This window comes from Lissotriton helveticus, chromosome 2_1, assembly GCF_964261635.1.
Source record: "Lissotriton helveticus chromosome 2_1, aLisHel1.1, whole genome shotgun sequence".
Taxonomy (NCBI): Eukaryota; Metazoa; Chordata; class Amphibia; order Caudata; family Salamandridae; genus Lissotriton; species Lissotriton helveticus.
In genome coordinates this window covers 2,057,799,193-2,057,871,281 of record NC_136059.1, presented here as the reverse complement: position 1 = coordinate 2,057,871,281, position 72,089 = coordinate 2,057,799,193, and positions in this window count along the sequence as shown.

Sequence of the window (72,089 nt, the reverse complement as noted above, 5' to 3'; positions counted from 1 at the left end):
AAAGTACAGTTAGGACTGTCTGGTGTCTCTGTTGACAATCTTGCTCCCTGTCAGTCAATGCAAGGCTGGATGCTGAGGTTGAAGGCAAAGCAGCCAGCCCCCAGTAGAGGCGGGCACTCATTCACCTGCGTGCTTGGCCAGCTAGGTGTCGCTGAGAGGTCTTCACAGGGGGGGGGAACACCACCACGAGTGTCCACAATCAGTGTGTCTCTGGTACAGTCAGCTCATGTGGCTGGGAAAGTGTAGCGGGGTCTCTTCCTGCCAGGGTGAGACAGCCAGGGGTAGACTGACTTGGGGAACAGTAGAGTCAGGGTAGCATTTGTGCAACCCCACCATTGTAGGGGGCTGGAGAGGCCTCAGGGCCCCAGACGGACTTATGCCTCACGTGGGACAGGGAGGCACAACTTGGGGAGGGCCGCGTGCCACAGCAAAGCCGTCCAGACCGGGCACATCCAGTGTCTCAATCCAGCTGCTCAGAGGGAGGCCACTCATCAGGTCTCGGGCCTCCTCCGGGTACCACTGCGGTCTGAAGAACACCTAGTCTGTTGTCCTGCAGCGGTGGGGGCCCTGGCCCATCTGCACTCGGCGTAGGTGCGCACAGCACTGCACAGTCCAAGGGCCACTGATCCCACAGCCCGGGCCATGCAGCCCACGTATTGCGCAGGCCCTGCTCGGGCCACCAGGTGTATGCTGCTGCTGGGGGTAAAACCCGGCCCCTCATCTCCGCTCAGCTAGCTGCATGCTGGGCCTTCAAACTGCTCCATGGGCTGTGGGCACGGCTTTGCCAGGGATCTCCTGAATCAGCCAGTGGGTCACGCCACCATCTTTCCATGCAGCAACTAAGGCGCAGACAAAATAAAGAAGCTGCGCTCTGGGTTTACAGAGGTCGGCAGCAGTCATCGGCTGTGCCTCTGGGCCTGTAAAGTGACCCCGCTTGCTGCCTGTACGCCCGAGATTGTCAGTGGTTTCCTGCATGGCTCGGCACGAGGAGCCTCATTAGAGTGTGGCCATCTTGAGGCCAGGCACTTTGGCGCACCCATCTTATGTTTAGAAGGGAAAGCACAAGTACACTACCACTGGTTAGCAGTAGTAAAGTGTACTGAGTTATACGGCCAACAAAAACAGATACAGGCACGGAAGGCAAACATCACAAAAGATAGTAATTTCCAACAATGAGTTACAAGACATCAGCATGTCAACGCAAGAGGTCAAAGTGCTGACGTCATGCCACTCTGCCAAGTGAAGCTCCTGTTACACACATCACTTCCAGCGCCTGCTGTTTTTGGGAATGGCTGTGGTGGCACGAAGGATGCAAAACTGCCAGCTCTCCACCAGAAATCTTGTTTAAACACTGCCAGAATTGATACAACTGAGGAGTTGAGTTAACTGCGGCATCACCTAGTAACACTCTCATTGAGACTGCATTCTGTTTGTATTCATGAGAAATGCATTCTAGGTTGAGCAAGAGCATGGCAAAGTGTACTGCAGCAGTTTATGCATGAAATGGATGGGAGGACAATACTTTAAACATACGGTAATGCATTCAGACACTTCCTGATCTGCTTTGGGTAACTGTGGAGAAATTAAGGATAGTGATCCACACCGTTATATAAAAACGATTTACTAGATGCACTGTGTGCAAATATTTCCAGGCTTCTAAAGTCAGGATTTATATTTGCAATTACAGCTGCCTGATAAGATGAATACAAATGGAAAGCAGAAAAATATCTCTTCTCTTGCTTGTCTTTTTGTTATTCCTGTCGAATTCTCACCTGCTGCACCTTAATGCTGGTAAAACAGATCACTGCCTACAGTGGCACTCCAGAGACATGCAAAGCACTTTTTTCCCACAGCCGCTCGTTGCAGTCTTCATTACTGATAACCTGCTCTGGGGGGGGGCCTAGCTAGCAGTGGCATCATTTCCAGGGCCCGTAGCGTCTCTTATCGCTCCCTCACCTCCTCTTCAGAAGTGCGCAGACAATAACACCGTGTGCAGGTTTCATTTGAAACCTTTGGAATGAAACGGCAAGCGAGTCAAAGGGTGCAATTACAGAGAAAACCCTTTATGCGCCACTGAGGTGCCGCAGCAACAAGAACCGCAGAATGGATTTTAATTGAAAGAAACGTTACGCTGAATGAAAACAGTCAAGATCCGAAATGGAGAGACATGGATGAGGGGAAAGTACCTACGATATAAAAGAGTGTAATGCAAAGAATAAGGCGAGTGAACAAAGAATCAAAGGAATAGAAAAGGATATCGAGCAATGATTTTCTTTTCGATTGAAACAGTAATCTCCATTAAATTGACAGGTGCATGGCTTGGATAAAATGCGCTAAAGTAAAATAGCAAATATGTTTCAATATGGATTGATTTGGTCTGGAAATTAGAGTTTTGTAAGAGTAAATGCCTTTAAGTGGACATGCGGCTTTCAAACAGGACAAATGGCTGACTGCTTGACATATTTCAGTGTGTTATCTTTACATTATCTATTTAATCGCAAGAATTATTTTTGTTTCGATTATCTTCATACTATTAGAATGGATGTCTTGTCTGAAAGACACAGCGTGTTTCTCTTAGGCACTCCCCAAGGACACTGTTAATTTAATCAGCTGTTATAACGTGTAGGCAATCCTCATTTTCTGCGTGGTTTTCCCAGAATTTCTGCCTTCTGCTGGGTCCTATATTTTTTTTGCTGGCTTTAGAACTCTGCACTGTACCACTGCTAAACAGTAGCAAAATGCCTGTGCTCCCCCTTTGAACATGGTGGAATTAGTCTATTCCTGATTGCTATCTTTAACTTACCTAGAAACCCCTAATGTATGATACAAGGTGTCCCCGAGGGCCTGAACGTTAAATGTCTCTAGTGATCTGTAGCACCTATTGTGCTTCAATCTTAGTGCATGCATGGCTTCAGGCTTACCTTGTATAATCTGACTTTAGCAATGTAAAAACTGCATTTTGACCTATCAAAATAAAAGCCTTTTGACAGGCCAAACCCTCCCTTTTAAATAATAACAAGTCATCCCTATGTAGTAGGATTTGTAGCCCACAAGACATGGGCAAATTGTATTTATATGTCGTACATGTAGACATTTAATGTTAACATACTCTTAATGTAATTAGCACTCAAAATATATTTTTCACTGTGGCAGTCCTAGCTGTCCCATGTAGAAAACCAGAGTACAGATTAAAATCCTAGAAAACTATCTCAGGAATGGAACTAGCTAGAAACATCATTATACATCTCATTTTATAGTTATTAAAAATCAAATTTAACGATGAAGTTGAAATTGTGATAAATATTAAAAACAAGTAACTTTCAGAATGTTACTTTTTACTTGCCTGTAATTCCTGCTTGCTAATTTTCATTTGCTTTCCAACTTCTCCATGCCAGTAATTAGCCTTCAAACAGGTGTGAAAAGCTGTGAGATTCATCCCAGGAGCTACACAATAGGTTACTGTGTTTTTCAGGCTGACGTGAGTGGGCAGGAATGACACCTTCGAGCTCAGCAGAAAGGTGAGAGCTGTGAACATCCATTATTGACACTATAATATCAATGATGCTTAACAGGTCTGCTGGGTTCGAACATTACACTGTGGTGCACTTGAAAGGAGGGAACAGGATGCCAAGACAATTCTTGTGTATCCATTGTCTTGGTGCTGACGGAATCTGCTTTGTCCTATCAGATCTCCGTTTTTGGGGTTTACATATAACACTTGGAGTGCACTTATAGGGAAGGGAACAGAATGCCAAGACAATTGCTGTGTATCCACTGTCTGGTTGCCGAAAAACCCTGCATTTGTCCTGTGAGATTTCTGTCTCTGGGTTTATTGTGGGTCAATGGCAGATTCAAGCTACATTTTAGTGTTAGAATTGGGAGTACACCAGAACTACCATAATACACTCCCCACATGCACACCCAGACATCACATGTTTAGCTTAGTGTGATTGAAGACTTTTCTGTTTCAAATCTGTTTATTGAACAAATGACACAGAGAAAAGGTCAAACAAATTAAGGCAATGTAACCCCATCAAAAAAGCATACAAAGAATATCATCTCCCATTTGGATGTCAGAGTATTTCGAGTAAAACTGAGAAAAAGGAGTCAGTACAGTGTCACCCACACCAGTGATGCACAGAAAAGGAGGAAAACTAAAATAAAAAGAATAACAATATGTTACAAACCTTTCTAAGGTAACAGGACATCTCTCTCAATTTCAGAGAGACCAAAGGAAAACATCCAACATCGCTAAAACCGTATGAAACATTGTCCCTGTCAACACAATTGGGTGATCTATGTGAAACTACGTATAGCATACCCTGCTCATCTGTTTCGTGTGCTAGGCGGACTAATATTCCAAACTGGGCGATATCAGGGGCACATCACCCAAATTGAACAGAAGGAAAGGAAGAAGAAAAAGGAGGAGAAGAGAAAGAAGGGAGGGTCAAAATCCCCATCTAAGAGGGGGAGCAGGGGAAGATGATTTAGAAATAACCTGGTGTTGGAGGGGGTCAAAGGTCTCGCAATGAAGGAAGAGGTAAGGCCTCACCTACGAAGGTGGTGGTTCGGAGGACACCAGACGGTGACCCCTCACACAAGGTTCAAGAGAATCATCAAACAGCTGAAGATATCGTAGCCTAGGGGGAACCAATCAGAAGTGTTCCAACTTAAACAAATGATGTATTAGTGGCTGCCAGACGTGGGTTAATTTGGCCTCCTTGTGGTTGATACATGCAGTGAGCAATTCAAGGGCTAGAACATGCCACAAACGGAGGAACCATCTGGCCACCGGGGAAGGGGGGGTTCTTCCAGAATAAGGCTATGGATTGCCTGGCTGCTCCCAGCATCTGTAATACCAAACGCCAGTCTGTACACGTCAAAGCAGGCAATGTGAGGGGCCTAATGCCTAATAGGATAATAGTCGGGGGGAGGGATAGGGAAGCCCACTACATTCTTAATTTGACTGAGAATCTCCTTCCAAAACATTGAAAGGCAAGACCACCAAATATGTAGAAAGTCCCCTATGCCACCCTGGCATCTCCAGCAGGTCGGGGGGAAATTTGGTAACTTCTGTCGTAGATGGGCTGGGGTGAAGTACCATTGCGACATTCACGTTGCGATATGCTACGGTATATTTTCAGGATGTCCTGCCATAACCGGGGCCAACACTCTGGAGATATGTCTTCGCCTAAATCTGTGTTCCATTGCTTTTGATGGAGGAGTAGGGGCAGGTGCGAGTGTTGCAAGACGATGTCTTTGACCCATCAAATTGTTACACTAAGGTTTCAAAGGCTGTGAGTTGTCTAGTGGCTCCTTGGAGATAGGCCTGGAAGAGCAGCCAATGCTGTATCTCATAGTATTGCATCCGAGCCCTCTCCTTAAGGTGAAAGAACTGTTTGTATTGATCACAAGTGAGGAGTTTGTCACCCTGAAACATGTCTTGATTGATACGGCATTCGCCATCAGACCACGAACCGAATGCTCAAGGCTGCAGCGCAGGAGTGAACATGGGATTGTGCACAATAGGCGTGTTAGGGGAAGGGAAGGTAGTCAGACCACGAGAGACTGCCACTTTATACCAAATCTCCAGGACCGTTTTAGTAGGAGTAGCAATGATTGCACTACGGGGACGAGCTCCATGAGAAAGCCAAGGCGAATCCCATGGAGACCTACAGGAGACCGCCCGGTCCGTAATGAACCAATGTTTTTCGCTCTCGTGAACCACCCTCTCTGATATATACCGATGGTGACATGCCCAGTAATATTCCAAGAAATTGAGACATGCAAGATCACCCCGGTCCTGAGGCAACATCAGGATCTTATTCGAAAAACGGGGATGAGACCTTTCCCATATAAAAGTGGTGAAGTCATGCTGGAGAGACAGGATGTTAGCCTGAGGTATTGGGGTGGGAAGGGACTGAAATAAATATAATATCTTCGGGAGAAGTGACATTTTTATAGAATTAATACATCCTAGCCATGCAAGAGGGAGACCTCTCCACCGATGTAATGCCTCTCGAATTGCCCCCTCTATAACTAGGCCAGTTAGTCGATGTCCAGGAGGTAAGCGAGGGAGTCAGATCCAATCCCAGGTACCTTATTGAGTTGTCAGACCACTGTAGAGGACGCAAAGTTTCCAGATCCTGGACCTCTGAGTCTGGTAGAGTAAGATTGAGGGTATGAGATTTAGCAAGATTAATCTGGAATCCCGGAGCTGACTCAAATGACTGCAAAAGCGTAGCTAAAGCTGGAAGGGAGGAGGACGGGGAGAAAAGAGAAAGAAGGAGATCATCTGTGAAGAGGGAATCTTTGTGATCCTATCCCCCAAAAGGAATGCCCCGAATCTCAGGTTTACATCGAATAGCGATGGCACGGGGTTCCCCTACGAGGGCAAATAACAAAATGAATAGCGGACAACCCTGTCTGGTACCACAGTAAATCACGATGGAAGCGGTGAGACATCCATTAAAACGGATGCGAGTAGTGGGTTGTGTATAAGAGGCCATCAACCTAGAGATCATCACAGGACCCAATCCCACCCTCTGCAGAACCTCCCGGAGAAAGCGCCAATCCATCCGATCAAAGGCTTTTTCAGCGTCAAGGGACACCAGACAAGCCAGTATACCTCTGATCTGTGCCTTTTCCACAAGATGGGTGATCCGGGGAATGTTGTCCGCCCCTGCCGATGGAGGATAAACTCAACCTGATCAGGATAAATCAGGCCCGGAAGGTGAAGTTCCAGTTGGTTCGCTAAAACCTCAGTGTAGATCTTAGCGTCAGTGTTTAAAAGAGTAATAGGGTGATACGAGGTAGGCAAGGAGTGGTCTTTACCTGGTTTTGGAACGAGGATAATCTCCGCTTCCGCCATGGTTGGAGTAAGGTCCAAAACCTCTGAAAAGCTGTTAAAAAGGTGTAACATATGTTCTCAAAGCTGCGGGTAGAGGACCCAATGAAAGGCTACCGGCAAGACATCAGGACCCAGAGTTTTCCCCACTGGAAGCTGTTTCAGAGCATTCACTATTTCCTCAGGTGAAATGGGTTCCTCTATCAGACCCCTATGATGGGCACCAATAGAGTACCAAGGGCAAGAGTCAAGAAATTCTGCAACTGACTCGTTGGAGGTGATCCTTTTGTTCTAACGTTTTAATATCCGCAGAGTGAATTCTCTATGAGACGGGATTCCCGGGTTCTCACATTTGATATAGTAGAAATAATCCAGAGAATGGTAGCCTTAAAGGCGTCCCACCGGATAGCTTCAGAGGTATCAGTGAGGTCATTCACTACAAAAAAAGCCTCAATCTCCTTACGAACATCTGCTACATCAACGGGGTCTCAAAGAAACCGGCGGTGGTAGCCTTAAGGATGATGGTCTCCGTATGGGGTCTAAGGGGTTGTACAGAGTGTGTAGTAATGGTAAAGAAAGAAAATAATTGTCGATACAGGAGTATGATCAGTGTGCATGTGGAAAAAAGGAGTAGTCTCTAGAGTCTGGTCGTAAGTACCTCCATGCGTCAATTAACCCTAAGTCCATAATAACGTTTTCTAAAGTAGCAGATATTGCTCTAGCACTCTTACGAGGGTCAGGGATCCCCCCCCCCCAGGACATTTGGATTTTTAAAAATCTTCCACTCTTGTCCAGCCCCCCAACAGCAGCGCATCCGGAAGAGGAAGGAGAAAGAAAAGATAAAGGAAGAAGGCAAAGAACACAATAATACATGGCTAACTGGGCCAAACAGTGTCAGAGTCCGTTAGGAACAGCCCGGAGTCCAAAGGACAGGACATTCTGCAAAAATCACTCTCCAAAGAGACCCTGAAAGAGAAGTGGGGCGGCTAGCGCAGGGCATCTTGTGGGTCTCCGCATCCACCATCCCGTGGCAGTACAAGATGAGCAGTAAGAACGTACACCACCGGGGCGCTACCAAATCAGCTAAAGTCGGCTCAAGGAACATCATTGCCGAGCGGGTCATCCCAATACTGATTACATTTCTGGAGGTGAACTTGTAGTACTACAGTGTTGGAGCCTTCGTCCAGATACAAGCGGACCAGGGTCAAATAGGGAAGAAGATCAAGTCGAAGTGACCAAGGGCCTGATCATAAAGGCAGCAGCGAGATGTCAAAGAAAAAAGGTGGAGTATGTGCACATTATTCCGGGTGGGCCGGTGATCGAGATGGCCAAGAGGAGTCACTGAAGGCCCTTAAGTGGCTAATAATTTCCTGTTTGGACTGAGAAGAGTCCCGTTCATGGAGTCATCGTCTGTGCCTGGGTGGCCCGACAATAGACCATTCTGGATGTAAGGGCCCCCGAGTGCCCCCATGGAGAATGGAGATCAGCACCATCCGGTTCAAGCAGAAGTTGCAAGAGCTGCTTTGCTTCGGTCAGTGAGCACAGAGCTCGTCGCTTCCCCTCCCAGGTGAACAACAAGACAAAGGGGTGGCCCCATTGATATTTGATATTAAGGTCTTGGAGCTTATCTGTGATCACCTTAAACTCTTTTCGCCTTAGCAGAGCAGCCGGAGCCAAGTCTTGGAAGATCTGGATTGATAGGCCATTAATAGAGATATCCCCCTGAGTTTTTCTAAAAATAGCCTCTTTATCTGCAAAGAAGTGAACCATTGTAAGGATATCTGGAATGAAATCAGGTCTGTTGCGAGGACCCTGTACTGGATGAGCTCTATCCAGCACTGGAGGGTATGGCTCCTCACCCTCTTGGAAGGGCTGTAGGAGGTCTGCCGTATATGCCATGATATCCTTGCCCTCCGCTCCCAGGGGAACTCCTCAGATATGTAGATTATTTCGCCTACTGCGATTTTCTATGTCCTCCTGCTTCAACTGTAGGCTGATGTATGGGTCCTCCAGCTCTCCGATACTTCTCCACAAGCTCTCGTGGTCCTCTGATTTGGCGTCCATATTCGAAGACTTTTGCCATCTTTAAAATGCCCAAAGTGTGTAGGGTTGGCCCCAGGAACTTTTACCTCATTGGTTAGGGCGTGTCCAGGAGTCATTCACACCTGCTAGCTTGTACCAGACATACATGTGGTATCTCCAGACCAGAAGAGGACTGGATTATAGACCTGCTCTGTGTGACTTGAGAGAAGCCCTGAAGGACTCCAACTGCACCCTCTTGTACCCAGGAAAAAGAAGTGGACTACAAGGATCATAATGCTGACCTCCGGTTCAAGCTATAGAGATACAACAAGCTACATGAGGCCTTTTCCTCTATGTACCCAGCTGACCAGTGGCAACTGGACCTGGACTGGACCTTGCTGAAGGCCTTTGTTTGACACCCTGCACGTCTCTAAGTGTATCCGCTGAGGTTCTGTGGGGCTTAAGAATTGTACTCCTCTGATAGATTAGGAGTTAAAGGACCAAGTCAGAAGGTAAAATTATTGCCCAAGACGAACCTGGTTAGTGTATACAACCACGCTCCATAGGGATAAGACTGAAACTGTGCCTAAGACATAGTCTACTGCGTGGATTGACTATCATTTTGGCTCTGTGCTTTTTGGTGCTATTTCTACTTAAATCTTTAAAAATGTATTTCTCCGGTTCTCCTTATTGGATTTTTGTCCTTTTGGTGTCATTTTGTTTATTATATTTTTCTAATTTAGTTTGGGATTTTTATTGTTTTGTATTTTGAATTTATTACTTTTTTGGTACCATATAAACACATTTCCCTAAGTTAATCCTGTCTGCTCTGTGCCATAGCTGAGTTTTTCTAAAAAATAGCCTCTTTATCTGCAAAGAAGTGAACCATTGTAAGGATATCTGGAATGAAATCAGGTCTGTTGCGAGGACCCTGTACTGGATGAGCTCTATCCAGCACTGGAGGGTATGGCTCCTCACCCTATTGGAAGGGCTGTAGGAGGTCTGCCGTATATGCCATGATATCCTTGCCCTCCGCTCCCAGGGGAACTCCTCAGATATGTAGATTATTTCGCCTACGGCGATTTTCTATGTCCTCCTGCTTCAACTGTAGGCTGATGTATGGGTCCTCCAGCTCTCCGATACTTCTCCACAAGCTCTCGTGGTCCTCTGATCTAGCGTCCATATTCGAAGACTTTTGCCATCTTTAAAATGCCCAAAGTGTGTAGGGTTGGCCCCAGGAACTTTTACCTCATTGGTTAGGGCGTGTCCAGGAGTCATTCACACCTGCTAGCTTGTACCAGACATACATGTGGTATCTCCAGACCAGAAGAGGACTGGATTATAGACCTGCTCTGTGTGACTTGAGAGAAGCCCTGAAGGACTCCAACTGCACCCTCTTGTACCCAGGAAAAAGAAGTGGACTACAAGGATCATAATGCTGACCTCCGGTTCAAGCTATAGAGATACAACAAGCTACATGAGGCCTTTTCCTCTATGTACCCAGCTGACCAGTGGCAACTGGACCTGGACTGCACCTTGCTGAAGGCCTTTGTTTGACACCCTGCACGTCTCTAAGTGTATCCGCTGAGGTTCTGTGGGGCTTAAGAATTGTACTCCTCTGATAGATTAGGAGTTAAAGGACCAAGTCAGAAGGTAAAATTATTGCCCAAGACGAACCTGGTTAGTGTATACAACCACGCTCCATAGGGATAAGACTGAAACTGTGCCTAAGACATAGTCTACTGCGTGGATTGACTATCATTTTGGCTCTGTGCTTTTTGGTGCTATTTCTACTTAAATCTTTAAAAATGTATTTCTCCGGTTCTCCTTATTGGATTTTTGTCCTTTTGGTGTCATTTTGTTTATTATATTTTTCTAATTTAGTTTGGGATTTTTATTGTTTTGTATTTTGAATTTATTACTTTTTTGGTACCATATAAACACATTTCCCTAAGTTAATCCTGTCTGCTCTGTGCCATAGCTACCAAGGGGTGTCCACAGTTTTAGTTAGTGACTTTGAGGGATCAACCTGCCAAGGGTTGTGATTAATCCATGAGGTGGATAGGTATCCACCTCAAATGACAATCCAGTTTCCTACAATATGTGACTGCTGGTGGGGACAAGGAGGGTGTTAATAATGCCAAAGCCTGTGCAAGAAAGTTGCAAGGAAAGCCCAGTTTTCACTTTCAAAACATAGCCCCCTCTCTGTGAGCCCCAGGGAACATCACTAGTAAAAAATAATGATTTGGGGGCCTTTGTCATCATGTAATTAATGTATTGTTATTTGATTACTCAGAATTCAGTGTCTCATAGATATTCCAATTCAAGCTTTCTCTCTCATAACCCCTGCCACACACCCAGGGTCAAAAATGGGGAGTGGGCCTTTCCTTTGTTTTGCACAGTACCCGCCTTTTGTCATACTATTATTGAGTGCAAACGCTGACATTTCTATTACATTCTATTTGGTGAGAGGACATGTCCTTTGGAAGCCGTTGATCTCTGTATTTCATATTTCTGTGAGATGCTTCTGGGTTCCCATGCCCATATTTGTTAAATATGATGTGAGAGTTTTAGATGTTACAGTGATGTTATCAATCATGTTAAAGTATTCAGTGCCCTGTAAACTTAAGTATTGGCAGCTGGAGTTGGCTCTTTGGCTAAACTGAATAATACTACTACTTCTGGTGGTGTTGGTTTCCAAAATACTTTTACATGAAATATCAAAATATTTTTTATCTTACCACCTCTAGTATTCTCTATAGAGTGCAAATCTAGAATGCTTCACTCATAACAATGAATAAGCTGCTGATTGTTAACGGCTTTTGTGCAAAACAAATCTTGCATATTTCTAATTGGAGCACACATTGAGAGGGTCTTTAAACTAGGCCTGGGTGAAGCACTACGCTACGCTCGCGTAGTTTGCGAAGTTTGCGCAAATTCGTACTACGCGAACTGCACGCGGTCCTCAACGTCAAGTTGGCGACCGCGAGCAAGCAAAATGACATCCTGGCGAGACTTTTTCCTCGTTCATGATCAGCAACATCAAGTTGCCGATCGTCAGCGTGGAAAATAAACCTACCTGCGAGATTCTCAACGCGGGGAAGTCTGGTTTCTCATTGCGAGTGGTCGCGTATGCTCGCGACCGCTCGCAATGAGAAATTACCAGTCCGCGTTGAGAAAGCTGCCGCTCGAGTAAAAATCTCGAGTGGCAGAAAACTACAGCTCGCACCTTGCAAGATGCCGTTTTCTAAGATTGCACAGTGCCGGATGCTTGTCCGAACTGTGCAATCATTGAAATCGGAATCTTGCACAGTGCAAACATGCTACTACGCAGTTCGCGTAGTGCTACACGTAGTTCACGTAGTGCGAAGTATACTTCACGTAGCTTCGCGAAGCGCTACTTCGCAAACCACGCCCAGCCCTACTTCAAACCTCTAGACAGTCCCATAGAAATAGAGCCGTAGTGTTCCAGAAATAGAAAAGCTACAGAGTGTGTGTGAGAGTATGAGCGACAGCCTTCAAGGACAAGAGTTGCTCTCTGCTATGTCCTTATGGACACTACAGCAAACTCACAGCAGAGGTGTCTTACAAGTCGTGGAAAAGTCAGCTCTGTGCAATAGAGACAACTGATAATGACAATCTTTCTTTATTAATGCACTCCTCTAACTAAGCCTGTGTATGATGACTTTGCTCTGAGCATAAGTCTTAAGAAGTAAATATACAAGGGAAATGCTTAATCAAAGTCATCACCCAAGTCCCTAAACATAACCTAATGTATGAACCTGCCAGGCTACACTTTCCTTTGCGCAGAGCAGCAGAAAACCATCCAGAGAAAACAAGCAGCAGGAGGAAGAAAGGCATTTTAGCTGTTTGTTGTCATAAATTCTAACAACAACTTTTGAAAGAGCATACAAATTCAGACCTCAAAATCTTTTTTATAGAGAAACATGTTGATAAATTACACAGGACAGCTGCAAGCACTGTTACAATATTTGGTAAAGCTAGGTGAAGTAGGACAGCAATGATAACCTAACCTCCAAATAAACCAACATCACTGCCTACAAGTCTGGTCTGGACAGTTCCCATTGGGCACAGGGCCAAGACTAGATTTGCATATGGCTGAGTTCAAACTTGAATGGCATGGGGAGCAAATAACGATGGATTTAGGCCCAGATCTTTGTACTGGGGTGAATGTATGACATTGTTCTGCATTCTGTCCATCAATTGTTCATTTTGCATTTGTCACCCTGAGTGGGACGGGTATGTCCAGACGTGGGTCCAGTGCTCTCCATGCCACTGAACTCAAGCTATCCTGGCTGATGAGGGGTGAAAAACCGAAACCGGTCCTAGCATGCTTGTTTATAGTCCAGTTAGGACCTGGCCTGACAGTTCAGGCTGGACTGTTCCCATTGGGTGCAGGGTCAAGATTGATTTGCATATGGCTGGGTTCAAACTGGAATGGCATTGGGAGCAAAACATGTATGGAGTTAGGCCCAGATCTCTGTACTGGGGTAAATGTATGACTTTGTTATGCATTCTGTCCATCAACTGATCTTTTAGCATTTGTCACCGCAAGTGGGAAGGGTATGTCCAGACGTGGGTCCTGTGCTCTCCATGCCACTGGAGTCAAGCTATCTTAGCTGATGAGGGGTGAAACCCGGAAACCGGTCCCAGGAGGCTTGTTTCCAGTCCAGGGAGGACCTAGCCTGGCAGTTCAGGCTGGACTGTTCCCATTGGGCGCAGAGTCAAGACTGATTTGCATATGTCTGAATGGCATGCGGAGTTAAAAGAAAACTATGGCTTTAGGCCCAGATCTCTGTATTGGGGTGAATGTATGACATTGTTCTGCATTCTGTCCATCAATTGTTATTTTTGCATTTGTCCTCCTGAGTGGGAAGGGTATGCCCAGACGTGGGTCCTGTGTTCTCCATGCCACTAGCGTCAAGCTATCTTAGCTGATGAGGGGTGAAACCCGGAAACCGATCCCAGGAGGCTTGTTTCCAGTCCAGGGAGGACCTGGCCTGGCAGTTTAGGCTGGACTGTTCTCATTGGGCGCAGAGTCAAGACTGATTTCCATGTGTCTGGTTTCAAACTGAATGGCATGCGGAGTTTAAAAAAACTATGGCTTTAGGCCCAGATCTCTGTATTGGGGTGAATGTATGACATTGGTCTGCACTCTGTCCATCAATTGTTATTTTTGCATTTGTCCTCCTGAGTGGGAAGGGTATGCCCAGACATGGGTCCTGTGTTCTCCATGCCACTGGAGTAAAGCTATATTGGCTAATGAGGGGTGAAACCCGGAAACCGGTCCCAGGATGCTTGTTTCCAGTCCAGGGAGGACCTGGCCTGGCAGTTCGGGTTGGACTTATTCCATTGGGCGCAGGGTCAAGACTGATTTGCATATGGCTGAGTTCAAACTGGATTGGCATGGGGGGCCAAGAAACAATGGATTTAGGCTCAGATAGCTGTACTGGGGTGAATGTATGACAATGTTTTGTATTCTGTCCATCAATTGTTCATCCTGTCTGCTCTTTGCCATAGCTACCAAGGGGTGTCCACAGTTTTAGTTAGTGACTTTGAGGGATCAACCTGCCACGGATTGTGATTAATCCATGAGGTGGATAGGTATCCACCTCAAATGACAATCCAGTTTCCTACAAAATGTGACTGCTCGTGGGGACAAGGAGGGTGTTAAGAATGCCAAAGCCAGTGCAAGAAAGATGCAAGGAAAGCCCAGTTTTCACTTTCAAAACATAGCCCCCTCTCTGTGAGCCCCAGGGAACATCACTAGTAAATAATAATGATTTAGGGGCCTTTGTCATCATGTAATGGATGTATTGTTATTTGATTACTCAGAATTCAGTGTCTTGTAGATATTCCAATTCAAGCTTTCTGTCTCATGACCCCTGCCACACACCCAGGGTCAATAATGGGGAGTGGGCATTTCCTTTATTTTGCACAGTACCCGCCTTTCTTCATAATATTATTGAGTGCAAACTCTGACATTTCTATTACATTCTATTTGGTGAGAGGACATGTCCTTTGGAAGCCATTGATCTCTGTATTTCAGATTTCTGTGAGATGTCTGTGGGTTCCCATGCCCATATTTGTTAAATATGATGTGAGAGTTTTAGATGTTACAGGGATGTTATCAATCATGTTAAGGTATTCAATGCCCTGTAAGCTCACCTATTAGCAGTTGGAGTTGGCTCTTTGGCTAAACTGAATAATAACACTACTTCTGGTGGTGTTGGTTTCCAAAATACTTTTACATGAATTATCAAAATATTTTTTTATCTTACCACCTCTAGTATTCTCTATAGCGTGCAGATCTAGAATGCTTCACTCATAACAATGAATAAGCTGCTAATTGTTAACGGCTTTCGTGCAAACCAAATCTTGCATATTTCTAATTGGAGCACACATTGAGAGGGTCTTCAAACCAATAGGCAGTCCCATAGAAATAGAGCCGTAGTGTTCCAGAAATAGAAAAGGCTGCAGACTAACTTGAAGCAGAGCTGTTGAAGAATAGCTGCATTCTGGAAGACATAAGTGAAAAGATGGAGGTTAATGAAGTCTCCTTTGTCATGCAGGTCATACAGCACTAACATTAAAACAGACACAGTGAGAATTGTGGAAATGGAGCAAAAGCACATGCTCCCAGCTCTCTTAGATACGCAGGTACACCTGATTTGGTGACACCTGTGAGGAATGTGTGTGTGTGTGTGTGTGTGTGTGCGTGTGTGTGTGTGTGTGTGTGTGTGTGAGTGAGAGAGAGAGAGTATGAGCGACAGCCTTCAAGGACAAGAGTTGCTCTCTGATATGTCCTGATGGACACTACAGCAAACTCACAGCAGAGGTGTTTTACAAGTCTTGGAAAAGTCAGCTCTGTGCAATAGAGACAACTGATAATGACAATCTTTCTTTATTAATGCACTCCTCTAACTAAGCCTGTGTATGGTGACTTTGCTTTGAGCATAAGTCTTCAGAAGTAAATATACAAGGGAAATGCTTAATCAAAGTCATCACCCATGTCCCTAAACATAACCTAATGTATGAACCTGCCAGGCTACACTTTCCTTTGCGCAGAGCAGCAAAAAACCATAGAGAGAACACAAACGGCAGGAGGAAGAAATGCATTTTAGCTGTTTGTTGTCATAAATTCTACCAACAACCTTTCGAAAGGGTATACGAATTCAGACCTAAAAATGTTTTTTGTAGAGAAACATATAGAAAAGTAACACAGGACAGCTGCAAGCACTGTTACAATTTTTGGGAAAGATAGGTGAAGTAGGACAGGAATGATAACCTAACCTCCAAATAAACCCACAAAACTGCCAACAAGTCTGGTCTGGACTATTCCCATTGGGCACAGGGTCAAGACTAGATTTGCATATGGCTGAGTTCAAATTTGAATGGCATGGGGAGCCAAATAACGACGGATTTAGGCCCAGATCTTTGTAATGGGGTGAATGTGTGACATTGTTCTGTATTTTGTCCATCAATAGTTCTTTTTGCATTTGTCACCCCGAGTGGGACGGGTATGTCTAGACGTGGGTCCAGTGCTCTCCTTGCCAATGAACTCAAGCTATCCTGGCTGATGAGGGATGAAACTCCGAAACCGGTCCTAGGATGCTTGTTTCCAGTCCAGTTAGGACCTGGCCTGATATTTCAGGCTGGACTGTTCCCATTGGGTGCAGGGTCAAGATTGATTTGCATATGGCTGGGTTCAAACTGGAATGGCACTGGGAGCAAAAAATATATGGATTGAGGCCCAGATCTCTGTACTGGAGTGAATGTATGACTTTGTTCTGCATTCAGTCCATCAATTGATCTTTTAGCATTTGTCACCGCAAGTAGGAAGAGTATGCCCAGACGTGGGTCCTGTGCTCTCCATGCCACTGGAGTCAAGCTATCCTGGCTGATGAGGGGTGAAACCCGGAAACCGGTCCCAGGAGGCTTGTTTCCAGTCCAGGGAGGACCTGGCCTGGCAGTTCAGGCTGGACTTTTCCCATTGGGCACAGGGTCAAGACTGATTTGCATATGTCTGGTTTCAAACTGAATGGCATGCGGAGTTAAAAAAACTATTGCTTTAGGCCCAGATTTCTATATTGGGGTGAATGTATGACATTGTTCTGCATTCTGTCCATCAATTGTTATTTTTGAATGTGTCCTCCTGAGTGGGAAGGGTATGCCCAGACGTGGGTCCTGTGTTCCCCATGCCACTGGAGTCAAGCTATATTGGCTAATGAGGGGTGAAACCCGGAAACCGGTCCCAGGTTGCTTGTTTCCAGTCCAGGGAGGACCTGGCCTGGCAGTTCGGGTTGGACTGTTCCCATTGGGCGCAGGGGCAAGACTGATTTGTATATGGCTGGGTTGAAACTGGAATGGCATGGGGAGCAAATAAACAATGGATTTAGGCCCAAATAGCTGTACTGGGGTGAATGTATGACAATATTTTGCATTCTGCCCATCAATTGTTAATCCTGTCTGCTCTGTGCCATAGCTACCAAGGGGTGTCCACAGTTTTAGTTAGTGACTTTCAGGGACCAACCTGCCAAGGGTTGTGATTAATCCATGAGGTGGATAAGTATCCACCTCACATGACAATCCAGTTTTCTACAATATGTGACTGCTGGTGGGGCCAAGGAGGGTGTTAAGAATGCCAAAGCCTGTGCAAGAAAGATGCAAGGAAAGCCCAGTTTTCACTTTCAAAATATAGCCCCCTCTCTGTGAGCCCCAGGGAACATCACTAGCGAAAAATAATGATTTTGGGGCCTTTCTCATCATGTAATGGGTGTATTGTTATTTGATTACTCAGAATTCAGTGTCTCGTAGATATTCCAATCCAAGCTTTCTGTCTCATAACCCCTGCCACACACCCAGGGTCAATAATGGGGAGTGGGCATTTCCTTTATTTTGCACAGTACCCGCCTTTCGTCATAATATTATTGAGTGCAAACTCTGACATTTTTATTACATTCTATTTGGTGAGAGGACATGTCCTTTGGAAGCCATTGATCTCCGTATTTCAGATTTCTGTGAGATGTCTGTGGGTTCCCATGCCCATATTTGTTAAATATGATGTGAGAGTTTTAGATGTTACAGTGATGTTATCAATCATGTTAAAGTATTCAATGCCCTGTAAGCTCAACTATTAGCAGTTGGAGTTGGCTCTTTGGCTAAACTGAATAATAACACTACTTCTGGTGGTGTTGGTTTCCAAAATACTTTTACATGAAATATCAAAATATTTTTTATTTTACCACCTCTAGTATTCTCTATAGCGTGCAGATCTAGAATGCTTCACTCATAACAATGAATAAGCTGCTAATTGTTAACGGCTTTCGTGCAAAACAAATCTTGCATATTTCTAATTGGAGCACACATTGAGAGGGTATTCAAACCACTAGGCAGGGATGTATGACACTACAACGCATGCTTTTACAACGCATGCCATTACGACGCAGGTTTTACAACGCAAGTCGTTACAACGACTTGCGTTGGGGGGCACTGGATAGTGAATACTTTAATTTACTATTCCAACTCCAGTCCCCATGGATAGTAGGGAAGGTGTTGGATAGTAATTAAACTATTCCCTATCCTAGAGCGCCCCCCGGCGCAATTCGTTGTAATAACTTGCGTTGTAAAAGTTGCGTCGTAATGGTAGTGTGTTGTAAAAGTTGCGTTGTAAAGGATGTTTCCCCTAGGCAGTCCCATAGAAATAGAGCCGTAGTGTTCCAGAAATAGAAAAGGCTGCAGACTAACTCGAAGCAGAGCTGTTGAAGAATAGCTGCATTCTGGGAGACCTAAGTGAAAAGATGGAGGTTAATGAAGTCTCCTTTGTCAAGCAGGTCATACAGCACTAACATTAAAACAGACACAATGAGAATTGCGGAAATGTAGCAAAAGCACATGCTCCCAGCTTTCTTAGATAAGCAGGTACACCTGATTTGGTGACACCTGTGAGGGATTTGTGTGTGTGTGTGTGTGTGTGTGTGTGAAAGTATGAGCGACAGCCTTCAAGGACAAGAGTTGCTCTCTGATATGTCCTGATGGACACTACAGCAAACTCACAGCAGAGGTGTTTTACAAGTCGTGGAAAAGTCAGCTCTGTGCTATAGAGACAATTGATAATGACAATCTTTCTTTAATAATGCACTCCTCTAACTAAGCCTGTGTATGATGACTTTGCTTTGAGCATAAGCCTTCAGAAGTAAATATACAAGGGAAATGCTTAATCAAAGTCATCACCCATATCCCTAAACATAACCTAATGTATGAACTTACCAGGCTACACTTTCCTTTGCACAGAGCAGCAGAAAGCCATCCAGAGAAAACAAGCGGCAGGAGGAAGAAACGCATTTTAGCTGTTTGTTGTCATAAATTCTACCAACAACCTTTGAAAGGGTATACAAACTCAGACCTCAAAATCTTTTTTATAGAGAAACATATAGATAAATAACACAGGACAGCTGCTAGCAGTGTTTCCATTTTTGGGAAAGCTAGGTGAAGTAGGACAGGAATGATAACCTAACTTCTAAATAAACCCACATAACGGCCTACAAGTCTGGTCTGGACTGTTCCCAATGGGTGCAGGGTAAAGACCAGATTTGCATGTGTCTGGGTTCAAACTTGAATAGCATGGGGAGCAAAACAACGATGGATTTATGCCCAGATCTTTGTACTGGGGTGAATGTATCACATTGTTCTGCATTCTGTCCATTAATTGTTTTTTTTGCATTTGTCACCATGAGTGGGACGGGTATGTCCAGACGTGGGTCCAGTGCTCTCCATGCCACTGAACTCAAGCTATTCCGGCTGATGAGGAGTGAAACCCCGAAACCGGTCCTAGGATGCTTGTTTCCAGCCCAGTTAGGACCTGGCCTGAAAATTCAGGCTGGACTGTTCCCATTGGGTGCAGGGTCAAGATTGATTTGCATATGTCTGGTTTCAAACTGGAATGGCATTGGGAGTTCAAATAAACTATGGCTTTAGGCCCAGATCTCTGTATTGGGGTTAATGTATGACATTGTTCTGCATTCTGTCCATCAATTGTTATTTTTGCATTTGTCATCCTGAGTGGGAATTCGGGTTGGACTGTTCCCATTGGGTGCAGGGTCAAGACTGATTTGCATATGGCTGAGTTCAAACTGGAATGGCAAGGGGAGCAAAGAAACAATGGATTTAGGCCCAGAACGCTGTACTGGGGTGAATGTATGACAATGTTTTGCATTCTGTCCATCAATTGTTAATCCTGTCTGCTCTGTGCCATAGCTAACAAGGGGTGTCCACAGTTTTAGTTAGTGACTTTCAGGGATCAACCTGCCAAGGGTTGTGATTAATCCATGAGGTGGATAAGTATCCGCCTCACATGACAATCCAGTTTTCTACAATATGTGACTGCTGGTGGGGCCAAGGAGGGTGTTAAGAATGCCAAAGCCTGTGCAAGAAAGATGCAAGGAAAGCCCAGTTTTCACTTTCAAAATATAGCCCCCTCTCTGTGAGCCCCAGGGAACATCACTAGCGAAAAATAATGATTTTGGGGCCTTTGTCATCATGTAATGGGTGTATTGTTATTTGATTACTCAGAATTCAGTGTCTCGTAGATATTCCAATCCAAGCTTTCTGTCTCATAACCCCTGCCACACACCCAGGGTCAATAATGGGGAGTGGGCATTTCCTTTATTTTGCACAGTACCCGCCTTTCGTCATAATATTATTGAGTGCAAACTCTGACATTTTTATTACATTCTATTTGGTGAGAGGACATGTCCTTTGGAAGCCATTGATCTCCGTATTTCAGATTTCTGTGAGATGTCTGTGGGTTCCCATGCCCATATTTGTTAAATATGATGTGAGAGTTTTAGATGTTACAGTGATGTTATCAATCATGTTAAAGTATTCAATGCCCTGTAAGCTCAACTATTAGCAGTTGGAGTTGGCTCTTTGGCTAAACTGAATAATAACACTACTTCTGGTGGTGTTGGTTTCCAAAATACTTTTACATGAAATATCAAAATATTTTTTATTTTACCACCTCTAGTATTCTCTATAGCGTGCAGATCTAGAATGCTTCACTCATAACAATGAATAAGCTGCTAATTGTTAACGGCTTTCGTGCAAAACAAATCTTGCATATTTCTAATTGGAGCACACATTGAGAGGGTCTTCAAACCACTAGGCAGGGATGTATGACACTACAACGCATGCTTTTACAACGCATGCCATTACGACGCAGGTTTTACAACGCAAGTCGTTACAACGACTTGCGTTGGGGGGCACTGGATAGTGAATACTTTAATTTACTATTCCAACTCCAGTCCCCATGGATAGTAGGGAAGGTGTTGGATAGTAATTAAACTATTCCCTATCCTAGAGCGCCCCCCCAGCGCAATTTGTTGTAATAACTTGCGTTGTAAAAGTTGCGTCGTAATGGTAGTGCGTTGTAAAAGTTGCGTTGTAAAGGATGTTTCCCCTAGGCAGTCCCATAGAAATAGAGCCGTAGTGTTCCAGAAATAGAAAAGGCTGCAGACTAACTCGAAGCAGAGCTGTTGAAGAATAGCTGCATTCTGGGAGACCTAAGTGAAAAGATGGAGGTTAATGAAGTCTCCTTTGTCAAGCAGGTCATACAGCACTAACATTAAAACAGACACAATGAGAATTGCGGAAATGTAGCAAAAGCACATGCTCCCAGCTCTCTTAGATAAGCAGGTACACCTGATTTGGTGACACCTGTGAGGGATTTGTGTGTGTGTGTGTGTGTGTGTGTGTGTTTGTGTGTGTGTGTGTGTGTGTGTGTGTGTGTGAAAGTATGAGCGACAGCCTTCAAGGACAAGAGTTGCTCTCTGATATGTCCTGATGGACACTACAGCAAACTCACAGCAGAGGTGTTTTACAAGTCGTGGAAAAGTCAGCTCTGTGCTATAGAGACAATTGATAATGACAATCTTTCTTTAATAATGCACTCCTCTAACTAAGCCTGTGTATGATGACTTTGCTTTGAGCATAAGCCTTCAGAAGTAAATATACAAGGGAAATGCTTAATCAAAGTCATCACCCATATCCCTAAACATAACCTAATGTATGAACCTACCAGGCTACACTTTCCTTTGCACAGAGCAGCAGAAAGCCATCCAGAGAAAACAAGCGGCAGGAGGAAGAAACGCATTTTAGCTGTTTGTTGTCATAAATTCTACCAACAACCTTTGAAAGGGTATACAAACTCAGACCTCAAAATCTTTTTTATAGAGAAACATATAGATAAATAACACAGGACAGCTGCTAGCAGTGTTTCCATTTTTGGGAAAGCTAGGTGAAGTAGGACAGGAATGATAACCTAACTTCCAAATAAACCCACATAACGGCCTACAAGTCTGGTCTGGACTGTTCCCAATGGGTGCAGGGTAAAGACCAGATTTGCATATGTCTGGGTTCAAACTTGAATAGCATGGGGAGCAAAACAACGATGGATTTATGCCCAGATCTTTGTACTGGGGTGAATGTATCACATTGTTCTGCATTCTGTCCATTAATTGTTTTTTTTGCATTTGTCACCATGAGTGGGACGGGTATGTCCAGACGTGGGTCCAGTGCTCTCCATGCCACTGAACTCAAGCTATCCTGGCTGATGAGGGGTGAAACCCCGAAACCGGTCCTAGGATGCTTGTTTCCAGCCCAGTTAGGACCTGGCCTGAAAATTCAGGCTGGACTGTTCCCATTGGGTGCAGGGTCAAGATTGATTTGCATATGTCTGGTTTCAAACTGGAATGGCATTGGGAGTTCAAATAAACTATGGCTTTAGGCCCAGATCTCTGTATTGGGGTTAATGTATGACATTGTTCTGCATTCTGTCCATCAATTGTTATTTTTGCATTTGTCATCCTGAGTGGGAATTCGGGTTGGACTGTTCCCATTGGGTGCAGGGTCAAGACTGATTTGCATATGGCTGGGTTCAAACTGGAATGGCAAGGGGAGCAAAGAAACAATGGATTTAGGCCCAGAACGCTGTACTGGGGTGAATGTATGACAATGTTTTGCATTCTGTCCATCAATTGTTAATCCTGTCTGCTCTGTGCCATAGCTACCAAGGGGTGTCCACAGTTTTAGTTAGTGACTTTCAGGGATCAACCTGCCAAGGGTTGTGATTAATCCATGAGGTGGATAAGTATCCGCCTCACATGACAATCCAGTTTTGTACAATATGTTACTGCTGGTGGGGCCAAGGAGGGTGTTAAGAATGCCAAAGCCTGTGCAAGAAAGATGCAAGGAAAGCCCAGTTTTCACTTTCAAAATATAGCCCCCTCTCTGTGAGCCCCAGGGAACATCACTAGCGAAAAATAATGATTTTGGGGCCTTTGTCATCATGTAATGGGTGTATTGTTATTTGATTACTCAGAATTCAGTGTCTCGTAGATATTCCAATCCAAGCTTTCTGTCTCATAACCCCTGCCACACACCCAGGGACAATAATGGGGAGTGGGCATTTCCTTTATTTTGCACATTACCCGACTTTCGTCATAATATTATTGAGTGCAAACTCTGACATTTTTATTACATTCTATTTGGTGAGAGGACATTTCCTTTGGAAGCCATTGATCTCTGTATTTCAGATTTCTGTGAGATGTCTGTGGGTTCCCATGCCCATATTTGTTAAATATGATGTGAGAGTTTTAGATGTTACAGTGATGTTATCAATCATGTTAAAGTATTCAATGCCCTGTAAGCTCAACTATTAGAAGTTGGAGTTGGCTCTTTGGCTAAACTGAATAATAACACTACTTCTGGTGGTGTTGGTTTCCAAAATACTTTTACATGAAATATCAAAATATTTTTTTTTTACCACCTCTAGTATTCTCTATAGCGTGCAGATCTAGAATGCTTCACTCATAACAATGAATAAGCTGCTAATTGTTAACGGCTTTCGTGCAAAACAAATCTTGCATATTTCTAATTGGAGCACACATTGAGAGGGTCTTCAAACCACTAGGCAGGGATGTATGACACTACAACGCATGCTTTTACAACGCATGCCATTACGACGCAGGTTTTACAACGCTTGCGTTGGGGGGCACTGGATAGTGAATAGTTTAATTTACTATTCCAACTCCAGTCCCCGTGGATAGTAGGGAAGGTTTTGGATAGTAATTAAACTATTCCCTATCCTAGAGCGCCCCCCCAGCGCAATTTGTTGTAATAACTTGCGTTGTAAAAGTTGCGTCGTAATGGTAGTGCGTTGTAAAAGTTGCGTTGTAAAGGATGTTTCCCCTAGGCAGTCCCATAGAAATAGAGCCGTAGTGTTCCAGAAATAGAAAAGGCTGCAGACTAACTCGAAGCAGAGCTGTTGAAGAATAGCTGCATTCTGGGAGACCTAAGTGAAAAGATGGAGGTTAATGAAGTCTCCTTTGTCAAGCAGGTCATACAGCACTAACATTAAAACAGACACAATGAGAATTGCGGAAATGGAGCAAAAGCACATGCTCCCAGCTCTCTTAGATAAGCAGGTACACCTGATTTGGTAACACCTGTGAGGGACGTGTGTGTGTGTGTGTGTGAGAGTATGAGCGACAGCCTTCAAGGACAAGAGTTGCTCTCTGATATGTCCTGATGGACACTACAGCATACTCACAGCAGAGGTGTTTTACAAGTCGTGGAAAAGTCAGCTCTGTGCTATAGAGACAATTGATAATGACAATCTTTCTTTATTAATGCACTCCTCTAACTAAGCCTGTGTATGATGACTTTGCTTTGAGCATAAGTCTTCAGAAGTAAATATACAAGGGAAATGCGTAATCAAAGTCATCACCCATGTCCCTAAACATAACCTAATGTATGAACCTACCAGGCTACACTTTCCTTTGCACAGAGCAGCAGAAAGCCATCCAGAGAAAACAAGCGGCAGGAGGAAGAAACGCATTTTAGCTGTTTGTTGTCATAAATTCTACCAACAACCTTTGAAAGGGTATACAAACTCAGACCTCAAAATCTTTTTTATAGAGAAACATATAGATAAATAACACAGGACAGCTGCTAGCAGTGTTTCCATTTTTGGGAAAGCTAGGTGAAGTAGGACAGGAATGATAACCTAACTTCTAAATAAACCCACATAACGGCCTACAAGTCTGGTCTGGACTGTTCCCAATGGGTGCAGGGTAAAGACCAGATTTGCATGTGTCTGGGTTCAAACTTGAATAGCATGGGGAGCAAAACAACGATGGATTTATGCCCAGATCTTTGTACTGGGGTGAATGTATCACATTGTTCTGCATTCTGTCCATTAATTGTTTTTTTTGCATTTGTCACCATGAGTGGGACGGGTATGTCCAGACGTGGGTCCAGTGCTCTCCATGCCACTGAACTCAAGCTATTCCGGCTGATGAGGAGTGAAACCCCGAAACCGGTCCTAGGATGCTTGTTTCCAGCCCAGTTAGGACCTGGCCTGAAAATTCAGGCTGGACTGTTCCCATTGGGTGCAGGGTCAAGATTGATTTGCATATGTCTGGTTTCAAACTGGAATGGCATTGGGAGTTCAAATAAACTATGGCTTTAGGCCCAGATCTCTGTATTGGGGTTAATGTATGACATTGTTCTGCATTCTGTCCATCAATTGTTATTTTTGCATTTGTCATCCTGAGTGGGAATTCGGGTTGGACTGTTCCCATTGGGTGCAGGGTCAAGACTGATTTGCATATGGCTGAGTTCAAACTGGAATGGCAAGGGGAGCAAAGAAACAATGGATTTAGGCCCAGAACGCTGTACTGGGGTGAATGTATGACAATGTTTTGCATTCTGTCCATCAATTGTTAATCCTGTCTGCTCTGTGCCATAGCTAACAAGGGGTGTCCACAGTTTTAGTTAGTGACTTTCAGGGATCAACCTGCCAAGGGTTGTGATTAATCCATGAGGTGGATAAGTATCCGCCTCACATGACAATCCAGTTTTCTACAATATGTGACTGCTGGTGGGGCCAAGGAGGGTGTTAAGAATGCCAAAGCCTGTGCAAGAAAGATGCAAGGAAAGCCCAGTTTTCACTTTCAAAATATAGCCCCCTCTCTGTGAGCCCCAGGGAACATCACTAGCGAAAAATAATGATTTTGGGGCCTTTGTCATCATGTAATGGGTGTATTGTTATTTGATTACTCAGAATTCAGTGTCTCGTAGATATTCCAATCCAAGCTTTCTGTCTCATAACCCCTGCCACACACCCAGGGTCAATAATGGGGAGTGGGCATTTCCTTTATTTTGCACAGTACCCGCCTTTCGTCATAATATTATTGAGTGCAAACTCTGACATTTTTATTACATTCTATTTGGTGAGAGGACATGTCCTTTGGAAGCCATTGATCTCTGTATTTCAGATTTCTGTGAGATGTCTGTGGGTTCCCATGCCCATATTTGTTAAATATGATGTGAGAGTTTTAGATGTTACAGTGATGTTATCAATCATGTTAAAGTATTCAATGCCCTGTAAGCTCAACTATTAGAAGTTGGAGTTGGCTCTTTGGCTAAACTGAATAATAACACTACTTCTGGTGGTGTTGGTTTCCAAAATACTTTTACATGAAATATCAAAATATTTTTTATTTTACCACCTCTAGTATTCTCTATAGCGTGCAGATCTAGAATGCTTCACTCATAACAATGAATAAGCTGCTAATTGTTAACGGCTTTCGTGCAAAACAAATCTTGCATATTTCTAATTGGAGCACACATTGAGAGGGTCTTCAAACCACTAGGCAGGGATGTATGACACTACAACGCATGCTTTTACAACGCATGCCATTACGACGCAGGTTTTACAACGCAAGTCGTTACAACGACTTGCGTTGGGGGGCACTGGATAGTGAATACTTTAATTTACTATTCCAACTCCAGTCCCCATGGATAGTAGGGAAGGTGTTGGATAGTAATTAAACTATTCCCTATCCTAGAGCGCCCCCCCAGCGCAATTTGTTGTAATAACTTGCGTTGTAAAAGTTGCGTCGTAATGGTAGTGCGTTGTAAAAGTTGCGTTGTAAAGGATGTTTCCCCTAGGCAGTCCCATAGAAATAGAGCCGTAGTGTTCCAGAAATAGAAAAGGCTGCAGACTAACTCGAAGCAGAGCTGTTGAAGAATAGCTGCATTCTGGGAGACCTAAGTGAAAAGATGGAGGTTAATGAAGTCTCCTTTGTCAAGCAGGTCATACAGCACTAACATTAAAACAGACACAATGAGAATTGCGGAAATGTAGCAAAAGCACATGCTCCCAGCTCTCTTAGATAAGCAGGTACACCTGATTTGGTGACACCTGTGAGGGATTTGTGTGTGTGTGTGTGTGTGTGTGTGTGTTTGTGTGTGTGTGTGTGTGTGTGTGTGTGTGAAAGTATGAGCGACAGCCTTCAAGGACAAGAGTTGCTCTCTGATATGTCCTGATGGACACTACAGCAAACTCACAGCAGAGGTGTTTTACAAGTCGTGGAAAAGTCAGCTCTGTGCTATAGAGACAATTGATAATGACAATCTTTCTTTAATAATGCACTCCTCTAACTAAGCCTGTGTATGATGACTTTGCTTTGAGCATAAGCCTTCAGAAGTAAATATACAAGGGAAATGCTTAATCAAAGTCATCACCCATATCCCTAAACATAACCTAATGTATGAACCTACCAGGCTACACTTTCCTTTGCACAGAGCAGCAGAAAGCCATCCAGAGAAAACAAGCGGCAGGAGGAAGAAACGCATTTTAGCTGTTTGTTGTCATAAATTCTACCAACAACCTTTGAAAGGGTATACAAACTCAGACCTCAAAATCTTTTTTATAGAGAAACATATAGATAAATAACACAGGACAGCTGCTAGCAGTGTTTCCATTTTTGGGAAAGCTAGGTGAAGTAGGACAGGAATGATAACCTAACTTCCAAATAAACCCACATAACGGCCTACAAGTCTGGTCTGGACTGTTCCCAATGGGTGCAGGGTAAAGACCAGATTTGCATATGTCTGGGTTCAAACTTGAATAGCATGGGGAGCAAAACAACGATGGATTTATGCCCAGATCTTTGTACTGGGGTGAATGTATCACATTGTTCTGCATTCTGTCCATTAATTGTTTTTTTTGCATTTGTCACCATGAGTGGGACGGGTATGTCCAGACGTGGGTCCAGTGCTCTCCATGCCACTGAACTCAAGCTATCCTGGCTGATGAGGGGTGAAACCCCGAAACCGGTCCTAGGATGCTTGTTTCCAGCCCAGTTAGGACCTGGCCTGAAAATTCAGGCTGGACTGTTCCCATTGGGTGCAGGGTCAAGATTGATTTGCATATGTCTGGTTTCAAACTGGAATGGCATTGGGAGTTCAAATAAACTATGGCTTTAGGCCCAGATCTCTGTATTGGGGTTAATGTATGACATTGTTCTGCATTCTGTCCATCAATTGTTATTTTTGCATTTGTCATCCTGAGTGGGAATTCGGGTTGGACTGTTCCCATTGGGTGCAGGGTCAAGACTGATTTGCATATGGCTGGGTTCAAACTGGAATGGCAAGGGGAGCAAAGAAACAATGGATTTAGGCCCAGAACGCTGTACTGGGGTGAATGTATGACAATGTTTTGCATTCTGTCCATCAATTGTTAATCCTGTCTGCTCTGTGCCATAGCTACCAAGGGGTGTCCACAGTTTTAGTTAGTGACTTTCAGGGATCAACCTGCCAAGGGTTGTGATTAATCCATGAGGTGGATAAGTATCCGCCTCACATGACAATCCAGTTTTGTACAATATGTTACTGCTGGTGGGGCCAAGGAGGGTGTTAAGAATGCCAAAGCCTGTGCAAGAAAGATGCAAGGAAAGCCCAGTTTTCACTTTCAAAATATAGCCCCCTCTCTGTGAGCCCCAGGGAACATCACTAGCGAAAAATAATGATTTTGGGGCCTTTGTCATCATGTAATGGGTGTATTGTTATTTGATTACTCAGAATTCAGTGTCTCGTAGATATTCCAATCCAAGCTTTCTGTCTCATAACCCCTGCCACACACCCAGGGACAATAATGGGGAGTGGGCATTTCCTTTATTTTGCACATTACCCGACTTTCGTCATAATATTATTGAGTGCAAACTCTGACATTTTTATTACATTCTATTTGGTGAGAGGACATTTCCTTTGGAAGCCATTGATCTCTGTATTTCAGATTTCTGTGAGATGTCTGTGGGTTCCCATGCCCATATTTGTTAAATATGATGTGAGAGTTTTAGATGTTACAGTGATGTTATCAATCATGTTAAAGTATTCAATGCCCTGTAAGCTCAACTATTAGAAGTTGGAGTTGGCTCTTTGGCTAAACTGAATAATAACACTACTTCTGGTGGTGTTGGTTTCCAAAATACTTTTACATGAAATATCAAAATATTTTTTTTTTACCACCTCTAGTATTCTCTATAGCGTGCAGATCTAGAATGCTTCACTCATAACAATGAATAAGCTGCTAATTGTTAACGGCTTTCGTGCAAAACAAATCTTGCATATTTCTAATTGGAGCACACATTGAGAGGGTCTTCAAACCACTAGGCAGGGATGTATGACACTACAACGCATGCTTTTACAACGCATGCCATTACGACGCAGGTTTTACAACGCAAGTCGTTACAACGACTTGCGTTGGGGGGCACTGGATAGTGAATAGTTTAATTTACTATTCCAACTCCAGTCCCCGTGGATAGTAGGGAAGGTTTTGGATAGTAATTAAACTATTCCCTATCCTAGAGCGCCCCCCCAGCGCAATTTGTTGTAATAACTTGCGTTGTAAAAGTTGCGTCGTAATGGTAGTGCGTTGTAAAAGTTGCGTTGTAAAGGATGTTTCCCCTAGGCAGTCCCATAGAAATAGAGCCGTAGTGTTCCAGAAATAGAAAAGGCTGCAGACTAACTCGAAGCAGAGCTGTTGAAGAATAGCTGCATTCTGGGAGACCTAAGTGAAAAGATGGAGGTTAATGAAGTCTCCTTTGTCAAGCAGGTCATACAGCACTAACATTAAAACAGACACAATGAGAATTGCGGAAATGGAGCAAAAGCACATGCTCCCAGCTCTCTTAGATAAGCAGGTACACCTGATTTGGTAACACCTGTGAGGGACGTGTGTGTGTGTGTGTGTGAGAGTATGAGCGACAGCCTTCAAGGACAAGAGTTGCTCTCTGATATGTCCTGATGGACACTACAGCATACTCACAGCAGAGGTGTTTTACAAGTCGTGGAAAAGTCAGCTCTGTGCTATAGAGACAATTGATAATGACAATCTTTCTTTATTAATGCACTCCTCTAACTAAGCCTGTGTATGATGACTTTGCTTTGAGCATAAGTCTTCAGAAGTAAATATACAAGGGAAATGCGTAATCAAAGTCATCACCCATGTCCCTAAACATAACCTAATGTATGAACCTACCAGGCTACACTTTCCTTTGCACAGAGCAGCAGAAAGCCATCCAGAGAAAACAAGCGGCAGGAGGAAGAAACGCATTTTAGCTGTTTGTTGTCATAAATTCTACCAACAACCTTTGAAAGGGTATACAAACTCAGACCTCAAAATCTTTTTTTATAGAGAAACATATAGATAAATAACACAGGACAGCTGCTAGCAGTGTTACCATTTTTGGGAAAGCTAGGTGAAGTAGGACAGGAATGATAACCTAACTTCCAAATAAACCCACATAACGGCCTACAAGTCTGGTCTGGACTGTTCCCAATGGGCGCAGGGTAAAGACTAGATTTGCATATGTCTGGGTTCAAACTTGAATAGCATGGGAAGCAAAACAACGATGGATTTATGCCCAGATCTTTGTACTGGGGTGAATGTATCACATTGTTCTGCATTCTGTCCATTAATTGGTTTTTTTGCATTTGTCACCATCAGTGGGACGGTTTTGTCCAGACGTGGGTCCAGTGCTCTCCATGCCACTGAACTCAAGCTATCCTGGCTGATGAGGGGTGAAACCCCGAAACCGGTCCTAGGATGCTTGTTTCCAGCCCAGTTAGGACCTGGCCTGAAAATTCAGGCTGGACTGTTCCCATTGGGTGCAGGGTCAAGATTGATTTGCATATGTCTGGTTTCAAACTGGAATGGCATGGGGAGTTCAAATAAACTATGGCTTTAGGCCCAGATCTCTGTATTGGGGTGAATGTATGACATTGTTCTGCATTCTGTCCATCAATTGTTATTTTTGCATTTGTCATCCTGAGTGGGAAGTCGGGTTGGACTGTTCCCATTGGGTGCAGGGTCAAGACTGATTTGCATATGGCTGGGTTCAAACTGGAATGGCAAGGGGAGCAAAGAAACAATGGATTTAGGCCCAGATCGCTGTACTGGGGTGAATGCATGACAATGTTTTACATTCTGTCTATCAATTGTTCTTTTTGCATAAAATCGCAGGAAAGCAACAAAAGAATCTAGCCCTGTTCAAACTTTCCAACCTTTCTGCTCTAGGAACTTCAAAGTGTTCTCTTCCATGGCTCCAATGACCAGCCTAATACAATTAAGGAGACACAGAAAACTTGAGTCGGCTATGTGAGGCAACATTCAACCATGAATAGCAATATTGTCTATTACGTTTTAGTGTTTTACTTATTTGTAGATATCAGCACATGTTGTACCTTCCATTATTACCCCCCAAAAAAACTCCACTGCAGACTTGTTTGTATGACATAATGGCATTAGCTCTGGGTAGCGTCACCTCAGTTAGGTGACGTCCCCCTGAGCACCGATAATGTATCCCAGTCAAGGGGATTTGAAATGTTGAAGTAGAAAGTGTACCAAATGATGTCACGTCATGTATAGAGGTGCAGTTTGAAAGATGTTTATTCTTATGACGATAGCATTCTTTCATATCAAGCACGAATCCATCCAAATATGCACTACATCATTCTGAGTTTCAAGCGTATCTCCTGATGCATTTAGGGCTGAAATATGCCTTTCTTCAGGGGAGAGTATCTATAAGATAAACAAGGCAAAGATAGTGTGAGGACACTACTCGTAGGAAGATCTAATGCAATCAAAGTGTGTAGTTGTGTCAATAAAGAAAAAAATTGAATGTGCAGGTTAGGAACCAAGAATGCAGGCTCTGTAGCAAAAGGCCACCGGGTGATCAGTGAAAAAAAGTCCCACAATCGTTAAGAAGAAAGATTAAATGAACGCGTGACCATGAGTAAAATGGAGTTGTTAAAGCAAAGCATGAAAAAAAGCGATGAAACAAACAAAACTGAACATGATAGTGAAGTTAATCTAGAGGCACTTACAAAAGGGGCAGGAACCTCAAGGAACTAATTCCCCATGGTCCACAGCCAATACACAAACCAACTTCAAAGGAACCACACCATGCTACAACCGCATCCCGTGCAGAGACCCACTGCACGGGATGCGCCCAGACGCTGCCCAGCCAAGACTGGGCCCATCAGCTTAAGTCTGCAGCTAGAGGAGGCTGGGCTGGACTACATCTCTTGGTTTTTTGACCCCAGGTTACTCTACACTTAGGTGAGGCAATAATGGGGAAAAAGAGGTAAATACCTCTGTACTCGACTAATTCCATAGATACCTTCTTAACTTCTTTGGGTGCAATTGAAAGGATATCACATGTGCTGAAAAAAAGACTGGCTGCTGTACACTGCACAGTGAGTGATTCACAGGTGGTTATTGAGACCAATGTTTTAAAACAGCAAGGGACGGGTACAAACAGTGCTGAGCATATAAACCCAATTGTGTCACAGGATTGTTTATTAATTACATATTTTTCCTCATCTCTCTCGAATATTCTGCCACCTTCCAAAGGGAAAAGAAACCAGGTGTAACTGTTTCACCTCTCAATGGTAAATCCTCACAATTGAGTACAGACGCAGCACACTGAGGGAGCAATGGCTATAGTTCTAATATTGACAGACTTTTGACCCTTGAAAGAACCTTCTATCTCAAGTCAACAACCTCACTATGTCAAGCAGATAAGATGTGGTGGAGAACTATTGCCGCCAGATGTTTGGTCTCTGTGAAATATCGAAGTATAGCATTTTGCCATTACAATCAGTCAATATGAATTCCACTATGATTAACATGTTGGTCATTGGGGAAAATGAACCTTCGCGGACCACAAATCTTGCCACAATGCAGTCAGTCTTCATATTTGCAATCAGGAGAGGGAGAATCATCAAAGTCTGAAAAGGGCATAACATTTGCTAATAGAAAAGCGGCACCTTGTGGTGCTGTCGAGATCAAGTACTTCTTCCCGACCCTAACCAGCAAACAAAAACGAGATGTGCCTCCCCAAGTCACTTATTACATGCTAATACTGATGAATGTGGCCCCTCTCACTCATTGAAAGTAATCATAAAGAAAATTGCCATGATCTGAAATATAAATCTATACATTGCTTTTGGAAGAGAATAGGTCTTATCCGGGAATGTTTTAATGATGTTGTTATGATGCTAAGGGCTGTTTGCGTACGAAGAAGGTAAAACAATGCCCAGGTGACTGTGTTATTTTGAATTTCATATCTTCAAGTTTGGTAAAGAGTTCGTTATCAGGGCTATGTTTTAATGTATAACACACAAAAGGGAGGTAGGAACGTATTTTCCGATGGTGGCACATGCTCTGTGAGTAAACACTGCCCTCACTCACAAATGTGTCACATGCTTCATCATCAGGCTTGCTAACTGACACTCCTGAGCAGACCAATGCTTGGGGTGCAAAAGGAAAGGGGAGACAATACACACACAAAGTTTTTGGGATCATCAATGAAAAAGTGCAGTTTTGTGAAGTCTAAAACTAGCTTGGATGTGTCCCTGCGTATAATTTTATTCCTGGGCCACCCGGCCAGGGTTAAAAACAAGAAGGATGGTGGTGATAGAAGAAAATAAGGATCGTCCTGCAAAGGTGTCGACATGTTTCTGCCAATACAACTGCGCTCACAATGTTGGGTCACTCCGGCATTCATCAGGACCTTGAGGATCCCAAGACATACCTTCTCTTCCCAAATAGGATTCTCAGGGTCTTTTACCATCCAAAATAGGATTTATAGTGATATACACTCTCTTTCAAACTGAGTTTCATCAAACGAGTAGCTTGAACGAGTGAGTTCAACAAGTGACTCCCTGTAGTCAGACATTCATCAACGTGAGACCGCTGCCTGGCTATTACGCGCCTCTCGCCGTGTTGGTGTTTTAATGTGCCTTATTGTTTGCAGATTAGAGTGGTTCTGCGAGACTTGTTTTTATTTTTATAAGCCCATTGATCAGGTTAAGGAATCAAGGGCCATATGATTCATGGTCGAGCCGTTTGCGACTGCAAAAATGCAATTTGGTATGTATGAATTCCAATTTGGGATTCTGTAACATGTTATTGAATCGCAATTAGGAATTTCTAATACAAACTGATTCTATATTAGGATAGGCGTGTTCAGAGTGTCCCTTCCTAATAACTAATCGCAGCGTATGTAGGAATGAATGCATTTTACAACCTACTTGATGTAGGTGGTAACCCATTCACAAACTCCCCTCTGTTAATGGCAGGGAAAACGTTTTTTTAGAGCAGGCAGTGGTCCCAAGAATTATTGCCTACTCTTAAAAAATGAAAAGAATACTTTTCATTTTTCTTTTTTTAAATGTGTCCCATTTTCCTTTTGGGATATGACCCCAATTCATTTACAACCTGCAACCTTACACAATCAGCTGTCAGGGGGGTTTAATGTTCCAACAAAGAATGATTTCTACCATTATATGTTTAGAAGACATAGAATGGCTTGAGGAGTTCTTGTGTGCTAACTTCATCAGGCCAGAGCCGTCACCACTCGCCGTTGACCGTGGATGGTAATGTGTGTTCTTCAGATCATGGGGTTGTTTCTCCCCCAGTAATAGCATCAATACACTCTGGCCCAGATTTTCGAAGGTGTCCCGGAACACAGTGCAGCAGCCAAAAATGCTGCACAGCGTTGCATGACAGGGAGAGAGCAGGAAAGCATCATGCTCATAGAGATACGACACTCTCTTCCCCTCCCCCTAGCACTGGCGCTGATTTCAGCTGCCGTGCGCCAGGCCCACACCTCAGCGCCATAGTGTCAGGGTGCGTGCCTGAGTCTATCACAGGTTTTCTACAGGAAGGTTAACCTTCCTGTACAAAATACTATGGCTAGATAAGTGAAAAAGCTTTTCCTACTTTGTGTATGTGCTGCACAGTGCAGCATACATGCAAAGTCAGAAAAGAAAGGGAAATTAAAAAATTTCTCCTAGTAATGCCTGCTTTTCAGCAACGTTCATTTTTGGAGCCAAACCCTGTCTATCTCTGTTAGTAAATAGCATTTAAGCATCGAAAAGCATGGGTGGTTGCATGGGAACGCCATGTACCACCCATGTAACGCCCCCTTGATGCAAACTGATGCAAAGGAATGTTACTTTTGGGTACTTTTCAGCAAGTTTTGTACTGGAAAGTGACTCGGGGAAAAAAAACATTTTGTACTTGTTAGCGCTACTTTTGTGACGCTAACCCAGTGCAAAATGTTTGAGAATCTCCCCCAGAGAGTCTGAAGGCAAGGTCTATGTATCAGTCAACCATTTGATTAACAAGCTGGATGTACTGCCTGAGAGGGATGAAGTACCTGGAACTATATACCACGGACATGAAGTCATACGTGCTATTCCTAGAATAAGTATTTTGTTCTTGAATGTGGCAGCGTTTAAAAAGTAAAGTGCAGAATTAAGAATAGTCAGCTTTCATTTAACGATTTTCTGCCTCTGTTTTGAAGAAATTAGGGCCGTAGACTAACTTCACTTTAATGGGTATAATACCATCTATACAGCAGCATCATGTATCAAGATCAGAGAGACAAAGGGGTTTAACAACCTATGTCTCAACAATTTCCCTGACTGTGTGATCAAGAGTTTTCTTGGGTCACCATATTTATTTATTTATTTATTTATTTGTAGGTTTATAACGCGCTGGAATCACACCCGAAGGAGTATCTCCGCGCCAGACAGCTGTAAGAAAAATGTTAAGCAGGAGACATAATATTAGCAGAATATTGGTCTACAGCCGGAGATGAGTTGTTGTTTTTCATTATTAACTTCTATTATAATAACCTCTTCAATTTCAACAGAGCTAATGTGAATTGCAACTTGGACAGACACCTGGAAGGGTGTGTCAAAGGAAAGAATGTGAAATGGTCATTGTTTTGATGGATGGCGACTTAAATGTGCATCTTAGTTCCTTATCAGGAAAGGACGTATTTGGGTATGTGGATTCTTATAATGATAGGAAAACAAATTTCACTCATGATTGCTATAATGTGGCAATTAACAATTTGTTTTTAATAAGAACAATTTCTCCTTTGTCAGTAAACGTTGTGTCCCTCAAGCCCTTTGTGTGCATACCTTGATAAGCTGAGGTGCAGGGAGTATAACTGATTTTATTCTGGCATCGAAAAATCTTAGTCCTCGCTCATTTATTTTAAAACTCACAGTAACTAGTTTAGTGACCATCACCCAGTCAGTATAGTTATTGAAGTTCTGGGAGTCGATGATAGAATCCGAGCAGAGGATCTAGTAACTGACAGAGAGATGGCTAAAGCAGATGGTCGTAATTTAAGATGGTACAGGGTCAATATTGATGAGTTTCCAATTAAACTAGTTCTGGAGAACAACAGGCACTTTACAGTATGCTAAGATGAGAAATCCAGGGGTGTGAATGTTAAGTCTGCATTCACTGAGATATCAAGAAGCTTTAAGGAGGAGGTGACGTTAGCACCACAAGACATTAGGCCCTGCCCGACTCTGGCATATTTAGTAAAGATTTGCATTACCCTTGCTCCACACACCGGAGCACGAGAGAGACGCAACTCTTAAGTTTGATTTCTCAAGCCATGCAAGTCAACCTTGTGTGGCCTTTCCTGGCTTAACAAATCTAATCTTGAGTAATGCAGCGTAAATCGCAAAGGTGACTTTCTTTGCTGCAGGACAATTTCTTAAATATGCCCCCCCCCCAATACACTAAGTAAACGACACACAGATGAAGGATGGAATGCAGAGCAAATCAAACATTCACCCCCAGTCAATAGATCTGGGTTAAATTCATGCTCACCATGCCACCCCAGTTTAGTCAAGACTGATTTTCATATGGCTGGGTCTAAACTGGGGTGGCATGGTGAGCAAATGAACAATGGATTTAACTCAGATCTATTGACTAAAGGTGAATGTTTGATTTGCTCTGCATTCCGCCCATCATCTGTGTGTCTTTTGCTTTCTCGCCCTAAGTGCACTGGGTATGCCCAGACATGGGACCTGGGCTCACTGTGCCACTGGATTCAAGCTAGCCTGGCTGATGAGTGGTGATGCCCCGAAACCAGTCCCAGGATGATTGTTTCCGGTCCAGGGAGTACCTGATTTGGCAGTTCGGTCTGGACTGTTCCCATGAGGCACAGGGTCAAGACTGATTTGCATATGGCTAGGTCTAAACCGGGGTGGCATGGTGAGGAACAAAAGAACGATGGATTTAACCCAGATCTGTTGACTGGGAGTGAATGTTTGTTTTGCACTGCATTCCGTCCATCACCTGTGTGTCTTTTGCCCCCAGTACACTAAGGTATACAGGACCCTAAAGATAGCGCTCAACAAGACAAACAGAAACAATAAAGATGTAGGTTGAAGAAAAAGGTATAAGAAGGTTCTGAATGATAGGATGAAAGGCTTAACGCAGGATGCCTGGCCTATCTATTCAAGGCAAGCAAACTTAGCGATAGTGCAGGGTTTGGACAGGTGGTCAACAGACCTTACTTCAAAATTGTGGAGGCCTCCATAATTGAGACTGCCATTCAGCCCAATGAGTGAATGGCCCACTTTGGCAGCATCAGTTATGACTGTGGGTTATGATGCAATGGCAGAATCTTTGGACGCTTGCTGCATAGTTAACATTATAGTTCCTTTGGAATTTTCATTTGAGGCAGGGTTGAGTCCTTGTGCTGTTCCTCTTCACGTTATATATTAATCTGTAAAAGGTGTTGGTTGAGTGGTGCAGGGACATGTCCCCAGATAGTTCATCAACCGGTGGCAACCTTCCTGTATGCAGATGACCCCAATTGGACTTCAAGCCTTATTAAATGTGTTTATAGAATTTATGGCCTATTTGAAACTTAAAGTTAACCTGGGATCCTATTGCCATTCCGTCCAATGAGTGAGTGGCCCACTTTACCAACATCTATTCCGATACCACCACCACTACTGTGGATTAAGAGGAGATGGCAGAAGCTTTGGATGGTTTGCCAAATAGTAACACAATAGTTCCTTTGGAATTCTCATTAGAAGAGGTTACAGTGGCTTCAGGGTCTTACGGAATTCCTACTGATCTCTTTAGCAATACTATAGATTTTTGTGTCCCTCTCCTAAGATTAACCTGGTCAAAATTCCTCATTGCCCACATTTTTAAGAAAGGAATTCGCAATTATCCTAAGTGCTATTTCCTGATTTCCTTATTGGGCTCCCTAATTAAGGTGGCAGGCAGAATTTTATTTTGTTATCCAGGTTAGAGCAATGAGTGGAAGAACACCATTTGTTTCCCAACTTTCAAAATTACTTCAGAAAGGGTATTAGGGCTGTAGAAAAGTGCCTCTATCTTAGCGTGCTCTTAGGGAAATATATGGTGGCTAAGAAACGGGCCATGTATATTGCCGTCATGGACCTGTCATACGCCATTTTGGGGCCTCATATAGGAGGTTGGGACTGAGCAACTTATTGTTTACCTTCTTAGGAAATTTTATACGGGGACAATGGCAAATGTCAGATACTGGATTAATGGGGAATCTCGCTTATCAAGGACGGTGGGGCAGGGATGTGTTCCGGTTGCTGTTCCTCTTCAACCTATACATTAACAACCTGGAAAAGGCAGTGCAAGGACATGCCCTAGCTAGGTCATTGACCAGTTCCAAACTTCCTGAATGCCGACGATGGCCAGGGTGAAACACAGGTAAACCCCAAATGCTGATGGCTGGAACCCAAATTAGGCTTCATGACTTATTAAATGTGTTTACGGAATTTATGACCACTTTGGTAAAGTTAACCTAGGAAAATCATTCATTGTGAAGTGTGGGTGCAATGTAAAAAAATCGTGTAATTTTAAATTAAGGGTTGTACCACTGATGCAGGTCTTATTTGAGGGTTGTATCTAATGCACAATGAACCTGGAAGCAGCTATAAGTGGCAAGGAAACATCAAACGTAACAAATTTGTGGCTGCTTTGTTTAGCTTTTTCAGCTAAATTGACAATGAGACCTTTATGGGTATTATTTACCGGGCAATAAGTAAATCTTTAGCTACCTATGGGAGGGTGTTTGGGGGTATGTTGATGTTATGACTTTACAGACAATGAAAAATGCCTTCCTCGCGAGTCTCATTGCAGTTCCAGTGAGTTGTTCAAGTTATATCTTCCACAGAGTATTGTTCTCTACTTGTCTAGAAGACCATGTTAAGCTTCACTCTCTTCTTTTGTGGACTAGGATACGGACACAGAGAGAAGCTTGTTTCAACAGAATGATAGGCAAAGACTGTTTAACTCTGTATTTAGCCCTAGATGTTTCATGGTTAAATTATATTGGAAACAAATGTGATAGGCTTAGAAGATCAGCCTTTTTAATGAACCGGGGTCTTAATCTTTGATAAGTAAGAACAAGCTTAAAATGTTATGCTTGGAGAAGCTTGAAGGAGAAAGATACATCAAAACCATAGTAAGGCTAGTGTCACCCTACACCCTGTGTTACTAATAAGGGACAGTCTGCATCTGTACTTAGAGTATGTCATTAACACCTGTCACAGGATTGGACTTACAAGGTTTAGATGTAATATGGTATTCAACCTCATGAGTTTTCCAAAAGGAACGATTGGTCAAGGATACTCGATAAATGTCCCTGTAATGGGGTGACAGAACAAACCACTTTGCACTTTTTGTTCTTGTATGGGTTTTATGGCAAGCCCAGGAGAAGAACTGTTATACTATTGTACCAGAAGAACAATTTTAGACAATGCAGAACAGCCTTAACGTTTGTTTTTACAACTGCACACAATTGAAATCTGTGCCTTTGTCTCCACCTTTCTCAGGAAACCTATAACATTAGGAAGAGAATGGGAAACGTGATTCATTTGGTTCATTTGACTGTAATAAGATTTTACAGGTTTTAAATGGGTTTTAAATGTGACACAATTTAGCAATCGAAAATGACCAGTTCTAATCTAAACTTGTTGGAAGATGTCTGTTGGTATATGTAACAATTTTAATATTTTGTACTTTATTGTTTGATCATACATATTGAAATTTTATGGTTTTATAAAACTGAACTTGACACCAAATTAAGTTTTATGATGATAATGATTTTCATTACTTGAATAATTTTATGAAATTCAGTTAGCTCTACAGTCTTGCTTGTACTGTAACACTATTAAAATGTATTACTTTCTGTTTGCGATGTTCCTGGAGAGTACAGGGTTACAACTGTATACAATTGAGTTACTGGTTGAGGGAGTGAAACCCTACTCAAAGAGTTACCACAGGTCTGGTCAAGTAAACCCCAAATTAACCTGTGCTTAACCCTCTGGAAGCTTGGCACAAAGTTAGGCCCGCTGAACAAAGTACCTTAATTACTTCTTGCTTCCTGGAGCTGTATGAGAGGCTTTACATCATCCGGCACCGGTTCCGATGAAACTGTGCGACAAGGCTTTGCATAGCTCTGCATCGGTTCGGTGTGCTGTGCAGTGAAGCTTGGTGGGGCTTTGTGTCACTCTGCATCGGTGCTCACGAACGGTAAGTTTGCGAGCGCAAGCTGACGCTCGGGTAGAATTTCTACCCGAGCGGCAGGAATACCAGCACAAACTGCAGTTCGCACTGCACTCCACCACTCGCGAAACTTTGCAGAGTTTTTGGTAACTTCGCGGAGTTTCGAGTAGCAAATCTCTGCAAACTATGCCCAGGCCTGGTCTAGTCACTGTTTTACTCAGATAGTAGCATAGAGGGTCAATGTGTCTCCTACAAAGCACACTAAGGAACATGCACATTACAGATTTTTATTTTCTGTAAATAGGTAAGTGGGTTACTCCTTTTGACACAAAGATTATTTTGATTCTTGCAGTTCCAAAATTGCAGTCTTTCAAAAATAGAAGAGTGAGCTATGAACCGGCATGAAGAAGCTGCAAACAAACAGCAAGGAATGGGTGTACAACGTTATCGTTTCTTTCCCCCTAATGTGTCTTTATTGTAAGACTGCTAAAAAGGGGTCATTTGGGTAATAGTAAAGTCTTATAAATGCAGACAACTCCAAGCACTGTGTTGCACTTTAAATACTAACATTGTGTTTCTCCAGCCCATGCACTCTTAACCTATAATGCTTACCAGTAAGGAGTATATGTGACTTCTACACTTTGTAACCCTCATTGTCTTAAGTGACACATCCTGTACATTGACTTTAACACTTATATGATTTATTGTAACTGTACAACATGTGCATGTGATATAAAGTGCTCTGGGTTCCTACAATGAGACAGTTTGCGGGGATTTAGGGAGCTGGCCTGAGAACGGATGTCCATGCTAACTGCAAGGACTTCCATTTTACTGATGTTAATCTTTAATCAGCTTGGATCCATCTAACCTTTGGCATTACAGAGGCAATTCTGAAGTTACACAAGTTGAACTGCCATCAAGAAGAAAATAAAGCACTCTATGTATAGAACCTACAATCAAAGTAGTTAATCAGCTTCATTAGAGGAAGCATGTGGATATCAAATAGGTAAGGAGAGAAAATAGAACCGATAGAACAAAAATTGTTATAAGGAAACAAATGGTTGTCACTTTTTCAACAAAGATGTTTACTAAAGAATCACAGAATTATTAAGTATAAAAAGCACTACTGAGGAAATTGATTAATTCCTCAATTATTTTAAAAGTTTTTTTTGTATGTTCCTAGATTTGCCTGTAAGGGTGTTGTAAAACTCTAATCCCCAAACTAATAGCCTTTTAATATTGTGACAGTTGCAGCTTGAGCTCCAACGAGAAGTTGAATGGGAAGTTGGTATGTATCTTCCCCGAGTTTGAATTGTTACATTCACATATGGTCCTGTTAGACATGTTTCTGGTCTTTTGTGGTTATTCATTTCCTTTGCTTGGAGGCACATTTTGACAATTGCCTTACCTTGCCTTATTAAAATGGAGAGCTGCCCTCAACATCTTGTTTCTGAGATTATATCAGTCCCTCCAATAACAATGTGGTTTGGGGTCAATCTGTGATCTGCCCCTGATGTCAACAGTCAAATTCTGCTTGGTGTCTACACATGAATGATTGATCAGTACTGCTTTGTATTATACAAACCATAAAACATAAACCTATTTTGATTGCACTTGTGTCAGTCATCTGTTTTATAATTTCCTGACTGTAATATTCAGAATTAGCAAAATGACCATTTTTTTTCGTTACATTGCATGCTTCTGTGTGCGACGTGTTCCCTTGTTCACCACATTTTCTGTCCTTGTGTGTATGTGAGCGTGCGGCCCCCATACGATGAGTCGGAATGTTGGAAAGTGATGGTTGAGATGAGCATCCTGTGGTGATCTTCTCATGTTGAGACTCCTAGGATGCTTGTCTCCAGTCCAGGGGGGGCCTGGCCTGGCAGTTCGGGCTGGACTGTTCCCATAGGGCGCAGGGTCAAAACTGATTTGCATCTGCCTGTGTTCAAACTGGAATGGCATGGGAAGTAAAAAAACAATGGATTTAAACCCAGATCTCTGTTCTGGGGTGAATGTATGACATTGTTCTGCATTCTATCCGTCAATTGTTCTTTTTGCATTTTTCACCCCGAGTGGGAGAATATGCCCAGACATGGGTCCAGTGCTCTCCATGCCACTTGAGTCAAGCTATCCTGACTGATGAGGGGTGAAACCCCGAAACCGGTCCTAGGATGCCTGGCAGTTCGGGCTGGACTGCTCCCATTGGGCGCAATGTCAAGACTGATTTGCATATGGCTGGGTTCAAACTGGAATGGCATGGGGAGTTAAAAAAATGGATTTAGGCCCAGATCTCTGTACTGGGGTGAATGTATGACATTGTTCTGCATCTGTCCATCAATTGTTCTTTTTAACTTTGTCACCCGAGGGGGAGTGCTATGGCCAGACGTGGGCCCAGTGCTCTCCATGCCACTGGAGTCAAGCTATCCTGGCTGATGAGAGGTGAAACCCCAAAACCGGTCCTAGGATGCTTGTTTCCAGTCCTGGGAGGACCTGGCCTGGCAGTTCGGGTTGGACTGTACCCTTTTGGCGCAGGGTCAAGACTGATTTGCATATGGCTGGGTTCAAACTGGAATGGCTAGCTATCCTGGCTGATGAGGGGTGAAACCCCGAAACCGGTCCTAGGATGCTTGTTTCAAATCCAGGGAGGACCTGGTCTGGCAGTTTAGGCGGGACTGTTCCTATTGGGAGCAGGGTGAAGACTGATTTGCATATGGCTGGGTTCAATCTGAAATGGCATGGGGAGTAAAATACGATGGCTTTAGACAAGGATCTCTGTACTAGGGTGAATGTATGATATTGTTCTGCATTCTGTCCATCAATTCATCTTTTTGCGAGACTCCTCCTCTAGCCATGCTTTTTCATCAGCACCACCCTAGGTACTGCCTTCGTTAGCTGTTGTTTCATTATACACAGCCCAGGAGGTGTCCACCTCCTCTCTTTGACAACTAATTCTCCTAGATCCTCCTGGTAAGTGTTGTTTTGCCACACTTGCTTCCATCAGACTTAGCCTCTGAGGGTGGTATTTCTCTTGGTTCCCAAGCCCATTTTTCCTGGCCTATTGCTTAGCTTTAACCCTTGCCTCCCCAATGAGCTATCCAAAGATCGTTGCCTTGAACACTGTGTGGACTCTAACGCCACCTAATGACCCATCCTTCATTAACTTTCAATTTACTTTGCTATCAGCATGCCCTTTTCCATGAAATAAAAGGAAAAAACTATTATATTACTCACCATTGACATTATTAATACTATAAATTCGACCTACTTGTTCTGTGGAAAGTACAGCTTATTGCTGGAGTAATGAATGCGGTGGCAATGCCAGGCAAATCTTTAGAAACTCCTGAGCAACCTAAAGAGAAATGAAGTCAATGGATTAAAAGTTTTGGCATGCATATTATTGCTATTGATGGGGAAGAATACAGTGCACAGCACAAAAAAGCCCTACTGTACAATTGTGAACAGGGGCGATTGTTCAATAAAATTACACCAGTTTAGAAACCAGAAGATTTAGAAGAGTGGGATATATACATTGAATAAAAAATACGAATGGAACAGTATTTTGACACAAACCTCAGCACTACTATGGGGGGAAAAGCATAATTTCCATTACAGATATCAAGCATCTGATTAATTCATTGAGGCGTATGCAGCGACTCTGCGCATGTTGGTATCCAAATGCGCTTTCACTAATCTAGATGAAATTATATGGGACCCAGTGGTCATGTGCAACACGTGTCAAAGCACAAGAAAATTTGTTGTGTCATAAGAATCCCACACTTGATAGTTACTGATGCCATTAAAAGTTGTGAGAGATCTGCTAAAGGCATAACAATGCTTAAAAAACCTGAAAGTATCTTAAACGAGGCGAATATAGTGAGATCCAAAATAACATCTTGGAATGACAATAAATATAATGGGAAAACAGGTAGATTTGAACCCAAAGCAGAACATAACCACTGCAATGGAAGTTATTGATGCGGATCTCTCAGTAACATGGCGTCCAACATAAATTGCCCAGCATTTGGTAAGGAATGTCGCAAATGTGGCAGAAACGATCATTTTGTAAAGGTACGTCAAGCCACTGTTCACACAAAGAAAGTTTTCATAATTCATGTTGAAGGAGATGAAACTTCTAGTATTGACTAGCAGTTAGTGGATCTATTCTTGCTTGTAGCATTATTAGATAAACATGCGGCAGACGACTGACCAAGATGGACTGTGCAGCTTAACAAGCAGGAAGTAGATATCTTGGTTGACACAGACTCATGTATTACTATCATATTATTTCAAACCAGTCACATAGCCCGTGGTGTGTACAGCACACATAGAATCAAATTAGAAGGATTTTTTTAATACAATAATAAAATTCCAAAACAGATCTACGGACACAAAAATATATGTAGTGGATCATGGAATCAACATTTTGGTTTGGTGTGAACAACAGAAACTTAAGATATCAAGTACCTGGATACCCTATCTGGTGATTAGCTGAGCTTTATAAATCCTGATTGATTGATTGATTGATTCAAGATACTAGTAAACCCATGCAAGACTCTCTATGTATTCAGGAGAAAAAACTCAGACATAGACGAAATGTTGCATGATTACAGTAGAGTCACTGAGATGTTAGATGTCTGAAAGGCTTCCAAATTCCAATCAAGTTGAAAGATGCCACCATTCTAGTCAAGCAAAAAGGACAAATTGTGCCTTTATCAGCACGCACAGAAGTTGACAAGATATGGAGTTGGTGGCTTGAAAAATGAGTTATTGAACTTCTGCTGCTTGGTTGTCACCAGTTGTAATAGCAAAAAAAGGATGGAAATATCAGACTTTGCATCGACTTGCGCCAATTGAATCATCATGTATTCGTAGAATCAACATTTGCCTCATGTGCATGAGATTGTAGTCATCTTAGGGAATGCAAAATAATTTTCTAGATTGGCTTTTAGAGCGGCCTCCCATCAAATAGTGTTACATAGGAATTTATGTGCTTTCACCTTGTTTATCATGATCAAAGGAGCATTTAAGTTATGCAGCATGCCCTATGACTTACATTTAGTTTCTGCAGTATTCCAAGGAGTAATGAGCAAAGTATTTGATGAAATGGAAGGCGTCAGAATGTTTCAGGATGATGTTCTCATATTCTCAGAAACACACATAAAACATGGAGAAATATTACAAGAAGTGCTTGAAATGATACATGCAAGTGGCATGACTTTAAAGAAAGAAAAAATCAAATACTTCCAAAACAAGGTAATTTATTTGAGTAATCTCAAGACCTGGCTTGGCAGTTCGGGCTGGACTATTCCCATGAGGCAAAGGGTCAAGACTGATTTGAATATTGCTGGGTCTGAACTGAGGTGGCAAAGAGAGCTAAAGAATGATGATGGATTCTACCCAGATCTGTGACTGGTGGTGAGTGTCTGAAAAGTTTCAGCGCTCTGTCAATCATCTCCTTGTGTTTGGTTGGAAAATTATTCCGATGCTGAACCCTTGGTAGCTTGGCTGCGAGCAGGCAGGCTTAACTTCAGAGACAGGTATGTAAAGCATTTAAAAACACCATGTCAGTAAATAATTAAGACACAATGCACAATAAAAATCAAACACAGGAAATACTTGTATCTTTAAAATGACACCAAAACAACATAAATCCAATGTAGGGAACCAGAGATATTAATTTTTAAAGATTTAGCACTATATGGCACATAGAAACCAATAGCGCCTTATCGGGACATCTGGTCGCGATAGACCGGGTCAAAGTCAAAGTTTCAGGCCGACCGCGAATGAGCCCTGGACGGCTACCCCTCTGGGTAGATCTTGGACAATATATAATAGAAGGAGGTTCCCCGGGGGGATTTAAGGATGTAGGCAGGAAGATAGGGGAATACAAAACAGTGGAATAGAAAGTAAACACCCTGCCAAAATAAATATCAAAGGTCCCAATAGGGATCCACGGGATTATATATGAAGTGACATCAATGCACCAACAGAGCCATAGACTTTACAAGTGTTGTTGGAAACATAATCCTTTAATTACTTTTTTTTATAAATATATAATTTTTTCAAATTTCATAGTATTTATGGAAAACATTCCATCATTATACATTTTTCAAAACTGATAAAACAGAACACGGTGGATAGATTTGTGTTACAAATAACAACAGTTCAAATATATGTTCCTCACACTCCCGCATATATGTAACGACAACTCACATACATTCCCAGACTTACTAATTTATACACATTTCATTCATTCAGACAATGACATATAAGGAAACACCCGCAGCTGCCAAAGAATGGAGTATTGGTTGCTAGAGCAAGGGTGCAAATTATGGGCGCAGTAAAGATGGAAAAATATGGTCCAAAGGGACTATATAACTGCTGTCCAAAAAGGTTCACGCCAACGCGCGTTTCGGTGTTAAGTGCCGAGGTAGGCCACACCTTCTTCAGGGCGGGGATTTGTATAGCCAGGACAGGGAACAAACACACTGTGAATAAAAAAAACATTTTTCAATATAATATCAAGAAATTCTTAAAATTATCATATATACATATATTTATACTTTAGACATTTTAACATTTTATTTCAATTAATCATGGCTCTGGTGTCATGGCGTCACTTTCGGTTTATATAGCTGCCCAAGATTGGGAAGACATGGGTCTACCTGGTTAGACCGGGGTTTAAGGTGGATAACTCCACATTCACTCATCCAAACATTCATACTTCATTACATAAAACTGCATTCATCGTGGGTAACGATGTCATCTAGGGCTTTCTGTAATCTGAATAAAATCATCATGAAATAGAGTTCAGTATAGACTGCAAGAGGGGACCGAGTCTCATATTTCTTTGAGTTCATCATAATAAATTGGAGACAGGGTAGGTATCTAGTGCATGGTGGTATCCCTCATCTCTCCTCTTATTACCATGTTTGTGTCAGCGCCGAGAAAAGGTGGTTCTCAAGGCAATTTAATCAGTTAGAAAGACTGCCTTTAGAACAAGAAGATCTAATGTATTAGATAGGACAGAATGTTCTTTTTTTTTTTTAAAACAATACCATGTAACGACTTCAGTTTAACTTACTCAGATTTTGCCAAAAAATTCACATTTATATGGGTCCACCGACTGGGTTCACTTAGAACGTTTTCTGGGTTAGTTAGTCAAGATTTCCCGGAGGGAGAAAACTGGTGTTTAAAGAGAGGTAGATAGATATATTTCTCTTCCTGTGTCGCTACCTATAAATATGCAATAAGAACTAAATGCTGAAATATCTCCCAGACTTCTTAGAGATTCAAACACGAAGTTAGGGCAAACAGGACGAATAGTAAATTCCTCAACTTTGAATGACGGTATATATCCTGCTCCGTAGTTCTGTGGGTCGATGAGAAAGAGTTAGAAAAGCGGGTGATTCAAGAATATAGCCGCTGGCCGGACTAATAGTCCTCTTCCGTTTCAGTCAAATGATGTTTGTCAGTGGGCTATTAATGAGAAAGAGGGGAGCATATTTAGATAAACGTTATGCAAGCTCCAAAAAGTCCCTACTCAGGATCGAATACAACCCAATTTATATAACTATCCATTCGTAGCATGACCTGTAGATCTATGCGGGTTTGTAAATTAGCAGGATGCTTTTATTTATAGTCCATTAAAGGACATCATTTCTAAAGGGGAAGAAGGCAGCCTAAGGTGCTGCGTTCGATAATTCAGTATGTTAACCCGTCCGTTAAGGGAAGAATACCGTGGGTGGCTAGTATCGCTTCATGCGCTTACCTGTTTGTTGGCCTGTCGTCGGTTCGAGACTAACGCGGGGGGAAGACAGAAGGTCTGAACGGTCCCTACGATACTCAGCTCGTGCCAGAAAAGGATAAATCTATGAGAAAGGACAGGCACAGGATGGTGACTATTTGATCTCATTTACGGCACTACGAGGGATCAAGGGTTTGGTATATTCTACGGCGTAACTTACCATAAGATAGTCGAGCGTCCAGGAGTGGATAGCACGAACCGCCGGATCCGGTTCTTGTCTCGGCGGGCGGCAGGATACTACGTGGGTTTTCCGGTTTGGAAACCTCCCCGTTTATAGGCCAATCATGGGGCGGTTTAACTCGTTCCAGGCGGTAAGCCTTCATAAGGATAGATGTAGGACTATCTTTCTATGTGGAAATTTCAACCCCCATCTCGTGATCTTGGTATGTCCATTGATAGAAATGAAAATAGGACTATCTCTCGGAATGGGAGTTCTGTTTACGATCTTACGGAGTTTTTTATATCCCTCATTGCGCGTATTAAATAGGCGAGCCTAGAGGAAGGACTCACGCTCCTTAGTTGATTAGGACACACCATATTGAGTAGGTCAATAAGGGTAATACTAATAATAATGCAACCTAAAGTGAATTACGATATGAGTGGATAAAGAAAAATGTAGAAATTTTTCATGAAAGGATATTTTTATTTGGCTGGGAGAGTTTCATCAATTCGGGCATTTCAAAAGAATATCCCGGTGTAGGTATCGGGGTTCATGTTAGGACGGTTCCCGGGGGAAAGGGGTGCCTGGAAGAAGATGATCACAGTTTTATGTGAACGTATGGTGCCTTGGGCATTCCTCATTAAGGCCATTGGTAACCGAATTCAGCAAAAAAATCCAAAAGACCTCGCGTTTTTTGCGGAGGCTAGTGGGATCTATTCCAGGTTTTGCCTTGATTTTTTCTAGTATGAACCACCTGAGATCTGCTTCAGAGTGGGACTTCTCTAGCCAGTGGGTGACGATGGGGGCCGACATTTTTTTATTTTGGATGTTTGATTTATGTTCTCCCATCCAGATACGGCATTCCCGTCCCGTTTCTCCCACATATGGGAGATCACATGGGCATAGGATCACATATATGATGTTGGCTGATCGGCAGTTAGTCATTTCTTGATTACATTCCACTGATATAGTTCGTTCAGATGTCTTCACTGTAGCTCCCACCACCGCCTGGGGACAGGCGTGGCAGGTGCCGCAGCGATGATTTCCATAGATGGGTTTGAGGTTGTTCATCGCTGTTTGTAGGCCACTGGAGACTTCTGGTAATTTGCCTCTCACTAGGAAGTTTTTGAGATTTTTGTTTCGTTTAAATGCGAAAATCGGTCTCTTGAGGGGAGTAATGTCCCTTTCCAGGTTTAACAAGTGCCAGCTTGAGTTTATGGCCTGGCACACTTTGTGATTGAGATTAGAGTGGCGTGTGATACAGACCAATTGGTCTAGTGTTTCCACAGATTTGGGTTGGAACATCAGGTCACGATTGGCGTATCTTGCCCTCTTAAAGGAATCCTTTACAAGTTTGTGGGGATAACCTCTATAGATTAATTTCTCCTTGAGGGTGTCTGATTGCGTCAAGAAATCATGCATATCCGTACAATTCCTTCGAATCTGAAGGAATTCACTATAAGGAATTCTTCTTTCCTTTTGGGACCGCGGGTGGAAGCTGGTGTATTGAAGCAAAGTATTGCGAGCTGTGGGCTTCGTGTATAAGGATACTTTTAAAGTATTGTCAAGATGTTGTATCCATATATCCAAGAATTCTATTCTGGACTGACTGGACTGACTGGTGAAGTGGATGTTGGGATCTGCTGCATTGAGCCACAAGATGTATTCAGCCAACGTATTTTGGTCCCCCCTCCATATAAAGAAGATGTCATCGATGAATCTTTTCCAATTCTTTACATTCTCATGGAAGGGGGCCATCTCATTAAATACGTTGATCTTTTCAAACTCGCCCATGTACAGGCATGCAATACTTGGGGCACAGCTAGCGTCCATGCTGACTCCCACCTTCTGCCTGTATATAGTTCGATCGAATTCGAAATAGTTGTCGAACAAAACTACTTCCAGGCATTGGAGGATAAATTCAGTATTGTTGATCTCGGGTCTCAATGATAGAATATTGTTGATCGTATCATATGCCCCTTGTTGGGGGATGTTGGAGTATAAAGACTCCACGTCTAAGGTCATCATCAGTTCTTGGTTTTCAAAAAGGGGGATCCTTCGATTAGGCTGATGAAGTGTCCTGTGTCCTGAACATAGGACTCCAGTTCTGTGACCAGGGGTTTTAAGAACTTATCAATATATTTGGAAAGCGGTTCTGTCGCAGATCCAATCGTCAAAACTATTGATCTGAGGGGAGGGTCTGCACTGTTTTTATGTGTTTTAGGCACCCCATATATGATGGGTATCCTAGTGCTACTAGGTGTAAGAAATTCCGCTTCCGCCTCACAGATAGCATTGGTTTCCACTCCGTTCTCCACTATTCGGAGGATCCGTTGTTTCAGCATGTTTTCGGGATTTAATAAAACGGGAGTGTAGTGTCCTGATGAAGTAAGAAGATCCTTCATCTTGGTGGTATAATGGTTGGTATCAAAGATAACGATGCCACCCCCTTTATCACATGGTTTGATGGTGATATTTTTGTTAGTCTTTAGCTCCACTAGGGCGTTTTTTTCCTGGATAGGTAAATTGGCCCTGGGCAGGGGAACATATCGGATCACCTTTTCTATCTTCCTCATTACAGCTTTTTCAAAAATGTTGACCTCGGGGCCAACCATTTCCAGGGTGGGCGTAAAGGAGGAGGGAGGTTTACATCCCGATTTGTTTTCTGTGTCTCTGATGGAAGGATGGTCCGAAAAATAATTCTTTAAGCGGATTTTGCGAAAGAACATTTGAAGATCTTTTGTTAGCTCAAACTTATCAAAGTTTGCTGCGGGGACAAAAGATAGACCACGGGTCAGCAGTTTGACAGCATTTGAATCGATTTCTTGGTTGGTTAGATCGAATATCGGGATGCCCCTTATATTCGCCAGTATTGTTGATGGCGGGTCTGGACATACATTTGGGGCTGTCCTCGACCCTGATGGAAATTCCTCGTTTGGGTGTTCCGAGGTACCTGCCGTGCATTGCCCCGGCGGTTGCCTAAAAAACGATTCTGGGGATTATGGCGCTCATTTCCTCCAGTTCGATTAGGACGGTTAGAGCTGAATCCCTGATCATAGTTAGGGTCATATTCGTCAGGTAGATCCCCCTCTGAATCGGTGGTGTCCGAAAAGGTGGTCACCTTTTTTTGTCCCCACCGAGGGGCTTGCCCACGGGAGCTATTGTCGTCCTGGTTGGTATAAAAACCCTGGGTCAAGTAAGGGTACGCGCGTTCTTGAGAAAATAGCCGGATGTCTTTACGGAATTTCTCCGTTTTTCTTTTTAAGAGGTAGTCCGAAAAGGAATCAAGTTCCTGGTGGATCTCCTCTAATTTCTTTTTTCAAAGCTCCACGGCATTTCCGTCCTTGAGTTTCTCCTCAAGTTCTGATATTTCTTTATTCAAAAGATCGATAACTACTCGGGCAGTCTCGATGATTAACATCATCCAGTCCCTGGAGCAACGGTTAGATATTAAAGCCCATCGCTCCAGGAACTGTCTGATCTCGATAAACATACCCGGTATGTTTCGTACCCATAGGCCTATGGGTATAGTACCTGCTCTTAAATAATCCAATATGAACTGAGCATGTAGTTCAGTTCTTTTGAATTTTTTCTTTAAGTTTAACAATTTGGTCCAATCACCGTCAAGTCCTTTGGGTAGGGAAAATTGTTGATTGCCCTCAGACGATGTGCCAATCATCTTGGCAAAATCGTCATCAGAGAAACCAAAGGTCTTAATGCCATCCATATTGGGGGTATAAATACAACTGAACTCAGCAGATTCCAATCTATCAAAGAGGATAAGGATAGTCAGATTAGAAGCCAAAGCACACCTGGGTTATATGTTACATTCAAATATTACAAGACTCATTCACAAATATCCATAGGTCATCCACCTAAACCAAAGCACCCAGAACACCCCCACAGCACAGGGCTGTGAAGACAATATATAATAGAAGGGGGTTCCCCGGGGGGATTTAAGGATGTAGGCAGGAAGATAGGGGAATGCAAAACAGTGGAATAGAAAGTAAACACCCTGCCAAAATAAATATCAAAGGTCCCAATAGGGATCCATGGGATTATATATGAAGTGACATCAATGCACCAACAGAGCCATAGACATTACAAGTGTTGTTGGAAACATAATCCTTTTATTACTTTTTTGTATGTATATATAATTTTTTCAAATTTCATAGTATTTATGGAAAACATTCCATCATTATACATTTGTCAAAACTGATAAAACAGAACACGGTGGATAGATTTGTGTTACAAATAACAACAGTTCATATATATGTTCTTCACACTCCCGCATATATAAGGACAACTCACATACATTCCCAGACTTACTAATTTATACACATTTCATTCATTCATACAATGACATATAAGGAAACACCCGCAGCTGCCAAAGAATGGAGTATTGGTTGCTAGAGCAAGGGTGCAAATTATGGGCGCAGTAAAGATGGAAAAATATGGTCCAAAGGGACTATATAACTGCTGTCCTAAAAGGTTCACGCCAACGCACGTTTCGGTGTTAAGTGCCGAGGTAGGCCACACCTTCTTCAGGGCGGGGATTTGTATAGCCAGGACAGGGAACAAACACACTGTGAATAAAAAAACAATTTTTCAATATAATATCAAGAAATTCTTTAAATTGTCATATATACATATATTTATACTTTAGACATTTTAACATTTTATTTCAATTAATCATGGCTCTGGTGTCATGGCGTCACTTTCGGTTTATATAGCTGCCCAAGATTGGGAAGACATGGGTCTACCTGGTTAGACCGGGGTTTAAGGTTGATAACTCCACATTCACTCATCCAAACATTCATACTTCATTACATAAAACCCTGTCTCCAATTTATTATGATGAACTCAAAGAAATATGAGACTCGGTCCCCTCTTGCAGTCTATACTGAACTCTATTTCATGATGATTTTATTCAGATTACAGACAGCCCTAGATGACATCGTTACCCACGATGAATGCAGTTTTATGTAATGAAGTATGAATGTTTGGATGAGTGAATGCGGAGTTATCCACCTTAAACCCCGGTCTAACCAGGTAGACCCATGTCTTCCCAATCTTGGGCAGCTATATAAACCGAAAGTGACGCCATGACACCAGAGCCATGATTAATTGAAATAAAATGTTAAAATGTCTAAAGTATAAATATATGTATATATGACAATTTTAAGAATTTCTTGATATTATATTGAAAAATTGTTTTTTTATTCACAGTGTGTTTGTTCCCTGTCCTGGCTATACAAATCCCTGCCCTGAAAAAGGTGTGGCCTACCTCGGCACTTAACACCGAAACGCGCGTTGGCGTGAACCTTTTTGGACAGCAGTTATATAGTCCCTTTGGACCATATTTTTCCATCTTTACTGCGCCCATAATTTGCACCCTTGCTCTAGCAACCAATACTCCATTCTTTGGCAGCTGCGGGTGTTTCCTTATATGTCATTGTCTGAATGAATGAAATGTGTATAAATTAGTAAGTCTGGGAATGTATGTGAGTTGTCCTTATATATGCGGGAGTGTGAGGAACATATATTTGAACTGTTGTTATTTGTAACACAAATCTATCCACCGTGTTCTGTTTTATCAGTTTTGACAAATGTATAATGATGGAATGTTTTCCATAAATACTATGAAATTTGAAAAAATTATATATATATAAAAAAAAGTAATAAAAGGATTATGTTTCCAACAACACTTGTAAAGTCTATGGCTCTGTTGGTGCATTGATGTCACTTCATATATAATCCCGTGGATCCCTATTGGGACCTTTGATATTTATTTTGGCAGGGTGTTTACTTTCTATTCCACTAGATCTCGGTCAATGTTTTTACCTTCTAACTTAGAAACTTTTCTAGAGCTTTTCTTCCGGGGTCTCTTGAAGCTCTCAGCCAGCCCAGATTCAGCGAGGGTTCGCCAAATTTCCTTGCGACGAGCTCCCGGTCAAACTTATGGAAGTACGACCTCTGAAGCATTCCAGCGAGACAAACCAAAGATCCAGGTCAACACGCGGTTGAAGGCAGGTGGCTTGGCTTTCGCGGTTGCTTCTGGTCACCTTTTCTTCGTTCTGACTTAGAAACTTTTACAGAGCTTTTTCTCGCAGGGTCCCACGATGCTCTTCACCAGACCGGATTCGGTGAGGGTTCGCTGACCTAGGATTTCTACTACTCCCGGTCAAACTCTGGAAGTAGGAACTACGTAGCTTTTCAGCAGGACAAACCTGGACGGCAGGCCAACTGGTGGTTGAAGGCAGGCAGCTTGTCGGGCCAGGATGAGTCAGTCCCCTTATGGAGCTTTTTTCCAAAGTTGCTCCAAAGTTCTCCAAACTTCTGGAACTTCTTCCTGAAGTTCTCAAAAGAGTCCCAAATGTCTTAAATCACTCCAAGGGTCTGGAAGCTCCAAAATGGACCTTGAAAGTTGAGGACTTCAGTTCCTACAATCCACTTGGACAAAAACCTCATAAATCCACTGGTAGTTCTCCAGGTTGAGGATCCTTGGTAGTGATGTTCCAGGTGACCTCTGTTAACCTGTAGCTTGCAGGAAGTCCACTCTTTGGTCCTTTTAGAGCAAGGTAATCCACAGGCTGTAGTTTCAGATGGTGCAGAAGGTGCGGTCTTCAAAGTGCAGGCCTTAGGAAAGGCACATCAAACTTCCAGCATGGCCCGTCTTACTTTCTTAAGTTTCAAGTAGCAGATCCGAGGGGCTCTGCCCTTCTCAGATTCTTATTCCAACTTCTCTGGGTCAAGCAGGAGGTCACTCCTGTCCAATGGGCTGCAGGGTACCACCCACAACTCTGACTACTTCCTTTAGAGTGTGGCACTATATTGTCTCAGAGTGCACCAGTTCCTCCATATTCATAATGGCTGATTTTCCAGCAGGGAGAGAAGAGCTGGCTAAACACACTCCAAGAATGGCTAATCTCCATAGTCTCTCCCCCTTGTATCTGCTCCTTCCTTCCTTAATCCTAGCATCTGGGGTAAAAAGAGTGGTGTTGTAAATGACGCTGGTGTCTTCCCCTTCCTTTGAAGTTCATTGTTTACTACTCCTCCCCCTGCTCTGGCATTCCTGTGCAACAGGACACTGCCCTCCCAGCAGAGCTGGTCAACCCCAGGGGCTTTTTATCACCTCTTCTAAGAAGCCTGGATAATCCACTTAACTCTGACCAATCAGGACAGACCACTGGAAGGCTGAATCTGGGCTTACAAACAAGAAAGTCTTTTAACTTATTGTATGAACATTTTAGGAGAATTTCAACAATATCATATTGTTGAGTTTATTAATACCATTCTGAGAAGTCATTGAATGGATTGTTTAGCCTTCTCCTATCAAGAGTTATTATTTAATAGCTTCTTGCCATGTTAACCTATGTGGCAGAGGGTACCTAATATGCCTTAACATATTAGGTCAACCATTTTTGAATGCCCCAAACACCAAAGTCAAGTTTGGGCACAATGTACTTTTTAAAAGCAGTCCTACAACACAGGGCTACTTTTACACTCACCACAGGTCCAGCAGTGCGCACATGCAAGTGCAGAAAATGCTGCTAGCTCTAAACTGCCATGTCCTATTATATGCTAGGGACTTAGAGGTAGTTTTAACCCCCATGTCCTATTATGTACTAGTGCCTTATAGGGTAGGTCATGCCAATCACAGGGGTACCCCAATCCATAGTGCTACCTAGTTTATGTAGGTGTTTTCACTATATTCTAAACGTGTCTCTTTCAGCATAGCACTGGCCCTGGTTAGGCAGAGCCCAGGGTCAGTCAGTACCAGTCAGCAAAAAGCTGGGGAGTGCCCAGGGCACAGGATGACTTTCCAACAGTACCAGAAAGAGAATTGCTTGCATGACAACTGGTGGTCACTAAAGTCAAATGTTTTGTGTGTGGTAGGACATTCCTACTAACTGATCATAAACCACTGGTGAGTATTCTGACAAACTGTAATCCTGACAATGTGTCTCCATGCACAACAAGATTGGCTTGCAAGTTGCATAATTATGATCTAGAGATAGAATACCCGTCAGGAACATTTTAAATTACTGCTGACTTTTTGTCCTTTATGCCACATGACAGTGATAATTCAGATGATATTTAGTGTGAACTGATGATGATACTATTGTTACATTATTGTTGGATGATCCTAACATCACTAGCTCCTTAGGTAAACCTTGTTGGATGACAGGCATTGATGAGGTCTCAAGAGTATACCATTATATCTGAATTCACCACCAAGGGCAGGCCAAAGGGGAAAAGCACAGATGAAAACGTAAGAACTTTCTAGAAGGTCAGAAATTAATTGACTATTAAAAATAAGATCATTGTTATAGATGATACTTCTGTCGTTCCTGTTCATAGCATTAGCACATGAAGGTCACGTAGGCAAAACTGGTACTAAGAAAAACTTGAGAAAAGAATACTGGTGGCGGGCAGTGGACTGCGATGTTGAGATATTTGTGTGCGAATGTTATCCATGTAAGGAAGCAGATAAAACCATGACAATACGTTCTAGTCACCTAATCCCAAGTGACTTTCCAGAGGGGTCATGGCAAACAGTGGGTATTGATCTAATAGGCCCTACGACAAATGACCTGTGGAAATGTGCTACGTCACAGTCAGTTTATTACTATAATAAATGGATTGATCTATAATTCCTAGAGAATCTCGCAACCAAAATGATTTTGAAATTCTTGAAAGAAACACTCTACAAGGAAGGTTTTCAAAGTGCCATTGTCAGTGATTAAGGCATACAATTTGTCTCGACTGAAATGTCTGAATCCCTCAGTAGTTGTGGAATAAAACACTGCATTACTTCCCTCTATCATCCCCAAAGTAATGGACAAGTTGAACGAGCCAATCACATTATTAAGGAATCCATAAAATTAGCCTTACTTGTTAAAAATGCCTTAAGAACTTGCCTATGGGTTTACTGCTCCACCCCCTACAGGTCTTCAGGTAAATCTCCAAATGAGTTATTGAGGGGAAAGATTCCTACTACCAAATTGCACCCACATTGGTTTAAGAGAGGGGCAAAAGATGAATCCCTCAATAATACTCATGAAAAACAAGCTTTCAATGACATAGTGAGATGCAAACATAGTAAAATGAAACAGTATTATGATCAAATGAAAACTGTGATACAGATTAAACTTAAAATGGGGGAATATGGTGAGAATTAAATGACCAAATAGTAGATCATCTTGCAAAAGATTTAGTGACCCCATAGGAGTAATTAAAACCTCTATGTGACAAACTGGGTTAGTGATTGACTGCGGTGTGAGCCCTGGTCAAGCAGCAGACACCATCACTGGTAGGGTGAATCACAAAACTTCACTAAATTAACCTGTGCTTTAAACTTGGCAGCTGGGCACAAAGAGCAGTCAGGCTTAACTAAAGGCAATGTGTAAAGTATTTATGTAGCAAGCAAACAGTAATAAAGTGAATACACAACACAAGAAAAATCCAACATCAATTTAGAAAAATAGAGTAAATTTTTATTAATTATTTGTCACCAAAGCGACAAAATTCCAACCAATAGAACCGGAGTTATGAGTTTGTAACGTTTTTAGTAAAAACAAGATCCTAAATTATCAAGGCGCCAACTGCAGACATCTCAAAGTTGAAAAAAATGGCCAATCGCGATGGAGCACGTGTTGGGTACAAGAAGTGTATTGGGCCCAGTCAGCACTTACCTTCAGACTTAGGAGAATTTTCCCCAAAGAAATTCTGAGAATGTACAGTTCAGTGGTGCAAGGCTGCATGCGGTGTCCAAGGAGGGAGTGTCGTCGTCTGGGAGCCTTGCATTGAATCTGATGTGAAGATTTCTACGCTCAGACTGAATCTTTTTTTAGGAAGTAAAAAATCGCCATAAGGATGAGGCAGCAGGCTGTAGCTGAAGATAGTTTCAGGGGCTCGGATACCCCTTCCGTGAAGGACTGCTGAACAGGATTTGCTGCTGCAGAGACAAACATAGCAGGAGCAGCCGTGAAATCAGGCCAACCAGCCTGGGTGGATAGACAAGTCACTGGTTCCGGCCTTCCCTTAGTTCTCAGAGCAGTTTTTAGCCATAAAATGTCAAAGTCCTCAGTTTTGGATTTTGCTATCTGGGCACCTTTAGCATCACAACCAAGGGTCCAAGACTTGAGGGACACCACGTGTGCTTCAGGACTCACTCAGGTTGGGTCCAGGTGCGGGTTCAAAATTGTGGCTCTGTAAACTAGCCTTTGGAATCACTCTGGTAGTCCTGGTTCAGGTGACAATGCAGGGCTCAAACAGCAGGGCTGGTCTCTGAGGGTTCGGGCTCCAGGCGGAAAAGCAGTCCTTCTAGGTACAGCAAACAGTTTTGCAGAGTGCACAGCAAGTCAGAGCAGCAGGCAGGCCTCTGAGAGTCTTCCCGCAGGTCCAAAAAGTGAACAAAGGAGCGGGTCTGAGGGCCCTATTTTTGTACCTAGTGCCTCCTTCGAATTTGTTGGAAGTTTCTAGAGGTTTCTTCTTTTATGTGCATGGAATTTCCTGACTCCCCTGCCCTGGCTCCAAACTAGCTGTAGTGACAATGTGGAGATGATAATCCCTTTCAGTCAGATGAAAGTGTCTGCGCCCAGCTCTGCCCCCCCAATCCTGTCAAGAGATGGCTCATTAAGGCACACCTAATCCCTCTCTCGTGTGACTGTCTGGGAGGAATACACAAAGTCTGTCAGTTGCACCCAGTTATGTGACCCAAGAGAGGCTGAAGGCACCCGATCACGGGGGCAGGAAAATGCCAACTTTCTTAAAGTAAAATACATACAGATGATGGGAGGAATGCAGAGCAAATCAAACATTCACCCCCAGTCATTGTTGAACATTGTTCAGCATTTTGTCCATCAATTGTTCTTTCAGCATTTGTAACCCATGAGTGGGACAGGTATGCACAGAAGTGGGTCCCGTGCTCTCCATGCCACTGGAGTGAAGCTAGCCTGGCTGAGGATGCTTATTTCCAGTCCAGGGAGAACCTGGCCTGGCAGTTTGGGATGGACTGTTCCCATGGGGAACAGGGTGAAAACTGATTTGTATATGGCTGGGTCTAAAAAGGAATGGCAATGTGGAGTAAATAAATGATGGATTTAGGCCCTTACCGGGTTGAATAACATTGTTCAGCATTCTGTCCATCAATTGTTCTTTTAGCATTTGTCACCCTGAGTGGGACGGGTATGCCCAGACGTGGGTCCTGTGCTCTCCATGGCACTGGAGTCAAGCTAGTCTGACTGATGAAGGATGAAACCCCGAAACCGGTCCTAGGATGCTTGATTCGAGTCCAGGGAGGACCTGGACTGGCAGTTTGAGCTGGACTGTTCATGGGAACAGGGGTCAAGACTGATTTGTATATGTCTGGGTCTAAACTGGAATGGCACGGAGAACAAAACAACAATAGATTTAGACCCAGATCTCAGTACTGGGGGAATGTATGACAGTGTGCAGCATTCTGGCCATCAATTGTTCTTTTTGCACCTTCTTAAAGTGCCATTTTCAAAATTGCAATGTAAAATCTGATTTTACCATTAAAGAGGATTTTTCATTCAAATTTTATAGATGGCACACATAAAACACCTACTTGGTCCCAATAAAAAGTTAGCATTTATTAAATGTAATAAGGCAAACCAATGGCACCCTATGGAACAGGTAGGCCTTCCAGTAGTGAAAAACGACTTTAGGAGTTTTTCATTACCAGGACTTGTAAAACTTAAAAGTACATGTCCAACCTTTTAATTACAATGAACCCTAACCTATGGGCGACACAAAGCCTATCTTAGGGGTGACATATGCAACTAAATGAGAGTTTAAGGCTAGGCTTGGCAAGACGGTTATACTGACAAGTCAAATTGGCAATTTAAAATTGTATTCAGGCTGCAGTGGCAGGCCTGAGCCATGGTTTAAGGTAGTACTTAAGTGGGTGGCACAATAGGTACTACAGGCCCACTTGTAGCATTTAATTTACAGGCCCTGGGTATGTGGTATACCACACTACAAGGGACTTATAAGTAAATTAAATATGCCAGTCAGGTGTAAGCCAATTAAACCATGTTATGGGGAGAAAGCACAAGCACTTTAGCAGTGGTAAACTGCACAGAGTCCTAATCCAACAAAAACTAGTTTCAGCACTAAAAATAGAGGCATGAAGGCAAAAACTTTGGGGGGAAGACCACCCTAAGGCTGACAGGTTTAGCACTCTGGTTCTGCCCTCAAACTTGAAAATGAGAGTTGGTCAAACCTATCACGTGCTGTACGTGTTTCCCAAAATCCCTTTGGGTTTAGTAATAACCCTGAAGCCAATAGTGATAATGCTCTCAGATGTGGTTCTGACAATGCATCCACTGCAATAAATCCGTATGTGATTGTTCTATCACAGCCCTGTGAGACTATTCAGTGGAACACACAGTGCTTTAAATGGGCTGTTATTCACCGGTACTGAGTACACGCACTTCTTTTTTTTACTGATCAGAGTACCGGCACTTCTCCACTGCTAAGGAGAGTACCAGTACTCAGTGAAGGTAAGCTAATAGGTGCTAGTGCTGAGGAGCTCGAGGCAGGCAGAGTGGAGCAGATCTGTACGGCACTCTGACAGCCAAAGAGCCTCTCTAACTCGTAGGTGAGTAACTGCTGAACCATTCAGCAACAGCTCATGTGCGTTATGCAAGGGGTGTACCTGTTTGGAATTTTCACGCCCTGCTGTGTTTGATGGAGAAGGGCCCATTAAGGCCCTTCTCTGTCAATCACATTCACACTGTGCTTGCTGTAACAATCCCAAGTGAACCTTTTTGGGAGAGGGAGCGTGAGGGAGAGAGAGAGTGTGTGCGTGCGCGTTTGTCTGCATCTGTGTATGTTTGAGTGTGAGACAGAAGCGAGCTTCGAGAGGAAGAGAATCTGGACACACTCAGGAGGTAGTTTTAAAGAAATGTGTGAAATGCTTTTGTGTGTGCATTGTCTGCTTGTTTCTGTGTGTAGTAGAAGTATTGTGCCAAAAGCAACCAAGTAGAAACAGTATGACAGTGATAATATTGCAAAACAAGAAAATCTTAATATATTGTGTAAGGTATTTATTTTGTGTAATGAGTTAACACGTTTTGTTTATATTGATACTTTTCTCATGTGTTTTGGTATGTCCTGCAACTGGCGTAGTACTCATTATTAATGCTGCTATTCCAAACTCTCTTTTGTTCTGAGGCACACTGATAATGAGCCTGGATAGTGCTGTTGATGGCTTGACTGCATTCATTCAAAAGCTACTTCTATTATGATATAGGGCCTGCTCCCAGCAGGTATTCACACCACTCTTTATCATCATATGCAGCTGTTAATCTGCATATGTGGGAAGCTTGAAACTACTATCAAAGGAAATGCACGGGCAAAATTAATACTCAATAGAAATGTCTCAGTATCATCATGTCTTGCCCCACCTCTAACCCCGCCCACTCGCCACGCCCCTAGCTCACTTTAAGGAGTACCTACACTTATTTTTTTCCATTTAAACCACTGGGAACATGATTAGATCTTTCATGAGAGCTCCTTCTGAGCATCAGTTAGTGGAGGGAGGGCAAACTTCACGTAATGAAAGAATGCCCGCCAGGTTCAAGGCCTATGTAATGGATTTTTAACTTCTTCAAGATAGGAAGAAGCTGTAGTATCCTGAATTGGCATAACACCCATGTTTTATTGCATGCTTCTGTGTGCGGCATGCGTGCCATTGTTCACCACATGCCCTGCCCGAATCGCTGAGTTGGAACGCTGGGAAGTCGCGGCTGAGATGAGTGAGAGGCAGGAGGGCATTGTGAGAGAAATCTTGTATGCGCAGGATTACTCCTTACTCTCTACTGAAGGACTACACTCCTGAAGCACGTGCCTAGAGATACATAACACTAGCCACACCAACAATGGTGAATACCAAAGACTTTCAACTAAAGTTAATGTTATCATGCACTGATTTACCACAATGCATCTGGGTTAATTGTGTGCTGGTATGCCAGGCAGTGTGCTCCCTCGCCTCTTTTTGTGATTGTCTCCTTGCTGAGTTATGGGGTTGACGATCTTTCAGTTGCACCTGTTCTCCGGGAGTGTTACTAAACCTAAAACAAGCATTGGTATATCTAATAGGTCTCGCCTTTGGGAACTTATAAGTGTTTAGCCAGAGATATTGACTTTACCTATATCTTTAGGCTGTGCTGTACAGAAGTCTGCAGCATGCTGAAAAGTTATAATAAAGAAGTGTCACCCGCATTTTTGTTACCCAGGATATGACCAAATAAGTATTATGTACAAATGAACGACCATTTTAAAAAAGTATTAAAAACAATGTATTGAGTATTTTTTGTTCTTTCAATGCTGGCAACTTGTATCTGCCTGTCCCAATGGTTGCTTGTTGTGTTTTAGGGTCTCGCTGAGTCAGCGCGTATGCGCTGCTCGGAGAGACTTTAGTAGGTGAGTTTTCGAAGTGCTGCTGGCTGGCGACAAGCTTGCGTTCACGCGAACGTGCATGCGCCAACCGCCAGCCTTCAGCGCCATCTGTCTTTCCTCTTGCTTGCTCCCTGCCTCCGCCCCTACCCCACCTTCACGCTTACAAGCGTTCGGGATTCTCCCACACACACAACCACACACCCAACCACACATAAACCACACACACAACCTCACCCAACCACACACAGACAACCACACACACACAGCCACACACAACCACACACACAACCACACACACAACCACAACCACACACACACATCCAGAACCACACACACAACCACACACAACCACACACACAACCACACCCAGAACCACACACACAACCACACACATACAACCATACATACAACCACACACACACACAACCACACACACAACCACACACACACAATCACACACACACACAAGTACACACACTACCGCACACACACAACCACACACACACAACTACACATACCCCCAACCACACAACCACACACACACACACAACCACACACACAACCACACACACAAACAACCACACACACAAACATACACAACCACACACAAACAACCACACACACATCCACACCCAACCACACACAACCACAAACACAACCACACACACCCACACACACACAACCACACACACAACCAAACAGCCACAACCACACACACACAACCAACCACACACACAACCACATACACAACCACACACACAAGCACACACACACAACCACACACACAACCACAACCACACACACAACCACAACCACACCAACACACAACCACACACAACCACACACACAACCACACCCAAGCACACACACACAACCACACACACACAACCACACACACAACCACACACCCACAACCACACACACACAACCAGACCAACACACAGCCCCCGGCCACTCACTGCCTATCAGCCTCCTCTCAGCCAGGTAGCGCAATTGCGGTCAGTTTCACTTTCACGCAATCAGTTTCACTTTCATGGCCGCGTTCGCCGTGAAAGTTTTCACGTTTCTAGTTTTATTCAACATTCACTCTTGTTTCCTAGTGCTTGACAATCAATTCTCTACAATATTTAAGCAGCCTGCATGTCTCCTGTCAACCATACCACTCCATGCATTTTCTCCGATCCACATAGATATCAGTGGTACAGACAAAGGTAACCAGGTTTCTTATCCTTCCTTCAAGCAATAACCAGTATACTAAACTGCATTCATGCCCAACTTAGTTTTAAACAGCAAACATTTATTCTAATCGGTTTGTTTCACAGAGGTTGTGTCTTAGGAGAAGGGCAGTGGCACTCGCATGGCATTGTACGCTAGTGTTTTCAAAAGAGTTGCTAAAAAAAAATAGTTTTATGAAAAATTGACTCTTTTCAAATTCTGATTCCACCAGAATCCGAGTCCTCCACAACACCCTGTTTTTTTGGCTGTCAGCTGTGAAAAGGAGACCAATATTGCCCCCATTTTTTATTATTCTGTATCCTCGGTTCAATTCTGGGGTGCTTTTTCAACTTGTTGCTAGTTCATTGTGAATCTTACCATTACTAATTCAAATTGTGTTAACTTTGGCTTATTTGCAATGCAAACTTTATCTCAATAAGTTGCTGTAACAAGCTGCAAGTCCACTATGTAAGCCCATTCATTTGATAATTATTTTACACATAAGGTTGCAAGACCATAAAGTGGAGTTTTCAGGATTTTGAATAGTTTCTTGTTTGAAAATGTTACTCTCTCCTGCGCTCCCCACTCCTGTACTAAGGTTACAAGTGACTTGGCACCCGATTTTCAGAGGTTATTGCATCCACCCCAGCCTGGCACACACCGGGTGATGATCTCCGCACCTCCTTCTAGACTCCAGCTCACTACTGTTTGCAGTCTGTCACTCACCCCTCACCTCCCTGGCACTCACCCTTCACCCCTCAGGCCTGGCAGTCACTCCTCGCACCTGGCACTCACCCTTCTCCCTCTCTGACACTCAGCATTGACTCTCTGTGACACTCAACTGTCACCTCCCTGACACTCACCCTCGACCCTCCTGGTACTCATACTTCCCCTCCCTGGCACATATCCTTCACCTCCCTGACACGCACCCATGTCCCTCCTGGAATTCACTATTCGCCCCTTTGGCATTCACCCTTCACCTCCATGGCACTAGCCCTTGATCACTGTGGCCTGGCAGCTACCCTTCATCCCTTGCCCTCACCCTTCCCCTCCCTGGCACTCACATTTGACCCTCCTGCCTCTTACATCTCACTTCCATGGCACTCAACCTTCATCTCCCTGGCACTCACCCTTCATCCCCCTGACCTGGCACTCAACCTTCACCTCCGTGGCACTAGTCCTTCACCCCCCTGGCCTGGCAGCTACCCCTCAGCCCTGGCACTCATACTTCCCCTTCTCGCACTCTCCCTTGACCCGCCTGACTCTTGCGTCTCATCTCCCTGCAGTACGATATCTGAAACTGACCACAACCCTTGAAACAAGCATATGTGGTACTGAGTGGTATTATGTGGAGTGTAGTTATGTTGTATTGAGTAGAGTGTAAATATGTGTTGTAAATATGTGTTGTGTAATTATGTGGTATTGAGTGTTATGATGTGGAGAGTATGTATGTTGCATTGATTAGTGTGTAAATATGTGGTTTGTAATTGTATGGTACTGAGTGGTATGAGGGGTGTTTTTATGTTGCATTGAGTAGAGTACATAACTACACTCAACATAATACCACTCAGTACCACATAATTACACTGTATTCAATACAACATAAATACACTCCACATACCACTCAGTACTACATAATTGCATGTCACATAATTACTCTCTACTTAATGCAAGATAAATACACTCCACACAATACCACTCTGTGCCACATAATAACACAACACATAATTACACTGTACTCAATGCAACATAAATGCACACCTTTCAATCAAGTTTGTGCTATATTAAAAAAAACAAAAAAACAATTGCAATGCAATAGGTCTCACATTACTGAATTTTTGAGCTGCTAGTGTTGCATTATTATAAGCAATGCCAACAGCTCAAACTTTTATAATGTGGGACCTATTGCATTGCAAATGGTTGTTTTTTGTTAGGGGGGCATAAATAACGGAAGGGCGATGGTCAGTCAGTCAGTCAGTTAGTCAGTAAGTGAGAGTGAGTGCGAGAGTCAGTCAGTGAGAGAGAGTCAGTCAGTGAAACAGTCAGTCAGTCAGTGACAGTGAGAGTCAGTCAGTCAGTGAGAGAGTGAGAGTCAGTCAGTCAGTGAGAGAGTGAGTCAGTGAGAGAGTGAGAGTCAGTCAGTGAGAGTGAGTCAGTCAGTTAGAGTGAGAGAGTCAGCCAGTGTGAGTGAATGAGAGTGAGAGAGTGAGTCAGTTAGTCAGTGAGTGAAAGAGAGTGAGTCAGTGAGAGTGAGTCAGTTTTTTAGCAAAAGTCAGTCAGTCTTGTAGCAAGTAAGTCGTTTAGTGAGTCAGTCAGTGAGAGAGAGTCAGTTAGTGAGAGAGAGTCAGTCAGTGAGAGTCAGTCAGTGAGAGAGAGTCAGTCAGTGGGAGAGAGTCAATCAGTGGGAGAGAGTCAATCAGTCAGTGAGAGTGAGTCAGTCAGTCAGTGAGAGAGAGTGGGAGAGGCAGTCAGTGAGAGAGTCTGTTAGTGAGAGTGAGTGAGTCAGTAAGTCATTAAGAGTGAGTGAGTGAGTCAGTCAGTGAGAGAGAGTGGGGGAGTCAGTCAGTGAGAGAGAGTGAGAGAGTCTGTCAGTGAGAGTGAGTCAGTGAGAGAGTCAGTGAGAGTGAGTCAGTCAGTGAAAGTGAGTTAGTGAGTCAGTCAGTGAGAGTGAGTGAGTCAGTCAGTCAGTGAGAGTAAGTGAGTCAGTCAGTGAGAGAGAGTGAGTCAGTCAGTGAGAGAGTGAGTCAGTGAGAGTGAGTGAGTCAGTGAGAGTGAGTGAGCCAGTCAGTCAGTGAGAATGAGGGAGTCAGTCAGTCAGTCAGTGGGAGTGAGTGAGTCCGTCAGTCAGTGAGAGCGAGTGAGTCAATTAGTCAGTGAGAGAGAGTGAGTCAGTCAGTGAGAGAGAGTGAGTCAGTCAGTGAGAGAGAGAGAGTGAGTCAGTCCGTGAGAGAGAGTGAGAGAGTTTGTCAGTGAGAGTGAGTCAGTGAGAGTGAGTCTGTGAAAAACTGTCAGTGAGAGTCTGTCAGTGAGAGTGAGTGAGTCTGTCAGTAAGTGAGAGAGAGTGGGAGAGTCAGTCAGTGAGACAGAGTGGGAGAGTCAGTCAGTGACAGAGAGAGTGGGAGAGTCAGTCAGTCAGTCAGTGAGAGTGAGGGTGTCTCAGTGACAGTCTGTCAGTGAGAGTCTCTCAATGAGTGAGTCAGTCAGTGAGAGAGAGTGAGTCAGTCAGTGAGAGAGTGAGTCAGTGAAAGTGAGTAAGTCAGTGAGAGTAAGTGAGTCAGTCAGTAAGTGAGAGTGAGTGAGCCAGTCAGTCAGTGAGAATGAGGGAGTCAGTCAGTCAGTCAGTGGGAGTGAGTGAGTCAGTCAATCAGTGAGAGCGAGTGAGTCAATTAGTCAGTGAGAGAGATTGAGTCAGTCAGTGAGAGAGAGTGAGTCAGTCCGTGAGAGAGAGTGAGAGAGTTTGTCAGTGAGAGTGAGTCAGTGAGAGCGAGTCTGTGAAAAACTGTCAGTGAGAGTCTGTCAGTGAGAGTGAGTGAGTCTGTCAGTAAGTGAGAGAGAGTGGGAGAGTCAGTCAGTGAGACAGAGTGGGAGAGTCAGTCAGTGACAGAGAGAGTGGGAGAGTCAGTCAGTCAGTCAGTGAGAGTGAGGGTGTCTCAGTGAGAGTCTGTCAGTGAGAGTCTCTCAATGAGTGAGTCAGTCAGTGAGAGAGAGAGAGAGAGAGAGAGAGCGTCAGTCAGTGAGAGTGAGAGAGTGTCAGTGAGAGTCTGTCAGTGAGAGTGAGTGAGTCAGTCAGTCAGTGAGAGAGAGTGGGAGAGTAAGTCAGTGAGTGAGTCAGTCAGTCAGTGAGAGAGAGTGGGAGAGTCAGTCAGTGAGAGAGAATGAGTCAGTCAGTGAGAGTGAGTCTACCAGTGACAGTCTATCAGTGAGAGTCTGTCAGTGAGAGTGAGTCAGTGAGATTGAGTCAGTGAGAGTGAGTCAGTGAGTCTGTCAGTGAAAGTGAGTAAGTCAGTCTGTCAGTGAGTGGTAGAGTCAGAGAGTGAGAGAGTCAGTAAGTGAGAGTTTGTCAGTGAGAGTGAGTCAGTGAGAGTGAGTCTGAGAGAGTGAGTCAGATAGAGTCTGTCAGTGAGAGTCTGTCAGTGAGAGATTCTGTCAGTGAGAGTCAGTCAGTGAGAGTGTTAGTGAGAGAGAGTCTGTCAGTGAGAGTGAGTGTGTCAGTCAATGAAAGAGAGTGGGAGAGTGAGTCAGTGAGAGTGAGTGGGAGAGTCAGTCAGTGAGAGAATGAGAGAGTCTGTCAGTGAGAGGCGGTCAGTGAGAGTCTGTCAGTGAGAGAGAGTCAGTGAGAGAGTCAGTAGCTGAGAGAGAGTCAGTGGTGAGAGAGTCAGTAGTGAGAGAGAGTCAGTGAGAGTGAGTTAGTGAGAGTCTGTCGGTGAGAGAGAGTCAGTGAGTGAGAGTCAGTGGGAACGTTTGTTAGAGAAAGTCAGTGAGAGAGAGTCAGTGAAAGAGTCAGTGAGAGTCTGCCAGTGAGAGAGTCAGTGAAAGTCTGTCAGTGAGAGAGAGTCAGTGAGAGCCGGTCAGTGAGTCTGTCAGTGAGAGTCAGTGAGAGTCTGTCAGTGAGAGAGTCAGTGAGAGTGTGTCAGTGAGAGAGAGAGAGAGAGTCAGTGAGAGAGTGAGTCAGTGAGAATGAGTCAGTGAGAGTCTCAGTGAGAATGAGTCAGTAAGAGTCTGTCAGTGAGAATGAGTCAATCAGTCAGTGAGAGACAGTGGGAGAGTATGTCAGTGAGAGTGAGTCTGTCGGTGAGAGTCTGTGAGAGTCTGTCAGTAAGAGTCTGTGAGAGTCTGTCAGAGAGAGTCTGTCAGTGAGAGTGAGTCAGTCAGTCTGTCAGTGAGAGTAAGTGTTAGAAAGGCGACCCCGGGGGAGGCAGAAGATGTCTGACTGACCACCCCTAGGTCCAACCTCTCCGTCAAGAAGTAGCCGAGCGTTACTGAGAGGCCTCCTGGGTGAGGGCCCTCTCCTAGGATCGTACAGCAGAGTAACCACACACTACAAATGGACACCACACCAGAGGTCGAGTTCGTACGCTTTATCAGGAAATAAAGGCTGCTGGTTCTCAGCGATAGGTACAAGTAGACCGAGGGGTCTGTAAAGTCTCGTGAAAAGGGGGGTCAGGGTAGCGGGACAGTCTCGGTTGGGGTGTATGAAGGGATACCCTGCGCACAGCTCTCAATCCTCGAGCCGGGGGGTTCCGAGAGGTCGAGCCGCGGCAGCGCCAGCAGGCTCACAAGATGGTTCGGCAAAGGTGGGCCGCGGCAGCGCCAGCAGGCTCTCGAGATGGTTCGGCAAAGGTGGGCCGCGGCAGTGCCAGCAAGCTCTCAAGGTGGTTCGGCAAAGGTGGGCCGCGGCAGCGCCAGCAGGCTCTCAAGGTGGTTCGGCAGAGGTGGGCCGCGGCAGCGCCAGCAGGCTCTTAAGATGGTTCGGCAAAGGTGGGCCGCGGCAGCGCCAGCAGGCTCTCGAGATGGTTCGGCAAAGGTGGGCCGCGGCAGCGCCAGCAGGCTCTCAAGGTGGTTCGGCAAAGGTGGGCCGCGGCAGCGCCAGCAGGCTCTCAAGGTGGTTCGGCAAAGGTGGGCCGCGGCAGCGCCAGCAGGCTCCCAGGGTCTCTTCAGGTTACAGGCAATGAGTTCTTCTGGTGTCGGGCGTGACAGCGTCAGTAGGGCTTTCCAGTCCAGGATACAACTGCCGTCCTACTCCGGGGCTGGCCCAGATATAGGACTGGCGTCCTTTGATGTCCGGACCCTCGCGCCTGGGGGGCCAGAAGGGCCGGGATGATGGTGTCCAGACACCCAGCAGGGGGGTGGAGCCAGCACCCAGGGATGCCGGAGGCGATCGATACCAGGCGTCCGGGGACGGCTGGAGGCCCATCGAAACTCCCCTTCCTCCGGGATCTGTTGAGTGGCCACTCGACCACCTGGGTAGATCTTGGCGCCTCAATGTCGGGGCTTCGCTGGGGCCTGGGCCGGGGCCGAGGCCACGTGTTCGTGACGTGGTGGTCCCAAGATGGAGTCAGGCGAGACCTCGTGCTCAGGACGTGATGGGCCCATGATGGAGTCAGGCCTGTAGTGGGGGTCCGGGATGGTGGCCGGACCGGTAGTGTTGGTGCGTGCAGGATCGGGCGGAAGGGTCCGCCCGGGCTCCGTGGAGGGCCGATGTCGTCCGGGGCCCGCCATGCGGGAGGGGTAGGACCACGCCAGGAGGCCGGGTCCAACACGCGTCCCCCCCAGCTGAAGGCATAGGAGAGTCACCCATCTTCTTGGGGATTCTCCTCGCCGAGGCGGAAGAATCGGGACAGGCCGTCAGCATTGGCGTGGTCGTTGCCGGGGCGATGCTCCACCGTGAAGTCCATCCCTTGGAGGGAGATGGACCATCGCAACAGTTTCGGGTTTTCTCCCCGCATCTGCATCAGCCACCGTAGAGGCCGGTGGTCGGTCTGGACCCGGAAGTGGGTGCCGAAGAGGTAGGGCCGGAGCTTCTTTAGGGCCCACACGACGGCGAAGGCTTCCCTCTCGATGGTGCTCCATCATTGTTCTCTGGCCAGCAGCCGCCGGCTGATGAAGGCAACGGGACGGTCGGCCCCTTCAGGGTTTACTTGGGAGAGGACCGCCCCAATGCCGTGCTCCGAGGCGTCGGTTTGAACCACAAACTCCCGGCTGTAGTCGGGGGCTTGGAGCACAGGGGCGGTGCACATAGCGGTCTTTAGGGTGTCGAAAGCTACCTGGCACTCGGGGGTCCAGTGCACCCTTTGTGGTAGTCTCTTTGAGGTCAGTTCTGTGAGGGGCCCCACAATGCTCCCATAGTTTTTGATGAAGCGCCAATAGTATCCAATGAGCCCCAGGAAGGCTCGGACGGCGGTCTGGGTGACCGGGGGCTCCCAGGCCTGGATAGCGTCAATCTTTGGCTGGAGGGGAGCCACCTGGCCGCTCCCTACTTGGTGTCCCAGATAGGTCACGGACCCTTGTCCGATCTGGCACTTGCTGGCCTTTATGGTCAGTCCGGCCCGACGGAGGGCCGTCAGGACCTCCCGGAGGTGGGTCAGGTGCGCATCCCAGTGGAGGCTGTACACCGCAATGTCGTCTAGGTAGGCGCGCTGAACTCTTCTAGCCCGGCCAGCACTCTATTCACGAGTCTCTGGAAGGTGGCCGGGGCGTTTTTCATGCCGAAGGGCATCACCTTGAAATGGTAGTGGCCATCAGGGGTCGAGAAGGCGGATCGCTCTTGCGCTCCAGGTGTGAGGCCGATCTGCCAATACCCGGCCGTGAGATCGAAGGAGCTGAGATACTTCGCAGCCCCCAGGCGATCGATCAGTTCATCCGCCCGGGGGATGGGATGGGCGTCGGTCCTGGTGACGGCATTCAGCCCCCGGTAGTCAACACAGAACTGGAGCTCCGGGTGCGTGCCGGGGGCGGCGGCTTTAGGGACCAGGACAACTGGGCTGGCCCACGGACTGTCGGAGGGTTCGACTACCCCCAGCGCTAGCATCTTGGCCACCTCGGACTGGATGCAGGCCCGCACTCGGTCGGGCACTCGGAAATCTCGGTGCCTTACAGGCGGGCTGTCTCCGGTGTCTACATCATGGACACACCACCGGGTGACTCCAGGGGTGAGGGAAAACAGATCTGCAAACTGCCCCAGCAGCTGCCGGCAGTCATGGTGCTGTTCTGGGGTCAGGGTGGAGGAAAGCACGACCCCTTCGCTGGAGCCGTCCTTCTCAGTGGAGCTCATGAGATCTGGCAAAGGTTCGGAGTCGTCTTCAGCTCCGTCATCGGTCGCTAATAGCAGACTTAGTTCAGTGCGGGCAAAGTGCGG